Source organism: Paramormyrops kingsleyae, chromosome 9, assembly GCF_048594095.1.
Source record: "Paramormyrops kingsleyae isolate MSU_618 chromosome 9, PKINGS_0.4, whole genome shotgun sequence".
Lineage (NCBI taxonomy): Eukaryota > Metazoa > Chordata > Actinopteri > Osteoglossiformes > Mormyridae > Paramormyrops > Paramormyrops kingsleyae.
In genome coordinates, this window is record NC_132805.1 from 28,425,923 (window position 1) to 28,496,967 (window position 71,045).

General features: G+C 43.7%; 3 protein-coding genes and 2 long non-coding RNA genes across 17 annotated transcripts; 3 read left to right on the forward strand and 2 right to left on the reverse strand.

Moving 5' to 3' along the window:
* Positions 1–2,602: 2,602 nt before the first annotated feature.
* Positions 2,603–12,778, reverse strand: LOC111840933 (uncharacterized). The gene is made up of 3 exons (XR_002837546.2): positions 12,598–12,778; positions 6,446–6,530; positions 2,603–3,190 (listed from the first exon to the last, which is right to left on the reverse strand). It is a non-coding gene; the product is annotated as an uncharacterized lncRNA (long non-coding RNA).
* topaz1 (testis and ovary specific TOPAZ 1) lies at positions 11,536–26,097 on the forward strand. Of its 10 annotated transcripts, XM_023806308.2 has the most exons (22): positions 12,534–12,866; positions 13,395–13,505; positions 13,631–13,730; positions 14,867–16,883; positions 17,012–17,079; positions 17,319–17,404; positions 17,848–17,909; positions 18,000–18,094; positions 18,196–18,257; positions 18,341–18,454; positions 18,603–18,666; positions 19,948–20,099; positions 20,479–20,571; positions 20,658–20,773; positions 20,860–20,923; positions 21,534–21,702; positions 22,009–22,109; positions 22,280–22,445; positions 23,098–23,262; positions 24,482–24,685; positions 25,081–25,258; positions 25,342–26,097. In XM_023806308.2, exons 3-22 carry the CDS (start codon positions 13,658–13,660, stop codon positions 25,589–25,591), a joined length of 4,299 nt encoding a protein of 1,432 aa, XP_023662076.2. In that variant the 5' UTR covers positions 12,534–12,866; positions 13,395–13,505; positions 13,631–13,657; the 3' UTR covers positions 25,592–26,097. The 10 variants fall into 10 exon arrangements, 9 of the variants coding, with proteins under 9 accessions (XP_072572815.1, XP_023662073.2, XP_023662074.2 ...); XM_072716714.1 differs by lacking the exon at positions 12,534–12,866 and adding an exon at positions 11,536–11,711 and having other exon boundaries at positions 13,395–13,730; XM_023806305.2 differs by lacking the exon at positions 12,534–12,866 and adding an exon at positions 11,536–11,711 and having other exon boundaries at positions 13,498–13,730.
* A 388-nt stretch (positions 26,098–26,485) lies between these two features.
* tcaim (T cell activation inhibitor, mitochondrial) lies at positions 26,486–34,375 on the forward strand. Of its 3 annotated transcripts, none has more exons than XM_023806169.2 (10): positions 26,486–27,561; positions 27,958–28,090; positions 29,049–29,190; positions 29,374–29,638; positions 29,814–29,936; positions 30,208–30,305; positions 31,305–31,396; positions 32,284–32,516; positions 32,774–32,905; positions 32,973–34,375. In XM_023806169.2, the coding sequence occupies exons 1-10, from the start codon at positions 27,527–27,529 to the stop codon at positions 33,088–33,090; spliced, it is 1,371 nt and encodes a 456-aa protein (XP_023661937.1). In that variant the 5' UTR covers positions 26,486–27,526; the 3' UTR covers positions 33,091–34,375. The 3 variants fall into 3 exon arrangements, with proteins under 3 accessions (XP_023661937.1, XP_023661935.1, XP_023661936.1); XM_023806167.2 differs by having other exon boundaries at positions 26,491–27,561; positions 32,993–34,375; XM_023806168.2 differs by having other exon boundaries at positions 26,491–27,462; positions 32,993–34,375.
* A 4,323-nt stretch (positions 34,376–38,698) lies between these two features.
* LOC111840860 (uncharacterized) lies at positions 38,699–44,341 on the reverse strand. The gene is made up of 3 exons (XR_011993109.1): positions 44,205–44,341; positions 41,820–42,168; positions 38,699–39,846 (listed from the first exon to the last, which is right to left on the reverse strand). It is a non-coding gene; the product is annotated as an uncharacterized lncRNA (long non-coding RNA).
* Positions 44,342–44,658: 317 nt separating this feature from the next.
* LOC111840859 (E3 ubiquitin-protein ligase TRIM71-like) lies at positions 44,659–59,757 on the forward strand. Of its 2 annotated transcripts, XM_072716715.1 has the most exons (5): positions 44,659–45,278; positions 45,707–46,307; positions 52,255–52,422; positions 54,163–54,297; positions 54,444–59,757. In XM_072716715.1, exons 1-5 carry the CDS (start codon positions 45,136–45,138, stop codon positions 55,896–55,898), a joined length of 2,502 nt encoding a protein of 833 aa, XP_072572816.1. In that variant the 5' UTR covers positions 44,659–45,135; the 3' UTR covers positions 55,899–59,757. The 2 variants fall into 2 exon arrangements, with proteins under 2 accessions (XP_072572816.1, XP_072572817.1); XM_072716716.1 differs by having other exon boundaries at positions 45,144–46,307.
* The last annotated feature ends 11,288 nt before the right edge of the window (positions 59,758–71,045 follow it).

Consider the following 71,045-nt stretch of genomic DNA (forward strand, 5'->3'; position numbering starts at 1 on the left):
TAAAATAGACTGGTCATACTGACTTTTAACCATCTATTAAAAGTGCTCTGACCATCACAGAAGTAATATTAAATGTTTCCCACTTTAATTAATCATTTAATGAAACTAATAATGAATGTTATCAGTTTGGCCAAGTTGGAAGGGTCGAAAAAACACATGTGATCATTTTTATACATTGCAGAAAAGAAATCATTTGCATTACTAGGACTCAGTACTGAAATTCCAGTCATGGCTAAATAAAAGCGACATTTTCTGACAAGTGGAGTGATGTGAAAAGTAGCACAAATCTCTAATTATTCTCATGCTTGTTTGAAGAGCCTGGTGTCTCTCGGTGGCTGGGAAAAGATGTTCTAGATTTTTTTTTGCTTGTGATAAATGGAATAGAAATTTGTACAAAACAGGTACTTTTATAGGACAAATTTGAATTTTATATTTTATGCACGACAAAAGAGGGATGCAAACAGCCCTAGGCTTCCTCCCTATAGCAACATTACCCCAAAAGTCATTATCAACATCCTACATAACACCGTGCAGCGTCACATCATCCTACACAACGCTGTATAGTATCACATCATCCTACATAACACTGTGCAGCGTCACATCATCCTGCATAACACCGCAGTGTCACATCATCCTGCATAACACCGCAGTGTCACATCATCCTGCATAACACCGCAGTGTCACATCAATCTACACAACGCTGTATAGTATCACATCATCCTACATAACACTGTGCAGCGTCACATCATCCTACATAATGCTGTACAGCGTCACATCATCCTACATAACACTGTGCAGCGTCACATCATCCTGCATAACACCGCAGTGTCACATCATCCTGCATAACACCGCAGTGTCACATCAACCTACACAACGCTGTATAGTATCACATCATCCTACATAACACTGTGCAGCGTCACATCATCCTACATAATGCTGTACAGCGTCACATCATCCTACATAATACCGCAGCATCACATCATCCTACATAACACCGCCGTGTCACATCATCCTACATAACGCTGTACAGTGTCATATCATACTACATAATACCGCAGCATCACATCATCCTACATAAAACTGTACAGTGTCATATCATACTACATAATACCACAGCATCACATCATCCTACATAACACCGCCGTGTCACATCATCCTACATAACGCTGTACAGTGTCATATCATCCTACATAACGCTGTACAGTGTCATATCATACTACATAATACCGCAGCATCACATCATCCTACATAAAACTGTACAGTGTCATATCATACTACATAATACTGCAGCATCACATCATCCTACATAACACCGCCGTGTCACATCATCCTACATAACGCTGTACAGTGTCATATCATACTACATAACACTGTACAGTGTCATATCATACTACATAACGCCAGACAGTGTCACATCATACTACATAACGCTGTACAGTGTCATATCATACTACATAATACCGCAGCATCACATCATCCTACATAAAACTGTACAGTGTCATATCATACTACATAATACCGCAGCATCACATCATCCTACATAACACCGCCGTGTCACATCATCCTACATAACGCTGTACAGTGTCATATCATACTACATAACACTGTACAGTGTCATATCATACTACATAACGCCAGACAGTGTCACATCATACTACATAACGCCAGACAGTGTCACATCATCTTACATAATGCCGGACAGTGTTATATCATCTTACATAATGCCGTACAGTGCCATATCACCCCTGCATAACACTCTACAGTGTCACATCATCCTACCTAAAACCATACCGTGTCACATACTCAATGATGTTACACAGGATACCAGTAGTGGTTCCCTTTCTCCCCACAGCAAACACTGAAGCTCTCGTTGATTTGCTGCATTCCCGTTTCCTGTGATGGGCTTCATATGCTCACTGCAGAGGTTAGAGGAACCGGGGCTGGGCTGCGTTGATTAAGAGGTGACATTGCCCCCCCCCCACCCGGAAAGGAAGTTCAGCTGTCACCATCACGTGATGGATGTTCAGGTTATGTGATCAATGCGATCAATGGCACAGAACCTCTACCCCCGGTTCCCCCCCACATGGAGGGGACCAGGCCCTGCTCTGTTCTGGACTCCTCTTATTGTTATTCAAAGTGTGTGGTTTCAGCCTGGCACTGCCTGCCAGGATGCCCGTGTTGGCCGGGCATCAGTGCTGACCACCTTCCCTCAATACCTGACAAATACCTGCAGCTTCCCATCACAAACATGCAAGATGTTTGGTAAATGTTCCAGTTTGTTAGCCAACACGCGATGGCAGTAACTGTAGTTTTGCAGTCAATAATAGTAATAATAATAATAATCTCTATAAAAATAAGTCATTCTGCCGAGGAGTATCACAGCTATTCATGTAATTCCAGTAGTTTTTCTGCATAAGCAGGGCATATAAGTGCAGTCAGCACTAAGGCACTTACTCACCTTAATAAATGCTAGCTGACTGAACAGAGTCAATAAAGGCTTCCTCAGTTACTAGGCCTCAGTCACTTCCTACGGTTCCAATGGAAGGACCGTGGAGAAATACTAATCGGCATGAAAAAAGGGATGCAAAAAGAGAGCTGCTGATCTATTTAACACAGTGGATTTATTGCTTCGCTATGTCAAAATCCCAGCACTAAGGTGTACTTATAATTCAAGGATATGAAATTGAGTAATATCCATGCAAATACATCTTTCAGCACCTCTATTCAACTCTCAACTAACAATTAAACTTAACCAAAAAATGCTTTTCATTTAAAAATGAATTCCTTTTGTGGTTATAGACTTAAATACTAAATGTTAAATGAAATACATAGGGAAAGATATTTCCCTGTAGGAATCCCTATAGGAATGCTAAAGTTAGTTAACATGTATAACATGTAATATTTGTGCATGTGTATATTTAGGTGCCCAGTGATTTATGCACCAGGGGTATGGGTTTGAATCCCATCCCCCCTCCATATGTTTGCATATTCTCCCTGTGTTTTTGGGGGGTTTCTTCCAAGTACTCTGGTTTCCTCCCACAGTACAAGCACATGCAGTTTGTTTAAATGGCATCTCTAAAGTGCCCCTACAGTAGTTCATATGTTCTGTGATGGACTGGAATCCCTAAGCTGCCTGGGACAGGATCCAGGCCCCTCCGTGTGTCGAATGTTGGAAATCTTCGTGGTATTCCTGTAACAAAGCAAAGCTATCAAAATTAATTTTCTAAAGTACATTCAGCTGGTACCAATTACCTTTCCTGTTCTAATAATTAAATGTAGTTCAACTTATATAGCGCCCTTCCAAGCATAGCTGGCCGGTGAGCTTCATAAATAAACACGCCAAGCACCTTGTACAGAAGGACAGCCAGAATAGTGTGGAACAAAAACCTCGTTGGACTAGGAGGGTGAAAAACTCTGGGGATTAGCTGTTCACCCGCCCCTACTGGGTATGATAACTAGCTAACTAGATAAATATAGCCAGGGACAAAGGTGATCTGGGGCATTTAGTCACGCATAATGTTAAGGTGAATGAAGCCTGTTTAAGTCACACGCACACACACACACACACACACGCACACAAAATGGCCAGCAGAGAGAATGATTTCACCATTATCTGTTGTCACCAGTAGGTAAATTGTAGTATTACTGCATTGTGAGCTTCCCTGACTATTTATGAACTCATTAGAGATGCAGACAACACAGAGAAGCCTACAGACTCACACGTTTGCAAACAGCAGTTGGCGTGTTCAGTAACTTCCACACATTAGCATGGCACGGCGCGCGGGCGACCGAACTCGAGTTGCTCTCAGCATCCATTTTAATTGTTCACACCTCCTTTTGGAATCCAAGCTGTTTGTAGTCAGCCTGACAGTTTTCCAGAACTGAGAGCCTACCATCCTCCCCAGCATCATCAGAGAAGCATGCAAGGCCGCAGCCTGCTTGCAGAGGAACAGATTAAAGAAGATGGAGAAATGCAGGGCACTGATTTGTCACTAGACTTCTGCTACGCTTAATCAGCAGTCGTCCTCCTGCCACACTCTTTAAAGGCTGTTATTTGCAAGAGTACTTTTTATTCTATTCTTAATTCCTTTATTTTAAAATAAACGCTACACCTCCATCAAGGACTGAAAAACAATGCGGGTCTACGAACAGAACAGGGGTAATTGCTGTGCATTCAATAAATGTAAGCGTTTCCTAAAAAAGAAAAGCTGGAATGAACTGGTTTGAAGAACACAACTTGTACCTTGAGGCTGCAGATCAAAACCTCAGAAAGAGCACTGGTCCCCCCCCCCAAAGAAGAAAGTGTCTCAAATATATAAATATATATAAATGGGGATATAAGTGAATACGACCAAAATAAATAAGATACCTGCACAACATATGTAGATATGCACAAACAGGACAAAGATACTCTACAATGTTCTCAGTAGATTTATATCTAATTAAGTGGATTTTTGTGACCTATGAAGAAAAAATATTGTGCAGAAATGATAGAGAAATTCCTTTTAAGGGGGAAGTTAAACTGATTTATATGAAGAGTTTTAGCCTCGCAGAAAACAACATAAGTGAAACAGATTGTCTGAACGATCCAGCCGTAATATTCGGGCTGTTAGATAGCCTTTATGTAATTAAAAAAAAAGAAGAAATATGGGAGGCACTACAGAGCTCAAACAACAATCAGAAACCTTTGTGCAAGTCTAAAAATAATTCAGTGGTAATACTGTGGTATTTTATCAGATAGATGGACCCCCAGTTGAGCAGGCTGTGGGGTTTTTTTCAGTTTCCCATGTTGACTTTAACAATTCCTCAAGCTTTTGAGTGTAGTTAAGCAAGAGCTCAAACACACAGCCATCGATTGCGAGCGAGTGCTTGTCATCCATGAAAAGCATTACAAACAGAGCTGCCTTTGCCCAGACCAGGAAATACAGCTGACCGAACAGGGGTAATTCCTGTAGGAAACAAGCGGTTCCTTTCATGCACTAAGCAAAGTTCAAAACTGTTGACATTTTGCAAGATAGACACAACTGCCTTCGAAAGAGAGGAAAGATGGAGTTCTTCATCAGCACAAATTGTGGCTTGCTGGCAGAAGGCAGGGGCAGTTTTACAGTGAGGCTAAATTACACTGTGGTACCATAACCTTTTGCCATTGGTTGTACCTCAAGTAATATTACAGATACGTATTTATACCTATGTTTTTATGGCTCTCTGTCTTCCTTTTAAATGTTTTTTTTTCTTGATAATATGCAACTGCATAAAATGTTTTTCTATTTTTTCAATTTTATACGCATTGTCACTGAGTCCGTCGTCTGCCACTCTCTTATCTACTCAAGGGCGGAGCTACACGTGGGCAGGGGGTGGGCACATCTGCCTACCCAACAGATTGCCCCCCCTCCACCTCAAACACAAAATGACTGGTGCCAACCCAACATACACAGATGCCCATCCCATGGCCTTCTAGTAACGCCCCTGGATCTACCTGGCCTGTTCTTCAAATGGTGCCAGGCTGACCTCATTCACATGGAGTGTTTTTTTAAATTACATTAACAGAGTATCGTGTGCTTTAACAGAAGCCTCTGTGTGGGGGAACATTTTTTTAACTGTATCTTTATCTTTAAAATTCCTCTCCAAAGGGACCCCACTTGCAAACACCTCGGATTTTCCCGTCTTTGTTGTTCCCTGGAGACTTTCAGTGAAAATCACACTAAATTAGGGGTGTGGTTTTTTTTCCCAGAATGAAAGTGACATTCTCTAACTGAAGGACATTGGCATTCATCCAAAGCTCTGCTTAAGCCACTTAATTGAAAAGTTGAAAGAAGTTCTTGGCACGAAATGCTGTATGCAGCTTCTGCCATGATTACGACGGCCAGAAAGGGCAGCGAGATTGATGAAACGGGATTAGAATAAAACTGCAATACAATGGGCTTTGTGACATACTCAACAGCACAGGGATTACTTTGGAACGACCCCAAACAGTACCAGTGCACTGGGAAAAAAGACAAATTGCGATGTGACAGACCCAAATGTACAAATTCATTATTTATCAAAGTTTAAACTGATGAGGATGAATATGTCCTGCCATGTGTCCTTTTTTAAATCGATAATTAACTTAAAACAGATATTCAGACGCTCCTCTATTTACGATCTCTCAACTTACGAACTTTCAGACATACGAACAAAGAGGACTATAAGTCCAAATTGTGTTCCTTGGGCTCCCGTTTCCTGTCCGCAACATCAATTTTTTTTTCCTGCGCGCCAATTCCGCCTAGTAGGACTTCTGCCCGCATGGCGTCCGTACTCCCAGGTCCACGTTCTTTGTACTTGTGTATACCCTTAAAATGATGTTGAATAACGAATGACCGTTCAGAATGTAACTCATTCGTAAGTAGAGGAGCGTCTGTATTTGCACCCTATACCTCACACAAGTCGTTTTAAATGGTTTAATTACCTTTTCATGTTGTTGCTAATTCACCCATCAGTTCCATTTATCTGGACGTCTTTGTGTTTCTTTGTCCATTCCTGACCGGTGCAATCTATGGAGAGAGACGCCAACTTAAAGAGACTGGGGACCACAAAGACGAAGCCAGTGGGTGGGTATCTCTGACCGCCAGTGTCTCCGGAGATGTACGATAAGTCATTATCCAATTCCTGTCTTTAGAAATTGATTCTTAAAGGTAGATAGGCTTTTCAAAACATACAAAACGAGACAGTGTCGCTCTACTCTAGGAAGGAGAAAGTAAAACAGAAAACAGCATGTATTTATATAAAGACTAGCTGCACCATCTTAAGCAGCACAGTGGGATATGACTGTACTACATGTATCTTAACTCCTTTACCTCTCTGCTTAATGCACAGTCATTTCATATGCAGAGTAAATGTCAGGACTGCAGAACAGCCCTGTGGAATTGATGAACTCGCAGGGGAACTAGCCAAGGTGGAGTCTGGGCAGAGGCATCTGACACAGCCCCAGCGATGACTCGGGGGGATATGGACGGCTGGATCCCCACAGATGGTGTTCGGTCTCAGCGCTCACCTCCTCCATCCTGCGGCCGTCACGCGGGTCTTGCTTCTCCATAGCGTGGATGCAAACACACACACCCACTGGCACTCAAGCTAGACAGCCAAGAAAATTGTTCATGGAAACCAGAATGGAAATACCTTGAAGATTAATTAGCCGCATTTTGCTCTGTCTGATTCACATCTTGCTGCCTAAGTGCATGGTCGATCTCCTTCCTCACTCCACTCAGTCATACAGCCCAGACAGACATTTCACTGTCTTCTAGAAATCTTCACTCTTGTGTATATGAAGCCATTTTAAATTTAATTTAATCCTGATTTAAAATTCCACTGACAAAACATTTAAAAGCAGAAAATGAGTTAAACTTCAGCCATTTGTAGGGTTATCAAATGTTTGGAATGACAGCACAGATCAATGCAAGTGTCAGTGATTTCAGCCAGTATCTTTAATTCATAAAATGCTTGTCACAATGATTTATTTTCCTAATATTGTGAGGCACAACTTAAATTATCCATTAATGAAGCGGGATATCCCTAAATTTAGTTTAGTGCCATTTGTTGTGACAATGAAAACCAAATGTTTAGAAGCCTATGACTTGTGGTCTTCGCTTTGAAGTGCAGCTCTCCACGAGCGGCATTCTTCCAGGGAGTGAGCTGGCTGCTCGCAAAACAGGCAGCATCTTCTTCAGAGACGTCCCGGTGGAGTGAGGCAGCTGGTGTTGTGAATCAGGCCGCCGTTCATGCTGGGCTCGGCTGCTTCACAACACCAGGGTCACACCCTTCCCTGCGCTCCTGTGCCACCAGCAGATCTCATAGTAGCAGGTGAGCTAACCTCGCTAATGGGGGCATCATCTTGACTTAATGGGGGGCATCATATAGACTATGGCATTGTCCATATGATGTCTCAAATGATCAGTGCTTATATAGACCATGCAATCATTTCGACTGAGGTACACAAGTAGCCGAACACTACAGAGTCCTCTTGACTAAGATACTCATATAGACCATAGCACCATGACGACTGATGTACTCATATAGACCATGATGTCATCTCAGCTGAAGTATTCACAGAGATCATGATATCATTTCGACTAAGATAGTCATACAGACTATGGTGTCATTTCAACTGAGATACGCATATACTGTACACCATCATCTCCAAACCTGTCTCAATAACCTGTGACCTTTTGCGCTGCTTCATTTTTAATATCTTGTTTATGTCTCAAGATGCCCAAGTATGGTTATAATAATGATGACATTGTACCCCTTACATACTCTTTCTCCAGAATTTAGCTCAGATGATGTCAGCTGCCATTTATCCTGCTTGACTCAGACAGGAGCTACTGGCGACCAACATTCTGGGTCGTTACATTAGCAAATTAAGACATTTGCAGAAAGTCCTAGTATTACATTAAAATAATTTTTTATGGCTTGCTCATGTCTGTGGAAAGTCTTTGGGACATTTTTTCAGGCATAATACACTCACTTGTTTTCATTCTTTCAGCAAGGAAACTTCATTTATGTCCAAAGCTAGAAGGATGTCAAGGAAACGACAGTATCGCTTTAGAATGTCAAAACCGATGCTATCTACCTAAAAAAATAGCTGTTAAATATTGCACTTTAAAATGGTACACGGAAATTGGAAAGTTTTTTCTCCCTCAAGCACTTTCCAATATTTCAATATTTACTTTGTTTGGATTACATACAGCAAAATAATCCAAACAAAATTCAGGAGAAAAGTCAATGTATCATCCATCCATTTTCTGCAACTGCTTGTCCTACTCAGGCTCATGGGGTGTCTGGAGCTTATGGCCATGAGGTAGGGAACAACCCAGGATGGGGTGCCAACCCAGCCCCTCTGTTTTAGACTGGGGGGGGGGGGGGGCAGTGGAGTACCCAGAAGAAACCTCATGATGACATAGATTAGCTTGATCTAAATAACATGTATGGGTTTCTGTAAGGGAAAGACTGAACCAAGTGCATTTAGAATCGTGGCACCCAGTAGGAACTTTCTCACTGAAGGTACCTTTTTCAGGAACCGGGAACTGCTGTTGTGTTCCCACTACAGGAACTAAACCCAATTGTAGTTCCTCTGAGGTACTTCTTGAACATTTTTAGGCCCTGTTCCAGAGTAGGTACTCGACTAAGAACTACTTGGTGGAGTCTATAGCAATGAAGTCATTGGCTGAACAAAAGTACAAGCACTGACTTGGAAGCTACAGTACAAAGAAATGCAGGAAAAAGAAACAGATGTAGAGGAGCAAAAATGTAGCATATGGAATTTTTATTGTGTCCCAATTACATTAAATGCATCAATGCCTTTAATGCCTTTTTTGCTTGAGTCTCCTGCATCGGAAAATTTGATCGATAACTGATATACTTGTCTTACTTAGTTGACGTACTGTCTAATATCACTAGGGAAACTTGCAAATGCTTATTAACAGTATAACGTTACATCATTTTTTAATTCTGTGAAAAACAAAAGACGGTCAGATTTAATAATGGATTATAAAAATATTGTGGGCCGTATCAATAAAATTTGATTTTTTCTATATTTTTGGACCATGCAATTGATCCCCCCAATAACTAACTTGTTTGTCCTACATTACATAACATCTGCATGTGAAGTTTAACCTACAAACTTTTTTTGTCTCCTGTGTATATTTACCATACAAGTCACACACATTTCCTGTTGTGCAGCGGGAAAGCAACACACGAAATTGGCCCAGGAACTAAAAAAAGTTCCCGGTTGAAAGAGTCTAGGAACTCGGAACCAAGAACAAGGTTCCTGAACTTAGGTGGGATGGTGCCTAGTGACTCACTCAAAGCCACTTTTCTGTTGACATTGTTCAGCACCGCAGAAGTCCAAAGGTGAACTATTCTCACCCATCAAAAGCACATGGTACACTGCTTTCAGTGAGACATTCTGTCTACTTGGCACCATCATTGGAGATCCACAGATGGGATGCTATAACAATGGTAAATAATGCATGTCATCAGACTATAAAATTGGCCCTATAAAATTCACTGTACTGGACATAGAGACAATGACATCCTGAATCCATGGCTGTAATTGTTGTAATTATGGTTTGTGAAATGTCCCCAGCCAATAAAGGACTCTGTACTTTTTCAGTTCTGTGAGTCTTTTCGGAACATTACCGTGAATGCTGTTAAGTGACAGATGCCAAAATGCGAATGCATTGTCCATTCTAATGTACTGAATGTTTCACAGCTATAATGAATGTGCTTATTGGTTGATTACAACAGGTGTCATCTTCTGGTCTGCCGGAGGAAGTCATAAAGACTTTATGTAGTCACTCAGTCAACGCCACCCTCCCCCACTGCCCTTTTGAAGAATGTCAAGTCCATCATTCTGAACATATCCATACAGCCAAAAAAATCAGACCATGTCATATTTATAAAAATAACTTTTTTTCTAGGACAAGTTATAAGTGAAGCCATAAATAAATGTAGGCCTCTCTTTTCTTATGGTGATTAAGACACATTACTACATTCACATTCCTGCTTTAACTCACACACGGTGTGCTATAACTCACAAACACTGCAAAGCTATTTGAGAATCGCGTCACACAAACTCGTGTATGATCACAACCTGGTATTAAAAACGCATGGAGAAATATTTCACGAGTTACAGAACTGGAAATGGCTTACGATGTTTTGAGGAAATTGGTTCTTTAGTTAACAGAAAAACGTTTATATTGTTTTTCTTTCCAAAAGAGTTACCAGCAGAAATGCAACATGATGATAGTTTCCATTATATTTAAATAGGACAACAGCTCTCAGTTCCCAGTACGGTATTGGGTATATCATCATGACTGCTGTGCATCCCTGCCTTGTATCTCGTGTTGCCAAGGACAGAAAACTCCACAAACCTGCTCAGGGTAAGAAAATGAAAGACAGATGGACTGAAGTATGTGAGAAGGGGACATGTGAGAAATGTGTATGATATTTATTATATTAACCCCCAGCTCCATGGGTGCCGCTGCATGTGGCTGCCCTTCACTGCCAATGCTTGGACTCATGTGTCTGAGTGTCATGGAGAGCAAGATAGGGTGGACAAAGACAGAATTTCCCCAAGGGGAACAATAAAGTGTCATTATTATTATTATTATTATTATTATTATAGTTGTTGTTATTATTATAAGATTGGGCAGTGGGACACACCTCTCCTAAAGACCAAGAAAAATAACTCAATTAGAAATATCCCATTTCTACTTTAAAATAGACAACATGAAATATAAAATTATAAAATGGCAAAAAAATATATCAAAATTTGTTAGATAACTTGTTACAGGTGCAAAATAATGTCTACTAAGAAAATGGCCACCATCTGTGAACACATAAAATTAATAATTTAAACGCTTTTTGTTGATGCACAGCACATTCAAACGTGAGAACTGTATTATTATTATTATTATTATTATTATTATTATTATTATTATTATTATTCCCGGTACCATTTTGTAATCAAATGTATTACTGCTAAAGGGCTGACCTGTTAACCGTGTTATGAAGAGTGGGGGAAAGGGGCCGGAAGGGATCCGTCACGCGGCTATTGTCGCCCTTCATCACAAGCGTGGGGGTCCCGGGAACTGCGCAAGATGCCACGCGCCGTCTCCCACCCAAACGGCAAGAGGAAGCGCAAGGGATCGAGAAACCTGATCAGCTGCATGCGGGTAACGAGTCGCTAACATGATCATGCTAAGCACCATCATGCAAAATACATCCATGCTAAACACATGGCAACTGAATATTAGTGGCTGAAATAACGATGAAGTATATACCCGTCAATCCAGTGGCATAAGCGTCCTGATGTGACATCTGTAATTCTTTAATAAATGTCAGGCCTACTGTACCTGAGCACATTTCACATTTATGTTTTTACGCACAATAAAACACTGAAGAGTACACGTTCATTATCCACTTGGTTATAGACAAAGAAAGTTGATCTATAGAAATTCAAAAAATAACGGTACCGCCCCTCGCACACCACCACCCAGCTGTTTATTTAATATACGTCTGGTATTAAACGTCTTGCCACAAATTCATCAACATCATTCGCATATCAATAAAGAGGCACGTATTAAACTAATTTTATTTTGCACCAGAGGCTATTGTGGAAATAATACTCAGTAAAAGGACCTAACCACTCCTTTAAATTCAAATGAACTTACATCAAAAACATCCGACCCCTCTGACCACTGCGGCGCTACGCTGACAAAGTTTATACCAAAGATAGGTTTATTGATTTGCAAATAAACGGTTTCTGCAGGAGACACCCCAGCAGTGACCGGGGTGAATGAAATGGCACTCTTCACTACCCCGAAACTGAATCTGAAATGTCATCACCATCAGTCAAATTTTCATTCGCGATTCGGTATAATTGTGTTATTAGAATGGGAGAGTGGTCATTTTTAATGTCAATTTATTTCGTTGCTGGACTGAAAAAAAATAATAAAAATCAATGTCCCCGTTTTTATATCTTTGCTGTTCATTACTATGCACTACTGCTCATTACTCAACATTACTCCTCGGACATGCTGCTCATTTACCCCAACTAACCTGCTGTGACTGTGCTGCCATCTAGCGGTTGCCATTTTTAGCGCCCCGCACACCTCACATGATCAAACGTTTCAAATAATAGCAGTACAACGGTAAAATAGCTATCGTTTGGATACCCTTAACTTACAAGGAGATAAGCTCGTTTTGTTTACGCGTACAACTTGGTGTAGCGTGAATGACGTTAAGCGTTACTGCGTGCAGGATCGCGGTCACATGACGTCACCTTTTGCCCTGACACGTGCAGAAATAAAAGGAAACTTGCTCTGCAGGTAAATGGGAGGAGTGGTTGAGTCTGTCTGGGATACTGGGCAGTTTGTGAGGCTAGAAACAACACGCACCGTGCTGCACGTCCAGGCAGCGTTTAAAACTGAAGCGTGTACTTTACTCAATAGTTATCATTTACAAAGTTCATCTGCGTGATACTCGCAGTTGCTTCGTCAGTGTATAGTTTGTTTACTGTTAGTTAATCAAGATATACTTTTGAAAGAAATGTCCAAACTAATTTGATATTTGGTATTGCAATGTAAGAGCTAGCAGTTTATTCATGTTGCATATCGCATATGCAAAGAAATGCCATATTCCCGTTTTACTATTGTAAGTAATGTGTTGAAAATGAACAATTCCCGTTTTTTAGTTTCTGGTAGTTGCGTTTTTCCCCTAACAGAATAGTTCATGTTGTTAGTGGTTGTTTGTGCCAAATTTTGATTCGCAATTTGGTTTTCAATGAGAAAGCATGAACAAAATGCAGTTATCTGGATCGAGAAGGGTAAGAATTAACCGTACTGTTCTTACTAAAGAGAGTAGCAACGCATCGGTCAAGCGGAGGAGGTCGTCCTTCGGTGGAAACGTTAATAATGCCGAGAACAAGCTAATCCAAGGCGACCCCTGTGCATCTCACAGAAATTCAGGTGGCGATCAGTGCTCATCGCAAGAGAAAATGTCAGACAAGCCCAATTTAAGACGCCTGTGCACGTCCAGGTATGCTCACGTATCTAACACGTGTGTTGTGCAACTTATACCGCTGGATTCCAAGTCTTTGAGTGGATCATCTCCAAAACACATGGACGTAAGTTTGCGGAGCACTGGTGAAGGAGGACCAGGAACAGCTGGAAGAGGAGGTGGATGCATATCAGGTACAGGATGGCTTAAGTGATAGCCGTGGGGCATATAGCACTGTAAGCTAAAGCACCCTTTTTAATGACCGAAACTGTGACTCATCTGTATTGCATTGCATTAAAATAGGGCCAGGAGAGAAACATGCAATTATGAAATCACCATATACAGGTCCCCTCATGTATGATACAAAATAACAATATGACCATGTTATAGAATAGGTGAAAATCCCTGTAACAACTTTAAGTGGCCGCAGTGGTGTCTGTGGGTAATTTTGATTGGGGTGGCCATGGGGGGGCAGTTGTTTTTAAGGGGGAGGCCATGCCTCATCAGGTCTCTTCTATGGTTCCGCTTAGAAAATAAAATAATGCATATTTTGTCTATATTATTTTGATGTGGTGTGGCAACATATTTGCTAGTAGCAGGCCACGGCCACCTCTTAGATCTGGTCCTGAGTGGAGCATATTAAGTTGGGGAACGTCAAGGACAGCAGATAACATTGCAAAAATTCCTCTCAAACACAAACTTAAGAAAGATACTGACTAACAAAGGTTAGGTGGAAAAGTGTGTGTTAAATGAATGCATGGATGAATAGTATCGCTTGGCCTTTTTTAGAAGGTGTGTTTCTGTGAGAACAGGCTATGAACATTGTCAGTGGTGGAGAGGAGAAAACAGGTGATTTAATAAAGGCTGCATTTACTCATTACTGTTAATTTATGCAAGTTAATGCAAGCCAGACGGGCGTGTAACTCATGTTGATTGATGGTTACCAAGGCTGATTATTTGAGATTGTTCTGCATATACAGTATGATTGAGATCTGATTATCCACACAGAGTATTTAGAGGCACGGAGTGGAGTTATAAAAATTGGAGGAAGTTTGTTGCGGCACATGTTTAATGTATTACGTGGATCAAAAAAGTGCTTATTTCCATCATAGAATTAGTTTACTGATATTAAGTACATTCACTGTGTTCTCATCTACATCTGATTATGCGGTTTTTGTGTTTGGGCCAAGGAATAATGTAAACAATTATGTTCTGTTAGTATTCATTTTTACAAAATGAGTAATTAGTATAGTTTTACTGTTAGCAAATTGTTTCAAGTGCTGAATAATTCATAGGCATTAAACCCTAATTTAACATTGTTGTCTTTCAGAAACTGAAGGGAATGAAACCGTTCAGAAGCAATCCACCTTGTGCTTGAGAGATTGTTCTATCAAGAAGCAGGAAAAAAGGCTTATTAAAAGTCCGTCCTGTTTCACGTGCTGTGATGTGAAGTTTGCCCCCTCCAGGTATGACAGTCTGGCCGTAGTCAGGTCATGTGACAGCAGGGCTAAAGAAACCACCAAAAAACAAACCTCAAGAAAGCTGGACAGAAGGACAGGAAGGAATCCTGTTGTTAAACTCTGTAACATTTCAAACATTTTCAGTATCCCTGCTGATTTTTTGCATTCGAGGTGCATGTTGCCAGAGGAACTAAAACGAAAAAGCATCCACTGCTTTAAGAGAGACTGCAGTGAAGGTATGTTACTGGAGTTCTATCCAGCATCGCGTACGAGTGGTAGGGTTAACCAACCCCAGCCGGGGTTACAAGCTGAGACAAAGTCCACTCTTACATCCCAAGCCCAAAGACCTAATGATGTAGCAGATATCCTCACAAGGACTCCTTCAGGAGGGAGGTGTGACAGACATGTTTTCTGTGTTGACACGGACCCTAATGCTCATGGATACCGAATGACAAACCGAATGAGAGCGTCCAACGGATTTAGTCCTCTGATTTCCCTGCCCACTGATGTTCTAGAGTCTCATGGCATGGTTCCAGTCATCCAGTCCACAACTGTATCATCCAGTTGTGAACCAGGAGCCCTGCGTGAGCCTGGTCTACCCTCTGGTGCAGAGATGATCAAGAGAAGTGCACCAGGTACACCACCGAATCGGCAAGATGCACATGAGGAAAGCAGTCTGTTGATAGCAGGTGGTGGTCTTGCTATACGGACTATGCATGATCGGTCTGCGGAATGCAACCGGGATACCAGTTGGGAAGGGGAAGGAGAACTTGACTGGGACATGACTGAGACTTTCTCTTGCCAAAGAACGACCCCATACCGAGGATCACTGTCCTGTGCGCGTACATATATCTCATGGCCTTTTCAGAAGTTGCAAGGATCTGGAAGGGGATTCACAGACACCAGCACTCTACCCCTGATGCACGCAAAAGCCGAAAGCGCTCCTGTGACTGACGTTCCTGCCAAGTTCAGAGCTCCTGACTTTGCTAAAGCTGTGGAATCGGTAACAGCAGAAGGCCCAGCTAGTGGTACAGAAGTCTGCATGGAACCTGAAATGCTTTCTGAAATGAAATTGGGTCTCCGAGAGGACGGTTCTGAATCCGTAAAGTTAGATGAAATGGCAGCCAAACCGGCCCTGCCAGTTATTTCCTTACAAACAGAACCCCAGGGCAGTTCTGGAGGCTGTGGTCACCGGTCTAACACCCTGGATTACAAGGAGCAGAAAAATGGAATCTGTGAGCCCGAGAAGGTTACAGGTGGACATTTCTGGGAGATGAGTGTCACACAGAAGGTGAAGCTCCAGTGTTTCAAGATCCCTCTGAAGATGGACACAGACCAACCTCAGTTCCATCCTTCTAAACAGTCTGGTGGTGTCGTCACACCATGCAGAGCGGCAGCTGGCACCAAAGCACTTTCCTCTAGCCCAACATGTACAGGAAGACCTCCTGGCGTGAAGTCAAGGCCCCTTGCTTCACCAGAGCGAAGCCGGACTTCACCGCTTAAGGTTCCTGCTGGCTGCGATAGTGATGGCAACACCAGCCTGCTCTCTGAAGATGAGGCCGGGGACTGCGTGCACCCATTGGACGGCGTCATCATGTGTGAGATAAAGGACTCTTGCAGCGCTCCGTACCGACAGCCTCCTTCCCTGGGATCCAACTCCAGAGTGGAGGGGGGGACAGAAGATGCAATGGACGTGGTCAAAGCATATGAGCAGGACGCCATCGTCCTGGATGTGATTCAGGATGACCCAGAATTGTTTGGCACAATAACAGAGGAACTCGTGTTTGGACAGCAGAAGAAACCAGAGAGACCACTGCATGCTAAGAAAGGTCACCACGGAAACACTGCAAGAACCTGGAGGAGAATAATCTGGGATAAGAAGGAGAGGTGGGTCTCTTTGCCGTTTCTCATTTCTTAATATTAGTTCATGCCTTCCAGGTTGATTACAGAAGCTTTTTTTTTCCCTGAGACTGCTGTTGTGAATTTTTATCAAAGTTAATCCTTATTGGGTCTAGCTTTACCGAAGGCCCAGATCCAACCCAGAAGTACACAGATAAGGGAGCCTTCATGCTTGATATAAACGGTAAATGGCATTTTATATTTTACATGGAGCTTATATATATTTAGCACTGTTTAGTTAAGAAACTTCAACTGCTCAGATTTTAGCTACTAACAGTGTAGGCTGATTGTTGGTTTCAGAAGTACCACCAGGTGCATTGTGGTAGCAGAATAGTTTAATTCCCCCCATGAACCTCACTGAGATGGATAGATGGCATAATTAGTGAATGTTTACTTTACAAGGTGCCTTTTTAAATATTTCAGGAGAAACTAACAGTGAGACAGTGGTAAGTGATGGCCAACCCTCTAACACCACGGCTGGTGATGAGCGCCACCTGCTGGCAGAAGAGGTTAGATAACGTGTATCGTTAGTCATAATTATTGGCCACTGTGTGGGTCTCTGTGTTTCTGTTTATAGAGTATAAGTTTTGTATGGAAACACTAATGAAGTAGTTATGAAATGTGTTTAACACACCTACAAAAATGTGATGGTCCAGTGTGATTGATGGTTCTTTGCTCATTGACTGCTGTAAATCCTTCTTACAGTAATATTGCTTCTGTTTTGATTACATTACGTGCTTTATGCACCTCATCCATAAAGCTGTCACTTATCTGGAGGTTCCTACATGGGGTATAATTAATCGTACGAGTCAGGTTCTCTAACACTGTTGATACCCCACATCCCCGTTTGGGCGAAGGTAGAGTTTTATATGAACAGAGGTCAGACCATCTTGTAAGGAAGAAACGTGATGTGAATCCCAATGAACGATGAATTCACCACCCCCCCACCCAGAGCAAAGCGGGCCCCACCGATGATGGAGCAGGCGAATGGTTATGGACGGATTTCATGACCAGGTACATACACCAACGTGTCTGACATGCCTGGAGTCATGTCTCCTTGTTCTAAAGCTACCCTCGTGAAGTTCTCTATGTCGCTTTTTATAGTTTCCAGGAAGAGCAGTCGAAGATGCATCCGGAAACCTTTGCTCAGCGAGCCGTGAATTGCACCGCACAGGGGGCCCCCGGCGGCGGCTTCTCAGGCGGGTGGCTTCATCTTGGCCCCATTGATGCACCATTGTGGTAAATATATCAACAAATGTACAAAAAGTTGATTGATTTTTAATCATCATTATGACTACAGTGAACTGTGCCGAGAGAGAGACCTCCACCACTAGGGGGAGCACTCCCAACACAGCAGGTCCAGTAAGTAAGAGCTAGTGGCGTTCCTTCAGACTCGAGGTGTGTGAGGACGCTCGGCTAGCTCCGCTTCTGTCTTACCCCTGCAGGTAAGTGGTCCTCCTGATCGTGACGTTTACTGCAAGTATTACTTCAGCAGCAAGCACATGTGCTTCAGGAAGGTCTGCTGGTTCCTGCATGTGCCTCTAGATGGCGATGAGCAGGTAAGCTTGGCTCGTTACATTTTTTTACTGTTTTAAGGTGTAAAACAGAATATAAAGTGCTGTCTTCTGACTGTTGCAAGGTCTTTTACCGCCATAGATGGTCAGAGCTGTGTTTACACATCGCTTGTTAATGGCCGTGTCTTTGCAGTTCTGCACTGAAGTCATGATTAGGTTCAGCAGAGATGCAAATCAGTCCCTCTTACAGCGTGCAGGTAAGGACTCCCCACGGAGGGTCATGAGGTCTCAGAGTTACTGGGGGCTGTATGCATAAGGTACTTAGTAGGGCTGGGGGGTAACACTACTTGACAGGGCACAAATACTTAGTAATTACTCAGTTACTACTGGAGTAAATTATGAACAAATCATGGACAATGAGAGATCAGTGTTTCACTTGTGTTATTCATTACTTGTTCCTTTAGAGATCAGTATGTAACTAAGACTTAGTTTATGTTTAATTAATACATAATATAGTATTATACTATTACTTATTTGTGCCCCGTCAAGTAAAGTGTTGGTGGGCTGTGAATTTCCTACTAGCCCAAGATACAATATTCATTATGCCAGAATTAGGATTCGATACATCACAATATTACCATTGTATGATGGTTAACACCCCAATATTGAAATAATGGAACTAATAGATTTAAAAACAAATTTAATTAACAGGCATTAACGCCCTTTGACTACTGAGGATGAGTAAGTGTCCTGAATGCAGCTGTTGCACACTTCAACTCCCAGTTACATAAACTATGTATTACTTTGTCTATACATAAACTGCACATTTGTTTAAAACAGCAAATGTTGGGGGGAAAACATAGAAAGAAACATTTCATGTGTACCTGAGCACTTCCTAAGTTTGACACTTGACAGCATAGTAGTGCACTTAGCACAGGATACAGAAACAGCACGTTTTTAATCAGCAAATGATGAAAAAATGTAAAGTAAAACATTTGACTTAAAAGGCGCTGCAATGAATGTATAAATCAACACAAAGGTTCGAAATATTGATGAAAAATCATGACAAACTGAATCACATTATATTGATAAATTGCAGTACAGATGCTCCCCCACTTACTTACTTCCTACTACTAGCTCGCAAAGCGAATTGGTCGATAAGCGAGAAGCCGCCCCTTGTCGATATTTCAAGTATACTGTAGGCTACTAGAATTGGGTTTGTGTCAACCATTTTTAGATAAAGTTTTAATGTCGCCCTTTCACCATTTATAACATTTCTAGTATATTTATAAATGTTCATACAGTAGTGTACTGTATAATGTAATAAACAGTACACTGTTTTCTCCGTATGTGAGATGTAAAAGTCTGTGAGTGAAATTGTAATAAATAAAACACAGAAAAGATCTGTTATCTAGCATAGCAGAGTTACACCAAGCTGACTGGTAAGGGCTGTCGTTAGATATCTGCTCCGACGGCCGTGCTGATGACATGTTGGTTATTCTGGTTGTCCAGCTGCTGCCGCTCTTCCCCTTTTCCAGCTGCTGTGTTTGTTAGTTACTACCAGAAATGTCCACCTGGGATCCATTTTGACCTGCAAGCTTTGAAACTTCTCCTGTCGGCCCTGTTCAAACACGGCATCATCAAAGACGTGCTCTCTGTCCTGCGGGTTCTCACGTCATACAGAATTCTGGTAAGATACTTCTGCCGTAACAGGAAATGCGCTCATATGTGATACGGTTTAAGCTGTAAACCACTTTTATAGCGGCTTATTCAGCCAGGTGATTCCTGTAGACTGTAATACTTTGTTCATATATTCCCATGATGTTTTAGTTAGTCTAGGGGCTTGCATCACGAAGCTGAATAGCAAGATTACTTGCTGGATTTAAGGTAGTCTGGGCTAAATGTAACTGAACAAAGGCAACGTCCATTTAAACTGTGGTACTTTAAATCTGTTACTTAGCTAGCTCAAAAACGCAGCTTCGTGATACAGGCCCCAGCTCTGTGAAGGTATGATCCATGCCTTGGTCTAACCGACCCACCCTCGCCCTGTGATGTGTGTCCCTCTACAGCCACCGTCGGAGTTCATACTGGCGTTGTTTGATCACGTGAGTCAGTGTTGCCTCCGTGTCGCGACCGCAGACCTCATGGATGTCACGTCCATGGCAAGTGCGCCCCCCCCCCGACGTCGGCCCCGCGCCCTCGCGTGCCAAGGCTCCCTGTACCGCCCGTGACCGTGCTGTCGTTGCAGTGTGTGGACGCCGGTCTGCCCTTCACGCCCGCCGACTTCCAGCACATGCAGCGCTGCCTGGAGCTGCTCGGCCTGCCGGCGCCGCAGATGAACGGCTTCCTGGCCTTCAAGCTCCGGTCCGTATTTGTGGGGGGGGGGTGGTGGGTGGGGGGGGGGCTGTGGGAGACCCAGGGTCTCATTCACTTCACGTCTCCACCTATAGGGGCCTGGGGACAGACGCATGGAAAGTCAGTGGGGAGGTGCAGCTGGCCATAGCAGAGGTGGAGGTGATTCAACACACGCCTTGGAGCATATTACTGCTGTCTATCCATCCACCAATCCAGCAATCAAAACATTCATCCATCAATCATCAGTCCATCTTCCATAGTTATTTATCCAGTGTAGGGTCTCCCTGTTCCAGTTAGCTCGCAGTACGCGGCAGGGGAGCACCCTGGATGGGGATCCTAGTCCACTGCAGGTTACACACGGACACTTGCATACAGTCATTCACACACATATTGGGCAGTTCAGAGACACCAGGTCACATGGATGCAGGGAAATCCCAGATTAGGCCTGAGATGAATCCCAGATTAGGCCTGAGATGAATCCCGGATTAGGCCTGAGATGAATCCCGGATTAGGCCTGAGATGAATCCCGGATTAGGCCTGAGATGAATCCCGGATTAGGCCTGAGATGAATCCCGGATTAGGCCTGAGATGTATCCCGGATTAGGCCTGAGATGGATACGATGGATCCTTGAATAATACTGGCAGACCTGACAGATCCCACAGGATGGCGCTGTATGCTGCTAGATTGAGACCTCCTCCAGTCCATTTGGACCAGGCTTCTCTCCCTGACTGCCCAACACACGCCCTCTGTCTGTCTGTCTGTGCCCAGCGCTGCAGGGAGCAGGGGGATTGGACCAGGATGGGCACCGTCTTCTCCAGCCTGTGTGCATCCCAGCACAGCCTGGCAGAGCTGCGACAGCTGAGCGGCCGCGTGGCCCTGGCTCTGCTCAAGGACTCGGCCGCCGCCCCGCTGCCCTTCGCCCAGTTCGCGCAGGCCGGTCAGCCCCGGCTGCCACGCGCTTTGGCGCCTGCCTTTCCCAACACTTCTCACAATATGAATGATTTTGTGCCAAAGTTACCATGAAAAATCCTTGTCTCTTTGTTTTATGCTTATACATTTTATACTGTTGGGAATGTTGCACAGCCAGTATGGAGAAAGTATATTGTTGTAAATTGATTCCTTTATGATTTAAATATTTCACAGTTTTATAAGTGTCTGATGTGGAAGATGACAAGGCACAGTTCCACTGAGATTGCAAGCTTGATTAGTTTGGGCTAATGACCCTGCTGATTTGGTTCCGCAGTCTGCCAGGGCAGCTCTGCCAACGGCCTTATCAACACTCTGATTGGCCGAATCGGGGTTTCCTTGATGTTCCGGTACTACGGTGCGAAGCAGTGGCTGAAGGTGAGCAGAACCCAGTGCTCTGGCCCCACGTAGGGACTCCTTTCCGGATGGTTCTTCAGAGCCACCCCGATGGCGATCCGCTTCTGTTCGCTCTCGGGTGTCTGCGGTTCTGTCCTCAGGGTGGTCCGTGCAGTTCTTGTGCAGGTTTAGTTCTCCGAGTTCTCACACAGGGCAGGCAGCTGCTGGACACCCTGAAGGACTTGAACATTAACTACTCCATGCTGAATAGCCTGTTTGGCAGCGAGAGCGGCGCGTCCCAGGGCCGCACGGTCAGCGTGGCCGTCGAGCTCCTCCTGAACAGCGGCAGCATGGAGAGCGCTCTCCAGCTGCTCAAAGGTAGGATGGCACCCCTGTAACTGAACATCACCCTGGTTGTGATTCAGCTGGTCCGCATTAATTCTGATTTGCTGTTTTTGTGTCTCTGTGCGCTAATCGTGGCTCTGTCAGTCTGTCTTTGAATCCCCAAGAGTAGGGGGTCATATTTCACTCCCCTCGAGACGCAAATCCGCTGCCTGTTTCACTATTTTTGGCTTTAATCACGGGAATTATATGGATCGTGAGTTATATTCCTTTAACTTCAAAGAATACAGTTTCAAGTTTAATGTCTCTAGCTGAAATTCCACGTATACTGCATGAAGGACAGGCCTTGTCTGTCCAAGAGAGTGGGGCTTTTATCCAGGGGCAGTGGAGGGGCTATGCCCCCCCACAGCAAAATCTACTGAGGGGACATATTATTCAGGCCAGGGACCCAAGGTGACATCATGCCAAGGGCCTGATTTTATCACACGGAAAGAGTGCAGCTTTCAGACCAACTCTGGCCTTTCTGTCAGTCACTGGGCCTGACACTGCGACCATAAGTTACTCTTATTAGAGTAACGAAAGCTGTACTCTAGCTAAGGGCAGGAAGTTCGTGCTCCACTTCATTGGAGAATTAGGGCCCCATGAGTATTAAACTCCAGAAAAAAATCCCCAAACTGCGCTGTCACAGATAACGACTGGTTGAGCGGCTCCTCCCCGCGGCCTTGTGATGCCAACACGACGCAGATCCGCCAGGCCGTACTGTGCCAGCTGGCCGACAGCTGCGTACAGAAGGGCGTCCACCGGGTGGCGCTAGAGGTGTTGACCAAGTTACCAGGCCTGCAGGATCAAGCAGGTGAGGGACATGCTAGCCACTAAGATGCCCGCTTGATTTTTATAGACTTGCCACTGCTAGGGTTGGGTATCGTTTGGGGTTTTTTCGATACCGGTGCCAAATCGATACTTTTAAAACGGTACCGGTGCCTGAACCGATACTTTACAAAAGCCACAAAATGATGGTGGATGACTCAAGAATACATTTGTATTGAACAAAAAATTGAATGCTTAAAATTGAACAATATATTAAAAGTTTAAAGTATATATGAATATATATGTAAATACAAAAAACAACAAAACATAAGCCACCTATGTAATGTTAATTTACCATTACGTTAGCCTACTACTAACCTGCGGAAAGGTTGCTGTCCTCATCATAATCGGTGGACTCCTTTTTGCTACGGTTGGTATGACTGGGGCTGGGGTTATCCACACCGATCTTGCCAGCTGTTGTCCGCAAGCTGTCAAGCACGGTGCATCCCTCTGCTTTTAAGTTTATTCCGTGTACCGTCAAATGTTTCATTAGATTTGACGCGTTTCCCCCTTTACACGCAACTGCTGTAAAACATTTGCTGCACGCCGCGGTGTTGGAATCCTTTCTTGTGAAATATAGCCACACTTTCGACTGTTTAGTTTTAGGCATTTTAACAAAAGTTGTTTGATTTAGCAAGCTAAGATAGCGGTAGACCACCTGCTGCCGTCAGAGCAAGTGTAACGTTAGTTGCTGCATTCACGCGCATCTCGGATGGTCTCATTTCCTGATGATGTCACGTGTGTGTTGATGAATCTTATGCTTATTACAACGGTGTCATCATAGCCCCAGAGAACAAATATTTCAGTCGACATTTCAGGCATCTAAGTGGCACCGAAATTCGCGTTTTGTTTCGGTCCGGTACATACCGGTTATATAGGTACCGGTGCCGTATTGGCACCGGTTTTTGGTACCCAACCCTAGCCACTGCATTGTATAGATATTATAATTAAGTTTATTATTAATAAAGCATGTTGCCAATAGTGAGTATTGCTGAGCGTGTTTAATGGTGTGTGATACGCTGGTTTATAGAGCAGTATAGTGGATCTGAAGTCTGCAGCTTAGGCCCTCAAACCCCGCAGAACCTGGAGTTTCTGTTTCATACCCGAAAGCGTATTTTGGCCGCCAGTTACTCTCTATTTATCTCTGGCATCCCTGCGGCTGTCCAGCTCCCGTCCGGTCTGTGATCCCTCTGCCTCCGTTTCAGACCCGGCCGCCGCATCCCAGCATAGCGAGCTTTTCAACCGACACCTCAGCTCCTGTATGGAGAAGCAGAACTTAACGGTGGCATCTGACTCGGTGGAGTTCATGTTCGCCAAGAGCGTTTCCGTGGATATGCGTCTACTGCGGACGCTCATCCACAAGCTGGGGAAGCAGAACGTCTGGCTGAAGGCTCGTTCCCTCTTCAGATGTAGGCACCGGCCTCATCAGACGCCCACGTGGTGCTCATGGGTTCCATAACTAATTCTAGTTCATGTTCATAATTCTAGCTATGTTCAGTCACAACTATTATACAGGTGTGCTAGAGATGGGTTAAGTGGGGATTTGAAACCCACAGCTAATAGAGTTGTAGTATAGTTCCTGTCACAAGGAATTTAACCCACCTTTTGGGTGTCATGTGGCTGGGTTCCATTGAGTTAAAACAGTGGTTGATAGTGTTCAGTAACCCCACCCACTGTGGTTTGTTCCCATGGTAATCTGTATCCATGCCGATTACATGTTTAACATTTGACTTTGTGTAACGTGCTTAACAAAGCTATGGGAATGTAGCAATTTTCCCTGAATGACATGCTGCTGTCCTCCAAGGTGCCTTATCCATGGGGTGTTACCCCCCAGCCCAGGTGAACCCCTACTGTAGGCTCCTGCCGATCCCCTATTCGCTTACCGAGGTTGAGATGGCCATAGCCATCGAGATGTTCATGGTGTCCAACGCAGACGAGATCCATGACCCATCGCAGGTCCCTCTGCAGGTCGTGTTGAGAAGGTGAGTGTCGGCGGCACCCCCTGGTGTTTGGTTGGACTCCCTGTGGCGTTGCTGGCCTGTGCACTTGTCTGTATGTCTCCCAGGAAGGAAGGCGCGGAGCTGGCCAGCGACGGTGACTACAATACGGCGGGGAACCGCCTGCTGTTCGCTGGCCAGATAGCCAACCCCAAGCTGGTGATAAAATACGCCACCGTCAACCCATCTCAGGAGCAAGTCTTCACGCTGGACCCGCTGTCCGTTCGCAAGTGGCTGACCCAGAACATGAAATGGGCGAACAGCATCTGGCGTGAGACCGGCGATGACCCGGCAACTAGTGACTGCCTCTCCGGTTAGCGACATTTTAGAAAAGGCAGGAGAAGTGTACATAATTATTTGTATGTACCTAAAATAAGATTTTTTTAGGAAACATTCAGCAGCTTGATTCAGTCAAAAAGGTTGGACTTACATTTACTGAAAGGTTAGAAATATGTTTACCTTTTAACAACCTGTTTTCTTTTACACAGCAAGATATTTATACTGGATCTTGTTGCTCTTGTTGAAAAGAGATTTCATGTATATAGTTCAACTGTGTTAACTGACTGGGTTTCATGTGTGTGCAGTTACTGCACTTTATTTCAGAAATAAGGACTGAAAGATATCAAGTGTTCAGTGGTTGACTTAGACTTAAAATGTAAATGTTAATTGTAATTAATGTTGTTTTTCTTTACAAGTACTGAGAATTTCAACCTAGATGCGTTGTTAAAGATTGACATTATTGCAGATTAAAACGAAACACTTTGTTTAAATATGTGTAATTGTTTGGGTAACGTTTGAGTATTAAAAACTATTATAAAATTGAAGCAGTTTCAGCATATTCAAATGATCTGTTTGTGTTTTTTTGTGGGTTTTAAATTAATCTTTTATTTTACTTAAGTTTTTTTTTTACTTATTTTACCTAAGTGCATAATCCCTGCACCCATGTTCAATGTCGGTGTATCCGGATCCTGTCCTGTTACCGTGAATCGCGAAGAATATGAAACGTCGGTTTTCACACCAGACATGCGTAGTTAAAAATTATTTTAAAGCACCTCTAGACTTGTAGGGAGCTGCAACATCCGTGCATGTACGGCAGATTAAATCCTTCATCCTTATAGGCGCCATTGTACCATAACAACGGTTATCGCTGCTCGTAAGATCCGTCACGAAAATTTTTAATATCCTATTAAACGTGAAATATATAGCTTGGGAGCAATGGATAAAATGTAGTTTTATGATTAGATATTCGACAAAAAACAGTGTATTACATTTTCCTTAAAAACTCGTCACTCGGGATATGGGCAGGGTTCATTCCCATACAGTTACGCCACTCACACTAATGGATTTAAGTTTATTCTTGTACAGTCACCCCTTTCACATCCAAGGGAGTGAAGTTCATTCCCATGCAGGTGACGAATTGACAACAAGCGGTGCTGCCTCACCATGCGAATTCCGAATGACAGAGCCGTATATGACTGTATATGAGCGCCAACCGGAAGAATAGCGCCGGAGGAAATAACATCCTATTTACAATGATTTTACCCTATGGGTTTCTAAATAAATTACTTCGGGCTAAAATAACACAAGCGATCTAACAGCATTTCACTTTTTATACAAAAAAGACCAAATGGAAGGTAGCGGTGTTTGCAGTTGTGTTGTTTACATTGAGGGAGCAGCTGCGCAGCATGACTGACGAACACGACCAGAGCTCGGCCCGATGCGGGGAGCGATTGTTTTAGCCTGCTTTAACTAAACGTGTGTAAGCAGACGTGGAGCCGTAAGGAGTGCAGTGGTGGGCGTTCATTACAGTCAAAACTCAGTTTTACTGGCGCTGCAAGGCAGACAGTATAGAGTACGGAGGTGTCTGGTTTCTGGAAACGCGTTAATTTCTGTCTGCCTGGAGGAGTCTGCTGTCCCTGCTGTGTTCATCTCCAGTATTTATAGGAATGTGACAGATAGAGCAATGCTCGTGTACTCCAAGGTTACGGTGCAAAGGTTACAGTATTACCAGTGTTTCTATGCCTGTCACGCTTTAATCTGACCTCGTGATTCAAACCGTGGCTGAATACCAGCATTTTTCAGAAGTTCAAAGGTGTAAACAGTCCAGCGAAGTCTATCGCCGCATTCCCATCCAGGAAAAACTGCTGTCGTCCGTGCTGTCCGTGCCCCGTCGGTGGACCACGTTGCTGGTGAGAAACCTGCACTGATTTCCTCAGAGCAGCTCAATCACCTGTAGATGCGGGAGGGGACGGGATGTCTATGATCTCCTTTCTGCGCCGTGCCTTTAGGTGCGTATCTTAGGCCGATCGTTCATCCACAAAATGCATTGATTTTACCTGTAGATTCAGACATCTACGTTTTAAATTAAATGGATAAACAGATAACTTAAATGTATTTATTTGTCACTGCTTCTCATTAAAGCCATATTTAACATGAAGTATGCTTATATTTTCTGATGGTATATAGTGTACATCTCAAATAAAGTTGTATTGATTCATTTGAAGCTGGGGATATGAGCATGCCGCTTTTGCCCTAATCCGTTGACCTGCGTGATGACGGCACCTAAGTCATTCCCCCACATCAGATCCCCAAAAGCTCAGACTGGGTCTCAAATAAGCAGCTTTTCCCTCTAAGGCTCTGTCTCCAGGTAACACCATTCCTTGCATTCCCTCTCTCCCACCCAGGCTGTGTGGCATTCCCGCTATGACTCCGATGTTCCAGCAGAGGGCGTTCTCCGGGGCGGATGCCATCAATGCACTGCGGCCTTTTTACTTCGCCGTGCACCCAGATTTTTTTGGTCAGCACCCCAGGGAACGGGTAAGGGTGCTCCGTACTGAAATGCCATCCGGGAGCCAGGAGGACCTCAAACAGGGCAGGTTTTTGAGGGTCTCTAAGGACATGAGTCTGAGACCTTTGCAGTTCTGGCCGGATTAGTTCCCTCTGGCCTATGTAGTTAATAAATTCAGCCTGAGCTCCCATCGCTGTGCAGAGGTCCATCAGCACAACGTCTCAATGTCTGAGAGCTTCCTTCAGCTTAAAGATAAGAGAAAATGTTCTTTTCAGTGCACCCAAAAGCAAAGATGTACTTGTCATCTGTGAGCTGTTTTTGAAGGCCAAAGATCATGTCAAGAATTAATGAGTCAATTTCAACAGCAGCCTTAGCATTAAGAAGCCTCTCAGCAACATCTCCAGTATATAATGCCATCGGCTTCAGAATATTGCCAAGATCCACAACACAAATTCTTATAATAGCTGTTAAGTGCCTCCACAGTCTGTCTCCCTGCATCTTTCTAACACGGCTGTAATTTCCCTCCTCTGTTTGTAACCACCCCCAATCCAATCTAATTATGAGATGTCATCTTAAAGTAATTTTTGCTATGAAGAAGTATCTGTTTTAACTATACTGTATCTTTACAGCACTTTCTCAACACCAGCATGTGGCGCTGTTTTTTTTTACTCAAACTGTTTATTGTTTTACTGTGGTTTAACTGTGGTTTCTCTTATGCCATGTTCTGATCTTGTTTTAGTACTTTTGTATTGTAAAGCACTTTATATGATGCATAGCTAGAAGTACTTCAAACAAAAAGATACTGTCTTACAATAAACAGTGAAATGATGGTGCAACATTCATAATAATTTACGTTTAATTAATAATCATTCAGTAATAATTAAAGTAATTTCAATTAAAAGAAATGTTAGTTTCATTAATTATGTATCCCATGCAGGGTCATATTGAACCCACCCTCACTCTTATTTAAATTCTATTTCTTTATAGGAAGTGAACGAAAACTCGCTCAAACGGCTCAATGGCTATTTGGAAAATCTGGAGAAACCCGGTTCCCGCTCGCAGAAACCTGCCAAGCTGACGTTCTACGTTAGAGACACATCAGACAATAAGAACGATTCACGTGCGGCAGGTAACTCTGGCCCTGTCTTGTGTGTCTTGGCCAATACTGTACACTTTAATACCAAAGACACCTGCCGCAGCCTGGGTTAACTGACTTGCCTTGTTCCCTGATGGGCTGCTTTAGTTACTTAAAGGGGGTTTTCAAAATGAACATCCCTGTGTTACTCGTGCCTGAGTCTGTTTTCACCGTCAGACAGCCCCAGCTTTCGCTCCGTGAGCTTCACCCTGCACACCAAGGATGTCCTGAGCACCGTTGTGGACGTGCTGAGGTTCTGCAGCTTGTCCGTGGAGCACCTTGAGGAGCTAAAATCCTGCTCGGAGCAGGCCAAGTCCTACCCCAAGGCTGGAGAGCAATTCTACAGGCCCATTAAGTGGGATAAGAGCTACTATATCTTCACGGGCTTCCGGGACCCAGAGCAGGAGCTGGAACAGGCCAAGAGGGTGGAGACCAAGCTGAGGTGCTCTGCCAGGGGACGCGGAAAACGCCACATAATAGTTTCTGGGTTTTTTTTTCCTAGCAGATTAGATTACTCTGGCTTTCCCGGACATCTGTAAATCTACATGCTTTCATGCTTGGAGAGACATTTGAGGTGGCACTCCTTGATCTTTTTTCTGATGCACGTCTCCCTCCAGCACGTGGCTGAGGAACAACGAGGCGGCGGCTGCGAGGAAACAGGAGGACAGCGAGCCGCGGCGGGAGGAGCTGCAAAGGCTGCGGGAGGCGCTGTGCCGGAAGCTGGGCCTCACCGACATCAGGTGACCCTCACACTCAGAGTCACGGGTCTAAATCTAAGATTTCTTGAGCACAGTTTGCAATTGTTCACATGAAAGAATAATTTGAAACGGTTTAAAACAACAAAACTGAAACGTTTAGGGTGAAAGCTGCACACTTTATAAGGATCACAAGGAAAAGTTAGGGACCCCCTGTACAAGATGGATATTTCTAATACCTCTCCTTCACAAGACTCCTTTGTTGGGTTCGGGTTTGAAGTGTGGTCAACACCTGCAATACTCCACTTTCCTGCAGGTGGCAGCGAAGTTGGGGAGTCGCTCACAGATGCTGCCAGTTGCAGAGTTTAAGTCGCCTGTCACAGCAAAGTCCTGACTCGCTGCATAACCTACAAGGTAACAGTAGAGGGCGCCAATTCCCCAAACAAATGATAATTGCTGTAAAAATGATATACAGTCAAACCTCGGTTTGCGAGTAACTTGGTTTCTGAGTGTTTTGCAAGACGAGCAAAATTTTAAAATAAATTTTAACTTGATAAGCAAGCGAGGTCTTGCAATACGAGTATTACGTATATGCTTTGTCTGCCGAGCGTCACGTGATCACAACTGAGCCAATGGTTCTTCTCTCTCTCGCTGCGGGTTTGTGGGTAATCTTTTCCCATGCTTGGTTTCAGTCGGTGTGCCTCACTCGTATAGTCAAGATTTAGTAGAAAAGCACCACCCGAATAAGGGTGTAGCAATGTGAGTGATGAATCTGTTTAACGACAATGCAATGTCCACATTTCCGCAAAATCGAAAAGGAGGCAAAAGCGGCTGTCATTGGATGGGTTCCTTGTTAAAGTCGCACAAAAAGAAAAAGATTCCAGTGAGCCAACAGATAGCAGTGATTCCGTTAGTTACAGTGAAAGTCGTCCTACAAAATATCCCTCCTCTTCTCCTCTCTCTCATCTCTCTCACACCATCCACGATTCTTTTCAAATGTAAAGTGCAGGTTAATCTGTTTTATGTATTTTTACTTCATATTTTGTATTAATAATTTTTATATGAATAATTTTAGGTTGTGGAACGAATCATCTGAGTTTCCATTATTTCTAATGGGAAAATTCGCTTTGATATACAAGTGCTTTGGATTACGAGTACGTTGATGGAACGAATTATGCTTGCAATCCGAGGTTTTACTGTACATTTGTGATGCCCTTAAAACAGGAAAACTATATCCAGATTTTATGTACATGTTTTAAAGTATCACATTTTCAGTGCTACTTTTTAGTATAGTATGATTATGAAATTATTTGTGGTCAGGAAATAGATTTAGAATGAAATCGTGTAGTTAATGTCAGGCATATATAAAAACCAGCAGTGTGTGTAATATTCCCTCAAATTGCTGTCTTATAGGACACACACTTGTATTTGCTGACCAATCAGGGATGAACGCTTCTGGACATGTGATGCTGGGAACCATGGATGTCCATCACCAATGGTCAAAAGTGAGACACATTTATTCTTGTGAAAAATCAGTCACATTTTGCTTTACTTTCATATACATGAGGTTAACGTGGCATTTATCACATGAAAACATCTCAGTTCTGTGGCGGGGCCTCTGGGTTCTCTCTTCATGTAAGCCCACAGTAAGTCTTGGGACAATTGCTTAATTCTGTAACAATGTTGCAAATTCATTCGTTTCATAACAAACGTCCATTGACAAGCATTGATAACGTATCTTCCGCACAGACATTTTCTTTTTATTAAGTGTCACAATTTTGTGACTGACTCATTAAGCTGCCGTTTTGCTATTAATTGCAGTTGTCAGTGGCTCCCAAAGGGATACTTAACACAAATGTTTGGTGCTTTATGTTACTGCAAAGGTGCTACTAATTAAAAACTACCCAAATGAGACTGCTTTCAATAAACTTTTTAACTCTGAGCTCTTTTATAATTATAATTTGGGTTTCAATTTATTATTACTTGAAATGAAGATATTACCTAAAGGTACTGATTGTTTCTATTTTGATATATGTATTTTTTTAAACAAAAGAATAAAGTCATGATTTATTGGTTATAAACAAATCAATTTGCAATATATTTACTGAATTAAGCAAGCATCCCAAGACTTTCTGTGTGCTGTTTATGCAGCTTTTCCACATCCAAAGCAATACAAGAGACTATGTTTCTTTCACGCATTTACAGATATTTATTTATTCATAAAAATGAGGTACAGGTGTGAGAGCGGGTCAGCCAGCTTCCTGGAGCATTTGTTGTTGAGGGCCGAGCTCAAGGGTCCAAAGGTGATGATATCAATCTTCTGACCTCGAGATTCAAACCCACAAGCAGAGATCCCTGAGCCGCTGAACTGCCCCATTCCCCCCCCCCCCAGCTCTTTCAGCGGTTGCCCAGCTACGAGGCTGTCCTGCAGCAGGCCGACTGGCTGAAGGACAGGATCAGCCTGCTGATGGGCGGCATCCAGGTGGTCCACATCGAGAGGCTCGGACCCGTGCTGCCCCTGCAAGACCACTACAGCACCCTCAGCACCTTCCACAAGCGGCTACTGCCTCAGCGACCAGCCCTGCACCCCCGCAGCCTACAGGGCCTCACCATGACACTTGAGAAGTGAGCGCCCCCTAGAGGCCCAGCCCTCTAATTTCATCCAGCAATCTGGTATAATGCTCAGGTACACTTGACTTTTGGGTTGCATGACCTTAGGTAAACCGGGGAACCGGAAGGTAGGGGACACCCAGTGCTGGTGAATTAGACCCCAGTTCCCCCCGACTATGTGAGTTTGGCCTGGTGGAGTCACAGCAGGCCACAGATCAGTATCAGGAGGTTGTGGGATCGCAGCTCCCCCTTAAACCTACCTCCCTCTGCAGTGACTGCTCCAGTCCCCGGCTGCACGAGCTGGGCCATTTCATCATCCCCACGGTATGTGACACTGATGAGCTGCCGGTCTTCCTCCTCAGCCGAGCCCAGGAAGCCCGGAGACTCGTCCAGGACAGAGAGCAGTGAGTGTGCCCCCACATACCGGCCTGTCAGCGCCATGGTCCCCGGAACCACTGCGCTTAGCGCCAGGTCTCTGTCGCCCCCTGCAGGCTGGAGGCGGAGGAGCGGGACATGGTCCAGCGATGCCTGGGCTCACTGTCGCTGCGCAGTCTCCGCAAGGAGCCGAGCGTTAGCAGCAGACGCATGATCCCCTGCTGCCTGCGGCTGATGGAGCAGCGGCTGCCCCAGCTGCAGGGTCTGCGTGTCTGCATATCTCACTTCTACTCCGTCATGCAGGACGGGGACCTCTGCATCCCTTGGGATTGGAGGGGCTGAGGGGGGCCCCCAGAGACTGGAGGGGCCAGTCGTTTAAGGATGCTCTTAGAAGAGGTTCATAGGAAGCTAAACCAGCAGTGTTTCCATGGTGACACTGTCCTGTCGCCTCTCTGTATTCAGGATGGACGTACAGCCTTGGCTGGATGCAGGAACAGACATTTGTCAGCAGTGCCCAACACATCAGTCTGTTCCTTCATCACATCCTGGTTAACATTTGAAGAGAGACCTGTCAGTGCGTACAGACTGTGCACAGCGCCCCCTATGGCTCACAATGCTGCTGTTTTCCTGTATCAGGGGCCTCATCAGCCCCTCCCCCAATCACATGAAGCGCACCCTTATACCTGCGTAGTCAGGAGTATGTAAGTATTACATCTGTGCTCACAGACCATAGTGAACCAGCTGACCTCAGTACTGATGCAGTCCTGCTGCCAGATCATGGGTCTTTGCCCTGCTAAACCCACATAAGCTTCATACCAGGCTCAGTATTTTGGACGTACAGGTCGCGTCCCATCACCGGTTAGCTGCATGAGTGACCCTGATGCACCTTAAGCGTGTGTGTGTGTGTGTGTGTGTGTGTGTGTGTGTGTGCATGGGGCCCTACCTGGGGTGTACACTGCCTTATGCCCGGTGCATGCTGGGATGGGCTCCAGGACCAGATCAGGTGTCAGTGGGCGTGTCCCCTTGTGCCCCGCCCCCACCATCAGCGCGGAAGGAGGAGCGGCATTAGTTACTGCTGATTGTCCATTCGATGCAGTCGGTCCAGAAAGGCTCACAGATCCCTCTCATTCTGAAAGGATGCATTTGATTTCTGCTTTATGTGAACGAGTTGCAGCCAGTGATCAGGGCTGGGCTCAGATACGGGATTAAGGCGGATGGAGTGATGACTGACTCCGTGTTGCTCACTGAGCCAGAGTGATTGGCGCCCTCTTGTGGTCAGCCCGGCTTTTTATGTCATCCTCACCATAAGTGTGAGGCGAAAGATGGCGTGAATTTGTTTGTGAGTTTCACGTTTTCGTGTTTTCCATTTAAAAGTGGCAAATGCTTTTTTGTTTACAGAAAATGATCTAATTGGTGAAATTATATACGTAACATGCCACTTTATTTGTCAGCAATGTCCAACACTGTCAGTGTTAAAATAAAATTTTAAGAAAATAAAACTTGACTTTGCATTGGTACATGTTGTGGAGGTAAATATAAGTGTCAGTATAAGGAACTTAACATGTCTCTTAATGCAGACGTCAGGTCTCAAAGCAGAGTTATTTTACAAAAGTAGCATGTAATGTAATGGCTGCTATTTACACCAATGAACCAAAACACAGACTACTCCCACGTGAAGTGAAAAATGTTGACTATCTTGCAAAAATGGTGCATGTCAAAGTCTGGGATATATTAGATGGAAACTAAGAGTCGGTATTTGTAGTTGACATGTTTGCTCTATACATAACAGGGCTCCATGCTCTGTGTGTCGTAACACGTTACTTCCGAGATCATCAAAATTCTGCCATTTGTGTCACAGAAGCCCTTTTATTGGTTTGTACCACGCAGGATAACTTTATCACTTCCGCATCCACGTGTCTTGGCCACCCAACATCCTGTTGGAGTTTCATGGTTTTTCTCTCCTTGAACCACTCTCAGCTGCTGACCATGACCATGACATGACCATGACCATGACCATGACCGCCCCACAAGCCTTGCTGCTTGAGATGCTCTGTCCCAGTCATCTGGCCTTAATGATTTGTCCCTTATCAGAGTCACTCAGATAGTTATCCCTGACCATTTCTTCCTTCGTTCAACATTTTGACTACAGGTACTGAACATTAGCTTACCATCTAATATCCCAGACCTTAACATGCACCTAATTCACTAGATAATCAACATGATTCACTTTACGTGGGGAGTGGTCATAATGTTTTGGCTCATCAGTTACACACACACATGCACTTCCTCGGACACTCTGTTCCTTTTTCCTTCTGATGGTTGGCAGAGAGCCCCCAGAATCTCGGAGGATATCCAAGAAGCCAGCCTCAGCCTCCTGACTCGCCTCAGCCTCCTGACTCGCCCCAGCCTCCTGACTCGCCTCAGCCTCCTGACTTGCCCCAGCCACAATGCCTACTTGCGTTATTATTGGAAATATCTACCATTCTTATTTATTAAATCCAAACCTGTTAGAATCTTATAGACCTGGATCATGTCCCCCCTCAGTCTCCTTTGCTTGAGGCTGAACAGATTTAGCTCAAATAACCTTTCCTCGTATGACATTCCTCTAAGACCAGGAATCATTCTTGTGGCCCTACGCTGCCCCTTTTCTAAGGCCGCTATGTCCTTTTTAAGATATGGTGACCAAACCTGTACACAATATTCTAGGTGAGGTCTCACCAAGGAATTGTATAATCTTAGCATTACCTCCCTTGACTTAAACTCCACACACCTGGAGATATACCCCAACATCCTATTGGCCTTTTTTTTTGCTTCCCCGCACTGGCGAGAATGAGACATGGAAGCATCAACATACACACCAAGGTCTTTCTCATAATCAGTTACCTTTATTTCAGTAGGTCCCATAAAATACCTGGACTTTATATTTCTGCTCCCTACATGGAGTACCTTACATTTGTCTATGTTAAATTTCATCTGCCAGGTGTCAGCCCAGTCACTAATTAAATTTAGATCCCGCTGTAGCTGCTGAGCCGCTAGTTCAGTATCTGCTACACCACCCACCTTGGTGTCATCTGCAAATTTCACCAGTTTACTGTATATATTGCTGTTGTCACACCCCGCTCCGTACGATCCTAGTGTGTGCCACGCCCCCTCATTATCCACCTGTGCTTCCCCGATTGTGCCCAGCTGTTTCCTGTTTCTTTTGCCTTGTCCTGTGTATATGAGTTTGCGTCTCCCTCAGGTTCCCAGACTTGTCATTGTATTGTCGTGTGTTATCCGTGGAGGTCTTTACCTGTCTGTCTTTTGACAATTAAACCCAGTTTACCTGAAGTCCTGGCTTGCTCTCCTGCTTCCCTGTTCGCCTCCTTCGCCAAACGTGACAGGTGTCTATATCATTTATGTAAATTAGCCTAGTACATCATCAGTTTTCTATTTCAGGATGACCAATCGCCACAGAGAAATTTCAGTTCTCCCACTTACATGGAGGCTCAGCTACGGAAGAGGATTAGGGCCACCATGAAAATATTATTTGAATTCTGACTTTAATGTCAGAATTCTGACTTTTTTCTCAGAATTCTGAGTTTAGAAAAAATGTCAGAATTCAATGACAATTTAAATTCTAATTTAAATAAACATTTAAATAGCATATGTATAACTAATCGTTTACAATGCAATTTGAATTATGATTAAATTATGCATTTAAATGGTTATTTTAAATTATAATTTGAATGACATATTCATTTATTGAATATTGTCACAAAACACCCTCCATACATTTCGCCAAGCCAAGTTAATGTAAAGCTCAGTCTCTGTGAGCCATAGAAAGGCATCGAAAAAGTGATGTGACTGATCTTTTAACAAAGAACAGATACCATGTCATTGTTAAATGGCAAAGATTGTTTCTCCTAAAGTAGCCCTAAATTACCTACATTTTGTTAAGGTTTTCATGTTAGAGGTCTGTATATTTGTAATATTTATAAAACAAAAGTACGTAATTAATAGTAACTGGTGTGTCCATGTAGGCTGTTTGAGTGCTGACAAGTCTAACTGAAGACACCTTTGAACTGTAAGATTTATTTATTCACCTCGAATTAAATTCTAATAGCGGCGCCTTTACAGCACCCTGCCGGCATAAGTGGTTTTACTCCACAATAAAGATAAATATTTTGATTAATTAATTATAACATTCTGTAGGAGTATTAACATGATTTAAGGAAGCCAACGTTAAGTTGCGGATACAGGAGTCGCCGTGTGTCCCCTGTTATATGAGAGCAGCTGTAAAATGACTGGTCAGAGTCCACAGTCCAGTGGAGACTGTGAGGGAGCGCTGATCATCTCTGATTAACTTCATGTCCGGTGGAGACTGTGAGGGAACGCTCATCCTCTCTGATCAACTTCATGTCCGGTGGAGACTGTGAGGGAACGCTCATCCTCTCTGATTAACTTCGTGTCTGGTGGAGACTGTGAGGGAACGCTCATTCTCTCTGATTGATGACTTTCTAAAATATAAACACTTTAAAGTGAAGGCATATGGAAAGCTTTCGCAACACATTGCATTACACTTGCTCTCTCAAATGTGACATTATTATTATTATTATTATTATTCTCTCAATTGACGTCTTACTCTGATGCTTAGTTCTGAGGGATGGCTTGTTCTAGTAAGGTTCTGGGTGCTGTGATGAACCTTCCACTTCCTGATGATGGATCTAACAGTGCTTAACCGGACATTCAAACTCTTCTATTTTTTTGTAGCCATTTCCTGCTTTGTGCATTTCAATCAATTTGTTTCGCAGTAGAATGCTCCTTTGTCTTCATTTTTGCAGTGATTGTCCAACAAAGACAATGGCCCTTCGAAAGATGCAGAGAGAAACATCAGGACTAATCTCCAGTTCCTAATTACCTTTAATTATAGTCTAATAACTGTCACCTTTGTGTTGTTTGTGATTAATCTGTCATTTGTGTAAACCTGGAGCTTCCAAAGCACAGGACACTGAATACTTGTGCAAACAGCATGTACCATATTTTCATCTTTTTAACGTTAGTAGACAACTGACGTATTTTGGCGTTTAAAACAATGCCGAAGCAAAATAATTCTCACCATAGATCTTAAGAAAATTGTGTGCGTGTATGTATGTATGTATGTATGTGTGTGTGTGTGTATATATATATATATATATATATATATATATATATATATATATATATATATATATATAAAAAAAATTATACTGTTGACAATCATCATGACTTTCAAGAGGGTTGAATACTTTTGAAAGCCAGCATATGCTGTGTTTTAAGTAATGGAAAGAACAATCCGGCATAAGAATTTTATTGTATTACCTGAATGTACGGCAATAGAAATGTAAACATGCATATTTGTGACATCCTTGGTAGGGGCCCATCTTCCAGTGCCCATCTTCCAGTGCCCTTCCTACTCTTACAGTCTCTGTTCTAAGATGCTGTGGCTGTACATCCACATACACGGCTCACAGTTTGGAAGAAACTAAAGAGAGTGATGTAAAATCTTTTGTATATAAAACATGTGACTGGCAGGAGGCAACAAGAACTCAAGCAGCTACAAAGTCTTTTTGATTTCCAAAGTATTTTACAATATAATGCAATTTTTATAGAAAACAATAAATGATTTGAAATGAGTCAGTAATGTGCCACTGATTTCAGAATTACAATAAACTTTATTACAGGAACCTGATAAATGCTGTTATGCACAAATGTCAAATTGATGAGAGACATTCAAAGCATTGGAAATTAATTGAAATATACAGAGTAACAGAGTATTTTATTGTAACTTAATATTCGACCCCCCCCCAAAAAAAAAACTCTCCCCAGAGAGTCACTGGCTGCTGACAGATAGGTAGCCAATCCAGTGGTGGCCTCAGGGTGGGATGCAGTGCCCTATAAGGTGCCCTTACAATGGTCTAAGCGGCCCATATGGGTACCCTTCTGATGGAAGATGGTGCTGTTATGAAGTGCCCTTCTAGAGGACAGAATGTGATGCAGTGTCCTATAAGGTGCCGTTACAATGGTCTAAAGCAGATTAAATGATGTACCTTCTAGGTGTTCCTTTGTGTAAGATAATGTGATATCTAAGTTGCATCTGTAGTCGAGAAGCATCTGTTGAATAATCGTAATCAGGGATGAAAACTACTTCGCCATACATAGCAAGCTATTGTACTAGTCGGGGGGGGGGGGGGGGGGGGGCAGCCTTTTTAGTTTTGTGCCCCTGCCCTTCCAACAGCCTGAACCCACCATTGAGCCAAACTTACAATATCCCACGCATTACTAGTAATGTAATTTCTAAGTTCTGCAAAGAACTCACTGCCACACTTCACTGCAAACATTTCCTCAACCTCGTTTCTAGCGGTTGTAAACCTCTGCAGTTTCGTAGAACTGTTTTTAATCCATTTTACCTTTGCCAAATCATCCACATAAGCATCACACTGATTCATGTTCAGAATTATGATGCTCGCTCTGTCTTTCGACTCCTGGCTTCCATCCTGCAGGAACCCTAGCAGAGCTTTTCTCAGTTCTCCAATGTATATACCATACACCAGTGCATTAGCATTGATGTACAACTCATCAGTTCCAAAATGTGCCACCATCTCTTTCATGATAGCATCTTGAGTGGCTTTTATCAGAGGGCAGATTAAATCGGGAGTAGTCTGGCCTGGTATATTCAGATACCTTTTCACAAGTTTAACATGAAATTTAATGACATTGTTGTTGATCACATGCTCACCCCTTTTAGACCTTATACCAGTGTCTACAAGAAGCTCCTGGAACTTGTAGTTTTGATTTATAAGATGAATCTTCTGCAGTGTCTCGTTTCGGATTGCCTCCATTTTTTTTTGATCTTTCGCTGATGGTGGTTGCTGTGACTGTTTCCCTGATTGTTTCCCTTTGTCTTGTTTGCCAGCTTGTATGAAACCAAGAAGGTCGCTCAATACAACAGCTGTAAAAGCAAATCATTGTTTAGGTGAGTTACCAGTAAGAGAATCTGACACCTAACGGTTCCCAGTTGCAGTAGAAGACAGTGTCGGGAGAGTCCTGTGGATCATAAGCAGATACCTAAAACAGCGGATATCTGTCACATTAGCACCCAAAAATGACTGTTTTCCCAAGATTTTAGCATGGTTCCTAATTATATCACCAATTTTATACATGTTCGATATCAATTTTATTCCTGTTGGATACTTATCATATGTGCCAATTTTGACCTAGTCTTTAATCATATATCATTTGCAATGTGTCTGTATTTTTCATTGTCATTCTGAAACCCTAATTTTTCATGGATATCTTTCATATGTTAAAGGGAATATCCTCGGGCAAATGTAATAACTCATAAGTATTGAATAAAAAAGATCATGCCCATGAAAACTTCAAGTGTCTATAATTTAAAATGATAAAAGGTAACATATGAATTGTTTGAACTACTGTATGCAGGTATATACACTCACCTAAAGGATTATTAGGAACACCTGTTCAATTTCTCATTAATGCAATTATCTAATCAACCAATCACATGGCAGTTGCTTCAATGCATTTAGGGGTGTGGTCATGGTCAAGACAATCTCCTGAACTCCAAACTGAATGTCAGAATGGGAAAGAAAGGAGATTTAAGCAATTTTGAGCGTGGCATGGTTGTTGGTGCCAGACGGGCCAGTCTGAGTATTTCACAATCTGCTCAGTTACTGGGATTTTCACGCACAACCATTTCTAGGGTTTACAAAGAATGGTGTGCAAAGGGAAAAACATCCAGTATGCGGCAGTCCTGTGGGCGAAAATGCCTTGTTGATGCTAGAGGTCAGAGGAGAATGGGCCGACTGATTCAAGCTGATAGAAGAGCAACTTTGACTGAAATAACCACTCGTTACAACCGAGGTATGCAGCAAAGCATTTGTGAAGCCACAACACGCACAACCTTGAGGCGGATGGGTTACAACAGCAGAAGACCCCACCGGGTACCACTCATCTCCACTACAAATAAGAAAAAGAGGCTACAATTTGCACGAGCTCACCAAAATTGGACAGTTGAAGACTGGAAAAATGTTGCCTGGTCTGATGAGTCTCGATTTCTGTTGAGACATTCAAATGGTAGAGTCAGAATTTGGCGTAAACAGAATGAGAACATGGATCCATCATGCCTTGTTACCACTGTGCAGGCTGGTGGTGGTGGTGTAATGGTGTGGGGGATGTTTTCTTGGCACACTTTAGGCCCCTTAGTGCCAATTGGGCATCGTTTAAATGCCACGGCCTACCTGAGCATTGTTTCTGACCATATCCATCCCTTTATGACCACCATGTACCCATCCTCTGATGGCTACTTCCAGCAGGATAATGCACCATGTCACAAAGCTCGAATCATTTCAAATTGGTTTCTTGAACATGACAATGAGTTCACTGTACTACAATGGCCCCCACCAGATCTCAACCCAATAGAGCATCTTTGGGATGTGGTGGAACGGGAGCTTCGTGCCCTGGATGTGCATCCCACAAATCTCCATCAACTGCAAGATGCTATCCTATCAATATGGGCCAACATTTCTAAAGAATGCTTTCAGCACCTTGTTGAATCAATGCCAAGTAGAATTAAGGCAGTTCTGAAGGCGAAAGGGGGTCAAACACCGTATTAGTATGTTGTTCCTAATAATCCTTTAGGTGAGTGTATGTTGACTAACACCAAACTAAATAATTTCTTTATTATTATTATTATTATTATTATTATTATTATTATTATTCCAAGTTTGCCACACAAGAAACACAAGGAACATTTAAATAGGCAAATTGCATCTTATACACTGCATGATCGTGTCACATGTCTCTGCCATTTTATGGTGGCAGCCCTTGATGACAAAACCTGGTGCATACTGTATGCCCAGAATGAGATGATCCACTTCTCATTTCCCCGTTGTCCCTCCCACTTACCTTCTACATAAACAGCTTCCCTTTCCTCTCCAGAACAGGCCCCAGATGAGCTTGCTGTGGATCTTCCTGAATGTGTCTTCTCTTCTAATCCCAGCCTGACTTTCATCATTCTCTCTTTCTCCTTGGCCAGTACAGAATCTCCACCAGCCACAGCTAAGACAAACTCCACAGCCTCTTTTACAGAGCCAATGACTGGAAGAACGTCTATGAACCCAACCCACACCAGTTCCCGATTATCTGTGGACATTTTGTCAGGACTGGACATGCCACAGGTGGACATGGGGGTAGGCATGTGTTTAATACCTGTAGCCATGACACAAGTTCAGACTAGCTTGGATTAATGGGTGATCTGTAAGGAAGACAGACATGAGATTTCAAGTGTATGTGATAATGGACAGTGATGGACATCGACATTTTTAAATCAGATCTGGCAACCATTGGTCCAGATTTAATGGGTCACAAGAACATGATCCCATTAATAAGGTAAGTTAATGAAATGAAAGAGCCTGAACATAGCCCAAAGATACTTGATCAGAGTGGACACTTTTCCAGTTCCTTTCAACTGTTCATCACTGTTCAACAGTCTTTAAATTCGATTCAATCCAATTCAGTTAATTTTTATTTGTATAGCGCATTTTCACAACATTACATTGTCTCATAGCGCTTTAAAATGATCCCTGCCCAATAGCTGAATGTCTTCTAGACAAACCAATCTCAAATGTCTGTATTCTAGTCAATAAGGAATCTACATCAATTATGCTTTTACAACTTGTTTGCTTCCACAATTACAATGAGTTCCTTCTATCTTCATATCCCCTGCTTTAGAATTGCTTATAATATCCCTTAAAAATTTTAAGGTCCCCATGCATGGAATAAGATACCTATTTACATCAAAAATGCAGATTTGTGTCAAACGACATACAGGGAAATAGTACATTTAACATTTATTAATATTATCAAGCACCACCATATTTTTTCTGGAATTTTGCACAAACCTCTAAATGGCAACAGTTACTTATCGTGACATGTCACCCCCTAATGGACAAATCTTCATGTTACCTTTGTCTCTTTACATTTTCTGCTCTGCTATGTGTAGTTTCCTAGTGTTTGTCATATAGCCCCGGCTCTGCGTCGAATTTCCTGTCATAGTTATCAGTTCCACCTGTGTCTTGTTTTTCCAGTGGTTGACTATGTATAAAACCTGTTTCCCAGTGTCTTTGTCATGTATGTGTCTCCTGAGTGGTGGTTATCATTTCCCAGCTAGAGTTTAGCTCTAAGTTGAGTTCCTGAGTTGTTTGCATAAGTAATTTTGGGTCTGTTTTTTACCCAGTTCTTGGATCTCTTAGAGTTTGTTCTCTTTCATTAAAAGAACATCCTGCACTCACCTTGCGTCTCCAACTCACTGTTGATGACATAATGTATTTTCTGTCTTGCTTAAGTATTCTACTGAGCTCACTTCTCATTTTATCCATATTACTGGTTCCTGAAATGGAACATGGTCTATATATAAACCATGGTCTAAAATTAGTGCTAGATCAGCATGAATGCCTGTTATTATGAAATATTTACTGAAATTAATATTATATATTATTTCCATACTCAACGCAGACGTATGTTCCTTAAGTATAAAATCCAAGTTAATGGGCAGTATTTAAACCCAGTTTCAGGATCGACTCCGCCCAGGATACCAATAACCGCGGATGTTCAAGTCCGGTATGCAAAATGACGTGGCATTAGTATATATCCTACCGTATTACTTTTTATGCCTAAAACAATATAAATGCTATAAACACTTATTGGTTAGGAAATATAGACAAGACAAAATCTGCACATGTTCAGTACAGACGCATATAGTATACATGTCAGCAACAGCGTAACATTTTCTTTCAGCACTTACAAATAAATGTATACCTACATCAAAACATATAATATTCAAAATACAAGTCTCTGGAATTTCTATTCCTAATTCTTTCGATAGTCTAGATCTGTTGAAGCTAGGAATACGCACCGTACTGTTTGAAATAACTCAATCCATTCTATAATTGCACCATTACACATTATTTTAAAGGCCCTTATCTTGCAGTCCGGTCATGTCTATTAACCACACTTGTAATTATCTAATCCTTATAATGAATCCTTCAAATTGTTAATAATGAACCATTCCCGTTATGTTAGAGCAGCTGAAACCACTGTGCTGTTTATTGAACGGGAAAATGCCCATTCAATGGCCTTTGTGATTCCAAACTTTTGGTTGGTAGTGTATGTATGAATGTTTGTATGTATGTATATGTTTATAAGTAGGCTATGTACGTATCTTGTGTGCGTGGCTACTACATATTAAAAACAATCACGTCACTTAACACAAACAGAAATACAGGTACTTACTGTAAATTAATGCTGTTGATTACAGTCACAGTAATTAAATCTTTCAGCGAAGTGCGATGTTTGGCTGCCGAGACAGAATAATTATGTGAGGACTTTAGAGAAGATGGTGGTGCTTTTGCTTCATGAAAGGAGCAGTTGTTGAGAAACCTTCTTTTTTTCTGAAATCATGTGATCATTTTATGTGTCAGTTAAGGCAAACGTACAGCACTTGCAGTCTCCGGATTACGTCTTTATATGTTACTTTACAGGACTTAACATGGTGTATTTCCATGGTGTATCGTTTTGTGAATTTTGGAAAAGCAGTTTTTAAACAGCTCATAGTTGGCTGGTAAATATTTTCACTTATATAAAATGTCCATAACTTGCTCATGACAGAAAGCATCTCATTATACCTTCGCCCAGAGATACGTCACAAATACACTATTTGTGACGTGGTTGTTGCTTTAAAGCCGGAAGTCAGTCTGGCATCCCCGGTCAGTGCTGCTTAGGGGTTTGGAGATATTCTGGTCAGTCCCCTCAGCAGACCCGGCGTAGTACGCAAACTGATCGCACATTTCCGCAGCAATTCATGGTGACAGACACATTTCTTACTTTTCCGTAAGGTATGACAAACTGGAATATTACATGTCATTCGGATATCCCTGAGAATTCAATGGAAAACATAATGCGATTTGCTTAAAGAAAGGACTGCCCTGTGATTAGGTAAAAGCATGCCTCAAGCACTGCCGCGACATGAGGACTGAATGCAAGAGATTTATAGAAGAGACGGATATGTCCGGATGCGGCAGGACGCAACTAAAGGGACACAGATACACGGAGGCGCTGCTGCTTTTGTGATCTGATCACACTGATGGGTCATTTAACTGCCTCTCAGAACTCAGCCTGTTTCTCGGGGTCTTTACCGTGAAAGATGGTGCGATGGTGAACTAGCATGGAAAGGAAAAACCCTATTTACTATTTTTTAAAAAGACAAGTGCATATCCGAAGAGAGGACTGGCAAAGAGTGCATAGTCACGCTTTAGTTTGGGAGGATCGGAGCTGGACACTGGACAAAAGACAAACAACAGCATTAAAGTATGTCACGGTTGATATTTTTTCCGATTAAAACATTGCGTTTTTGTAGGTATGTGGAATGCTAAATTAATCTGAACATGAAGCACAATCGGTAATAATTCAAATTTAAACTGTTTTCGTAACACTACATACTCTGAAATTGTTTATTTGTTTGCTTTAAGCTTATTTAATATGGATAACTAAGTGATTGATGTGATGGGTGGCAGTATGATGTTAGTACACTACATTTTATTATGCTTAACCGCAAGTGAACAAGGTAAATCAAGCTCTCTAAAGAATGCAGATGTATTTGTTAGTGCAGAACATCTCCTAAGTTCATGCTGCTTTTGACAAGTTCCTCAGCAAATGGCTTCGTATTCGGACAGTGTTTTGCAAACATGTTCACTCTGCAAAGAGCTCTGTGGGTCCTCTGCTGTGGTCTCCTGCAGCTCGTCTACCTCATCCTCCTCTTCCCAGACATCTGGCTCCTCTACCTCCTCTGTCAGAAGGCTGCATGTTCTGCCCTGCTTTCACTCCTACTGCAGCCAGTGCCTGGAAGGACAGTGCGACAGCAGCGATCCTCTTAAGCTCTCCTGCCCAGCGTGTGACCAGAAGGCCCCAGTCTCCGATTCGGATGTGGATGCCCTACCATCACCGAGTTTCCTCTTCAGAAACCTGCTGGAGGCGATAGTCTCCTCTGAGGAGCCGAGGAGCATGAGCCGCAGGAACGATGGCCAACCTCAGGGTGGCGAGCTTAGGGCTCATGGCCTAGATGAGCCCCAGTGCCTTTCCTGCGACGAGGGCAACCCTGCAGCCTCGCGCTGCCTGGACTGCCAGGAGTACCTCTGCAGCAACTGTGTCCGGGCCCATCAGCGGGTCCGCTTGACCAAAGACCACTTCATGGAGAGGCTGGTGGAGAGCTTATGCCTGGCCCACCAGAATAATAATTCCAGCACCCCAGTCAATGTGTCGCACTCCTTTCACCCAAAATACCCACCACCACCTGCTTTCCAGGACAGGATGAGCTTCTGCCAGGACCATGACAATGAGGTGAGTACAGTTCAGGTTCCTGCATCATGATGAGGTGAGTACAGTTCAGGTTCCTGCATCATGATGAGGTGAGTACAGTTCAGGTTCCTGCATCATGATGAGGTGAGTACAGTTCAGGTTCCTGCATCATGATGAGTTGAGTAGAGTTGGGGTTATACCTACTGCAATTTTTTAGCAATGACCTTACAGGTCTGTATGTGTTAAACAAGCAAGGAATTTAACGTGGATGTAACTAACGTGTTTTAAAAGAGAATGACAGTTTCAGTCCTGCCTGTAGTTGTATTGACAGGTCTTTGTTCACTACACAAACCAGCTAATTCAGGTTTCATTCATAGGCACAGTTTCCTGTTATAAAAATGTATCAGAACAATGAAGCAGTCTTTCTCAAGGTCTTTTGCACTTGTGATGAGCAATGGTTTTTCTTTCGTTGCCTATAACAACTTTGTATTATTTTGTCCGTAACATCGTTATAAATACTGATTGATTTTCATTGCTCTTGTTCGGACACACTTAGTATACCGCTGTAAGTGACACTTTGAAGTATCGTGCATATCATGCCAGCTGCGTTCAGAGATGAGTGGCTGGGTGTCATAGTGACGCCCGGCCCGTGTTGAACCGCGACGCCAGGGTGTGGCCTGTTCCCCATCAACGTGACCCCTCATAGGTCACTGCTGGTGGCTCTGGTTGGGAATGCGTCCAGCAGGATGGTTTGAGACGGCCATTGAACATGGTTCCTGTGATCAATCGGTGTACTGAACATGATAAAACGGCTCGGATACAGAGCATCACTGTGTATATCAACAGTGAGTGTGTGGGACTCCTTTACCAGCACAGCTTGTGTCTGAGCCTTTATCAATGTTCCTGAAGCCAGGGGTCTCATGCAGCATGGTGGGAGGGGGGGGGGTTCTTAGCACACACCATATTCCTTCTACACGGTAACAACAGGAAGTCTCCATGCAGATGGCAGGATCTATGGAATACCGGCACATCAGCTTCAGATGGTGGCACGGGGGGGGGGGGGGGCACACGAGTGGGATCCCCATGTGCTGCCCGTACCCTCCTCCCATTAGATTCGGCCCCCTGCCAGGTGCCAAATATCAGCTTGACCAAAGGGGCTCGTTTAAAGCAGCCCTCTTAAACCTGGAATGCGTGCTTAGGAGATCTGCTTCAGAAGCTCAGTAACTTAACATTCCCATTACGGCAGGAGGGAAGGAAATCCTTGGGGTGAAAGGTCAGGCAATAGCGGGGGCAGCACGCAGATCTGGGGGCCTAAATCAGTCACTTCACGCCCCGGCCTTTAATAACCTGCATGGACCTAATGGAGCCAAACTGCAGCCATCCTGTCTCTGCGGAAATCTGGGATTTAGTCCCAAGTGGAGTGGGGTGGGTGGGGTGGATGGGGGGGGGGGGTTCGTCGTCGGTGGATTTACATGATGCAAGCCCTCCTTTGAGCTGGAAAGCTATTATGGCTTAACGAGATACCAGTTAGCTGCGCTACTGATGATTCGATATGGCAAAGTATCCGCCAGGTTTTAACGGCTGGTCTCCTCTGTAATGGCCGGGGGAGGAGAGTGTGCAAAGCTACTGAAAGACAAGAATTAAAGCAGAAAAATACCACAAACATGGATATATTTTGTCTTTCATCTGAACCCCAAGTCTGTAATAAAAGTTTGAATGAATGAACTTAAAGTATATAAAATAGATAGAAATCTAGCATTGCTGTGGTGTGTGTGTGTGTGTGTGTGTGTGTGTGTGTGTGTGTGTGTGTGTGTGTGTGTGTGTTGTGGTAAAACCTGTTACTTTTTAGCTTGTGGGGACATTTTTCAATAGCCTGAAAACTAGCATTGCCACAGGTCAGTGTACCACTCAGTGTTGTGTGTGTGTGTGTGTGTGTGTGTGTGTGTGTGTGTATATGGTTGAACCTGTTGCTTTTTAATTTGCTCGGACATTTTTCAAGTTCCTGCAAAATGTGAATTCAATCAAAAAACTAAAAGTGCCAAATGTCCTGTATTTTGTTTGGTTGCTTATGGTTACGGATAGGGCTGGGTCGGGGTTAAGGTTGTCATTGTTGGGATTATGCCCACAGAAATGGATGAATGGAGAGTCCCCACAATGATATAGATGCCTAATCTGTGTGTGTGTGTGTGCATGCGTGCTTGTCAGCTGTCTAACTCTGAAGATGGAGGTTCCGGCTTTCACAGACTGAATGCGCAGCATCTGCTCCAGCTTTGAGTCTGGGCTGACCAGCACTGTCCCATCACCTCTGCACAGTGGGTGATTTTTTTATGGCACTATCAGAGGAGCACCTAGAGAAGTATTTTATTGTGCGGTTTTTAGCTCCTCGTTTACTCCAGGCCCCGATACTCACCTTAAATAAGCAGGTACCCATGGTGCCCCCTCCCAGGCAGAATCCTCAAGGAAGTGCGGGGGGGGGGGTGGCTTTCAGTCAGGCTTGGATACGTTGAGGGGTATAGCTATGGTGTTGAAAGTGATGCAGGATGTGGACGGGCCTTTCTGACTTGCAGACCCATTACATCTATGAACACTATTCTTGGGACGACTGGTGTTTAAATTTAGACTTTCCGGCTTTCAGCAGCAGGTTTTAGATTGGATCATACCATCCCAGATGAGACAATGTTACAGCTTTCCTCTGCGGATAAATACCCGATTCTTGCAGGAAATGATTCCCCCCTTGGAGTATGTTGACGTTCCTTTCATTACCCACTTAGTCACTGGAGTTTCTCTCGCTTGGCTTTCCCTCAAACTTTATCTCAAACCCGAGTCACAGGGTGACACAGCTGTCTGGTACATCAGCAAGGGTTCAGAACTTCAAAGGCTGCTGGAACAAAGGCGAAATAGTCTCCTTTGTAAAGACCATACGTTGTTATAAAGTACAAAATGACAACCAATGTGATTCTTGGCATTTGGTGAACTGGCCGTCAAACCTTCTTTGTCTAACAATAGATATTCTTTTCATGAAGGGTTATCTCCCAGACATCAGAGAGCGTAATCAGTCCATCAGATAAGCTGGAGGCAATTAGCCGAAATGTATGTCATGCAGTTTTAGATTCTGACAGTACATCTTATAAGCATTGTGAAGTGAGGTTCCACTGAAATGACGCACTTCACATCTATTCTTAGACTTGGGGTGTTTGTCAATACCAAGAACATGAAGATCATACTTATGGTCTTGGCAAGAATCATGGGATTGGTCTCGTTGCAACTGATGTATCCTTGATATTTGGGGCGTAGCAAGAACGACATCCAGAAATTTTTACTGTCCACTGTATTTCTGTTCTTGACTGTTGGAACTGGTCTTCGGCAATGGAACACAAGCATGGTGAAGTATACATATTGAGAAACACCCTTGACTTCACCCTAGGAGGATTTGGGCAATTTTTTCCCACATTTTTTCCCACTCGTCCTATTTCACATTCACCTTGGGTACATCAGAGCCGAACAGCACTCCTGCGTACTTGAGGGGGTAGCGTGAGCGACTGTAGCAGATGAGGGGGCACCGTCAGCACAGGGACAGATACGAAACACCAAGGCAACATGCAGCATCTTAAATCATGTAACATGACTTCCCTCTGGTGTACTATCAAAGCAGCTCTTTTTTTTTGGGATAGGGTACAGAGCAGCGCTGAACAGGGTTCCCATGTTGAGGTTTGGGAACAGTTAGTGGGGGGACTCTGTCACCATTCTGGATCCACTGGGCCTATGTATGGCTCAGAATGTTCTGGAAACCCATCACACATGGCGCTCTATGGGCCCCAGCTGACTGCTCCTAACGGGGTTCCCGCTAGCGGACACGTTCTCAGCGGACGTTCTCGGACTCCAGAGCAGCCCGAGTGTACATGTGGTTTCCAGACCACCGCTGTTCCCTCCCTGTCAGACGAGTAGAAAGCATTCTTGGCCGCTGATTTGTGGATCTCCTGCCTCATTAATGTCACGCTTAGGTAGACCAATTATGGACCTGCAGATAGATTTGTGTCCTTGGGAGCTGTAACCCTGAGGTCGCCCTCAAGCAGACTGTCATTTGGCTGGCATTGGCAACATTTCAGCTTAAGTTAAATACATTTCTACTAATCTATTTGATAGTTACATGAAGAAGAATAATAGATTCTTAGCTGACGGTCCATGTTTTACTCAAAGCCAAAGATGTCAAGACTGCGAATGATTGCTTCCATGTTTTAAAAGACAAGTTAATTGCGCGTGTAGGTCTGCCGCGTGCAGTGTACCTTACTGTCACACTGCTTTAACCGCTAATTAATAATCAGGCCATCGGGGGGCGCCAGTGTTCCTGCTCCACTTCTCCCTGTCTATAGAATCCTCAGGTAAGGCCTGAACAAAGACCCTGACTAGAAAGTGTTTTCGGAAAGAGCTCCATTCCTCCCTATCATGCTCTCATTACCCCTGATAATGCAGGGGAGTGGGTTACTGAAATCCTATAGGGAGCAAGGGTTCACCATATGACTAGTAAAACAATACATTTTACAACATGGCTTCTATTTAAGAAACCCAATCCTTAGACACCTGTTAAGACACTTTAACTTGAGTTTGTCTGGTGAAGGGGGGGGAGGCGGAGGGCTTTCTGCTGATCAATGGCGATCCAGAGCTGAGCCGGAGAGAGAGAGAGAGAACGGCACCGTGAATGATTCATGTCGGGAGCAAAAAGATATTTGGCGTCCTGCAACTGAAAACTTAACCTTGCAGCCTTGCAGTGATGGGAATAAACTCAGCCTGAAAGCTGCTGTCAGTTTACTTAGTGAGACTTTTGGGACCCTGAGAGAGAATTATGTAGCCGGTCATTCCATCTGTCACATGCGCATCCGTGTCTCCATGGCATGCGGTTGGAGACCGAACCAACCCGCACTGGACCTGCGGTAGCTTTCAGTGTTCCAGAAGAAACCCTACCCCGGCTAGTTCCCCACGGAGACTGCGCATTGGCAGTCAGAATTTCCTTTACTGCTGGAATCTTTCCATACACCTTTTGTGCATTAGCTTTGATATCTACTCAAAATGCAAAACATCGATAGATTATTGTATATTACTTTTGAATTGATATGTAATTGTTATTTTATATAGGTGTGCAACATGAAGTATGCTTTATCTCTTAGATTAAGCCAGCTTGGTTTCTAAATCAGAGCATTGATTCTCGTAATCTGCCAAAAGCATGGTGAGGGGATTTATCATTGAGGCAATAGTACTGTTAGCTCTCTGTCAGTGAGAAACAGACATCTGCTTTAACTCAGGCATCACCCTGTGATGTTTTGTCTGTTAACTGCTTACCCCACAATGCAATTCACATTCCTCACTTTTGTTCCTGGCAGAGACCATTGAAATATCTGGGGGGCTGCACACTGGAGGGTGTTTCAGCCCACGTCTTTGTCATTAGATTGAATGAGAAACGTTTGGGTGGGAAAAAAGCCATTTATTTCACTCGGCTTGTTTTCCTTGCATACGTGATCAAGAGCATCGGTCACATGTTTGCGTGAGAAGATGCCGTCTGGAAAAGCTTTGTCGTGCTTTGTGTGTAATGGGTTTGATGTTCGGTTTGGGGACTGACAAACTGCGTCGTCATTCGTACCCCGTAAATATACAACATCTCTGCATCGGCTGGCAGAAAAATCTGAAAACCGCTGACCGCTAAAAACTTTTTTTCCTTCCATGTTTTAGAAGACGCAGATTGCTGTGAATGTGTAGGATGGTCGTTAGGGTGGGATTTGATCAAAGTCTTGTTGACCAGTTTATTTCTTCTGTTTGAAATGATTCTTTTATCTGAAGAAACATTAAATTGTACCCCTAATAAACACTTTAAACCTAACCTATATGCTAATGCTAAGCCTAACCTATATGCTAATGCTAAGCCTAACCTATATGCTAATGCTACTGTAAGGCTAATCCCAACGCTAACACCAAACCTGACCCTTTGCTAACCCCACAGGTGCTGTGCCTTTTCTGTACCACATGCTCCCTGCCCATCTGCCAAGCGTGCGGTGCAGGTCGCCATGGAGACCACCACCTCATCTACCTCCACGACGCCATGAGGGACTGGCGAGCCGTGACAGTGCAGCTCCTGGCAGACGCCCAGCAGGGCAGGCGGGCTGTACAGGTGAGGCTCCTGCACTCAAATCCTGAACCCACGTCTGTCACAGAGCATTACACTTACTGCTATTGCTTGTTTTTCAGCTACTCGCAAAACCATGTCATAATAACCACATTTGTAACTGGCCTCTCTAAATTTCCAGTGCTGTATGATTGTGTCTGTTGCGGCATCCATTTTTTTAAAGCAATTTTTTAAGCGTTGAGCATGTCCAGTATATATGGATTTGATTGTGTGTGAGGAGAACTGAGTAACCAGGACCCCCCCCTGCCACCCCCCAGCCTTGATAAACCAGAATGATGCACCCCAAAGTTATACGGCGCTAAGGCGATTCCTAATGGCTCTGGTTGACAAGCCCCTGCCCCACCCAGGCCCACCCCAGCCCCTGCCCCCAGCCCAGCCCCCACCCAGGCCCACCCCAGCCCCTCCCCCACCTCTTTTTTCCAGCTCAAATATGACCCGGCATGAACTTGCTTGAACATGGATAACAGGCACCCAACTGCTAAGTGATGGCAGTGGATTCGGGGGTGAATTGGGGTGTGAGGCCATGTGTGGGTGGGTGTGTGTATGGGAGGGGCGTGTGAGTGTGGGGGAGGGGACCCTGTCCTCACACCTGAAATGGATATATTGAAAATTATCGCTGCTATTTCATTGTAGGTATTACAAATATTAAACAATTAAAATCAGCTACTTTAACAAACAGGGACTGTCAGAGGCTCAGTGGGAGCCTGTGATTGGAAGATTGCCACTCCAGGGGTGCGGCATGTTAGCTGACCCAGTGCTGTGGCCCCCAAGCTATGGAGAGCTATATGGAGAAGGCAAAGAGAAGAATTCCAGTGTACCTGTACTTGTGCAAATGGCAAATAAAAGAATTTATCATTTATCAAATTAAATGTTTATGCTGAAGTTGGCATCTTTGTTCATTCGAAAGAGGCCACTGGTTTTGTGTTCGGTAGTTGTACTGGCTGAAATAAGTAATCACAACTGAGCTAGGAAGAACCTGGTGAGAATAAACCAACTCATGGCAGATGTTTGTAGGTGATTCTCATCAAAGTTGTCCTGGTAGCCAGATTAAGGCTCTCCAGTGGAGCTGTTGTCCGAACTGCATATATCCATGAGAGAGCGCAGATAACAGTGTAACATTGCAGGTATTTGCGGGATACTGAAGGTGTGTTTAGGATACTGTAGACAGCTGTGGGATGCTGCGGTTGTCTGTGGCAGAAACTGGTGGTGTCTGCAGCAGGATACTGCGGGTGTCTGTGGCAGGTGTCTGCAGCAGGATACTGCGGGTGTCTGTGGCAGGTGTCTGCAGGATGCTGTTGGTGTCTGCAGTGGGTATTTGCAGGGTGATACTGCGGGTGTCTGTGGCAGGTGTCTGCAGGATGCTGGTGGTGTCTGCAGTGGGTATTTGCAGGGTGATACTGCGGGTGTCTATGGTGGGTGTCTGGGGGATACTGCGGGTGTCTGCATCATGTGTCTAGGATATTGCAGGTGTCTGCAGTGGGTGTCTGTAGAGTAATACTGCGGGTGTCTGCAGTGGGTGTCTGTAGAGTAATACTGCGGGTGTCTGCAGCTTGTATCTGTAGAGTAATACTGCGGGTGTCTGCAGCGGGTGTCTGTAGAGTAATACTGCGGGTGTCTGCAGCTTGTATCTGTAGAGTAATACTGCGGGTGTCTGCAGCGGGTGTCTGTGGGGAAATAGTGCGGGTGTCTGCATGCCCATGTGCCTGTCCGTCTGTGTGTCTGCAGCTGAGCATCGAGAAGGCCCAGGCCATCGCGGAGCAGCTGGACATAAAGGCCAAAGTGGTCCAGGCCGAAGTGAAAACCATCACCCTGCAGCACAAGAAGGCGTTGGAGGAGAGAGAGTGTGAGCTGCTGTGGAAGGTGGGTGTCCACTGGGCTGAGCCACAGGGGGCTCCACACTGTCAAAGCGTTGGAATGATGGATGGGTCGTTGGAGGCCACAGTCACATTCTGTCCTGCAGCAGTTAAAATGCTCCTCCAGTTTGTACTGATGCATCTTTTTTGCAGGTGGAGAAGATCCGGCAAGTCAAGGTGAACACACTGTACCTGCAGGTGGAGAAGCTGCATCAGAAGCTGAGCAGGCTGGACAGTAGCATCTCAGCAGTGCAGCAGGCTGTGGAGCAGGACCGCGGCCTGGAAGCCCTGCTGGCCCGCCAGTGCATGCTGGCACAGATCGAGGAGCTGAATGCCCTGTGCGGCAGTGGCCTGCAGCCCCAGGAGGATCAGAGCATCATGTTCACGCCGCCTGACCAGAAGCTGCTCGTCTCCATCCGGTCCATGGGCTTTGTCAGCGGGGGGGCCTTTGGCCCCGTCTCCAAAGCCATAGGAGACGGTCTGAAGAGGGCCCTCAAGGGCAAGGTGACATCTGTCAATGTGGTGGCCTACGACCACGACAGCGAGCCTAGAAGGTCCGGCGGGGACGACATCGCCGCCCTGCTGGTGGGCCCAGACGGGAAGATCTTCACTGCAGAGGTGACCGACCACGAGAATGGCACCTACACGGTGAGCTACGTACCCAGGCTGGAAGGGGACCACCTCCTCTCCGTGCTCGTCTACCACCAGCACATCTCCAGCAGTCCCTTTCAAGTCAAGGTCAGATCTGGCCGCAGCTACAGGAGCATGGGGATTCCTGTCGGCTCCTTTGGGGGGGAGGGCGATGGCGACGGCCAGCTGTGCCGACCTTGGGGCATCTGCGTGGATAAGGAGGGCTACGTTGTGGTGGCTGATCGCAGCAACAACCGCATCCAGATCTTCAAGCCCAGCGGTGCTTTCCATCACAAGTTTGGCACGTTGGGCTCATGGCCGGGTCAGTTCGACAGGCCAGCTGGGGTGGCCTGCGACAGCCAGAGGAGGGTAATCGTGGCAGATAAAGATAACCACCGTATTCAGATATTCACCTTCGACGGGCAGTTCCTCCTGAAGTTCGGAGAGAGGGGAGTCAAGAACGGCCAGTTCAGCTACCCGTGGGACGTCGCTGTTAATTCGGAAGGCAAGATCTTAGTCTCTGATACCCGCAACCACCGCATCCAGCTCTTTGGGCCCGATGGGGCGTTCTTGAACAAGTACGGCTTTGAGGCTGTCCTCTGGAAGCACTTTGATTCACCCAGAGGTGTTGCCTTCAACCACGAGGGTCACCTAGTGGTCACAGACTTTAACAACCATCGGCTGCTGGTCATCCAGCCGGATTGCCAGTCGGCACGTTTTCTGGGCTCAGAGGGGTTGGGTGATGGGCAGTTCTTTCGGCCACAGGGGGTCGCCGTGGACCAGGATAACCGAATTATCGTGGCCGATTCACGAAACCATCGCATCCAGGTGTTTGAGGCTAATGGTAGCTTCTTATGCAAGTTTGGGAGTCATGGAGATGGCTTCGGGCAAATGGACCGGCCATCTGGAATAGCCGTTACGCCCGATGGAATTATTGTTGTGGTTGACTTTGGGAATAACCGAATCCTCATGTTTTAAACCACATTTTCAGTCAAAATATGAAAAAAAACAGGGGAACGGAAAGGCTAGGTTCAGAGAAAATTGAGTTTTAAAGTCCTCATTAAGGACAGCAAACGGAAAAACAAGTAGAATAAACATAGCAAAACCAAAAATGCTCCACCTGTGGAGCCTTCACCCACGCCTCATCCTGATCTCCTCTGAAGCTCCTCCCAGATCTCAACCTGTAAGACCCCAATACCACAGGTGATTGGTCAGCTGGAATGACATGTGATCATCTGCATCTCCTGACAGTCACCCCAGCTGAAACAAATCTCAATATTCTTGAGCCAGAAATCAACCGAATCTTTAAAAGATTAGTAGTAATGAAAGTAATTTTTTATGGTATACATCAATGGAAGGATGTTTTGATTAGGGGAGTTTCCTACGATTTGAGAAATTATTATATATTCATAAATGTTTGTTAGGGGTAAATGAAGATTCAGAATTTAACTCCGTATTTCTGAAAAAGAACGTCTTGGGGTACTTTCCACATGCAGGACTGATTTGCCATCAAAGTGTTTCCTAAACATAATTTTGCAAAATTTCTCAGGGAGAACCTTCAGGACTTTTGATTTCTGTACGATGCCTACCTCACCCCGCCCACTTATGAATGTATTTCCGTTGTCATGAAGGCGTGTCAAGATGGCTTATAGGGAAGGACAAGAATTCTACCTCAGTGTTTTCCCATATCAAAATAAAAGTTTGGTTGATATTTGCACAGCTCACAATGGTAGACTGAACTGTTACTGTAAATTGTAGTTTAAAGCAGCTAAATCCTTGCTGAAAGGATTCAAGGATTCAAAAAGTTTACTTCATATATAGTATTCATATACTACAACAATAGGTTATATAAGGAAAGAACACAGATATTGAATGGTCTTTGTCCTTAAACTGGCTTTATGGCTCTGCAAACCAGGACGAAAATGGGAAACTTGTACTGAATGTACAAAATGAAGGCTGTTTGTCTTAAAATGTTATTTAATAATTGATTTTTTATCTTCTACTTGGAGTGGATTGTTATACTTTGCCATTTAAATATAATGATGTCTGTATCACTGTGGTTGGCTTACTAATGTGTGGTTAAACTGCGGCTCAGTGAATTTGGGAAATGTCATGTAGAAGCACTCAGGTCAATGGTCAAGCATTTTAAAACTTTAAAACCAATCTGCTATAACTGCAAAGGTTATATTTATTGATATTTAATATAATACAGAGCTAAATTCTGAGAGAAAAAAAGGTCTTGCTCAAAAACCAAAGTTGAAAAGTATATGTTGGGAGCAGTCATTTAGAAGGCTAATCTCCTATCCCCCAGCCCCCCCCCCCCTAATTTTTATGGTAGGAAAAGCTTTGTTCTAGGGCCAGGTTTCAAATGGGAAGGTCAATGGGCCTGTAATGGCCATAAACTGTGCTTTCATTCCGTTTTGAAGTACCTCGATTTCACAGGAAGAAAACTGTCTTTTGTTTGCTTTGCTTTTTTAGGATTTATAACTTAAATACATATTTATTATTAATTAGCATTAATATCAGTTTCGTATTTTGTAAAGAGATGTGTATGACACCTTTAAGGGACCCCACAATGAGCGCGCACACTTACGCGTGCACACACACACACACAAACACACACACACACCCCCTCTGTGCTCAGGGCCAGTTAATCCAGTTAATACTTTATTGTATACTTCATGCACCAAAGGTTTGAGAGCAACAAACTCAGCCATTTACAAATGTCTGGATTTTCTCGGGGGGAGGGCTTATCTACCCTCTATTGGAACAAGACTGTGAGCTTTAATGTCATGTAATTTATCAGTTGCTGGGTTGTGCAGTCACTCCCCAGGGCTGGGGGCCTGATTCCCATCCCCATTCTGCATGTTGAGTTTGTAGGTTCTCCCTGTCAGACAAGTTTCGTAACATTTAAAAACATTCTGTCAGATGGACTGGCATCTCTGTACTGTATGTGAGGGTCTATGGCATTTGCCCCCTGACTGATATATATATAATCCCAGCAGTTAAAAAATGAATGAAGGGATCATTTTGTCCAGTGTCATGGGCAAGTTTGTCTTTGTTTAACAATGTATGGTTTCTTAGATTGGATTATTTTGAGAATTAATCTTAATACCAATCATCCATGGCATATTTTATGTGATATGGGCCAGTAACTAGGCTATATAGTATTCCGGCCACAGGAATACTGTCAGCTACAGTGACATCACAGGAACATCTTTCCCAAAAACACCCAATGCGCAGATGCCAACTCCAGTGGAATTGGTTCCTGCTCTACACTCAATGATGTGGCAAGAGTAATTCTGTCGGAGAATCTACTGTTGCCTATTTCAAAACCGACAATTTATATAAAAGCATGATATAGGAAGTCATGGCAGCCAGTTTGCAAAACTAGAAGTCTCTTGTGTCTTAATCTGTAGTGTAGTTTGTGCCTTTTGGTAACCATAGCAACAGCAAGCATAGTTGTATGCAATAAACCAAAATGTAATGTGAGAAGACTCAGGTGCCAAAGAGAAGCAAAAAAACGTCTGAATGATGGGACTCAGATGTGGCGGAGTATCATGGTCTGTTTTTTTTTTTTTGTTCAGGTCTTCATCTTAATCCTCACATAGCCAGTCATATGCGTCTTTCTGAACTGAAAGACTCTCATCTTCATTACCTAATTTTTGTACAATAAATCATTTTATCTTCACGGAATAACTGTGGAAATGGGAGGCCAGCATTTGGCCAGTTGACAGCAACTGCGCTCAGGTTTAGCGACTGGAAAGAGCTTTCATTTAACATTAACAGTAATTTAATAATTTTATGTTTACATATTTAGCAGGAGATTGTGAGTTTTATATTTTTAAATATATACTTCTGAAAACAGTGTTATTACACCCCAACAGTAAATATAACACATGTACATTTGTCTAAATTAATTTAAATATTAAAGTCTGAAGACCTAATCTCTGTCAGCTACATTTGACAATACTTTGATATTTAATGGCCATTTAAAAGGCCAGTACCTTCCCAAGCAATTAAAACAAATTATTACTGCACCTTTTTGCAAATATATGGTGTTCGGCCTCAGTGAGGAATCAGAGAAAGTGTGTGTCATCTTCCCTGACCTCGGGTGCGCAAAGTTCCTCACTGTTTTTTGTGTATATTACAATCAGTCAAACACGACTCCTGACCGATGAATAAATGCCTTAATTTCTTGTCTTTCAAATATTCAAGATTATGTTTGATATTACTTTTGTGTAAAATTTAAGTCAAAGGAAAAAAATTAAACAAGGATTACAGAATTGTGGTATATCTGTCTGAAGAAGGAAAAGAAACACGTTAACAAACTCTACACCGTGAAATTTGGGACGTTAACTGAAAATTAAAATGTTTGCATTGTGATGAAGTTATTTTTGTGCGTATATTGCAGTTAAACTGACTGATCATTTTTTTTGTATACATTTTCTGTTTCAGCCATTCATTCAGATTAAGTAAAGTGAAAATGGCCAAATATGATCATTAAAAAATGAAATTAAAATTTTTTTTTACTGGGTCTTTGGATTTTGTTGGATTTTGCAGCTACCAAATGGTCAAAGATTGCTCTTAGAAATCACACAGATAAAAAAAAGTGTATTTTAAAGTATATTCTGTTGTTTATAATAATGCCAGATGCTTTTAAACTAAATTCTTGTTGCTAAACCCATTATTAAACACATCTTTTGGCCATACTGGTCTATGTCCTTTACCACAAAACCACCAGCTGAGAGCATAAACTTTCCATGAGGTTCTCAAAGCTTCCCTGAGATGTTCTGCATTACGTCGGCAGCTGGGGGCCACATCTGTCTAAACTGGCTCTGAGGAGATGGTTAAACATTTTAGTTTCTTGCAGTTTTCTTGCTGTTGTGTGACTGTTTCTAGTCTTTCTTTACATTTCAATTAAAATTAATGTCATTGATGCATTATGCAGTTTCAATGTCTATTCTGTGATTACTTAAATGTCACGGCAATCTTGTAATTTTATGAAACACAAATCTACATTCAGGGTACAAAATGTGTACCTGTGACTGCCACCAAAGTTTGACAAGTACAATCCTCATTTTATAATTATGAATCACAATTTACCAGTTTACAATGTTCAAGTTGCAATTATGAATCACAGTTTATGCATTTGAAACTTCAGTACTACGTTGATGAATCACAACTTCACCAGACTCGCTCATCCATGTCCTTATGGACCTTGCTTTGTGCACTGGTGCGCAGTCATGTTTGAACAGGAAGGGGCCATCCCCAAACTGTCCCCACAAAGCTGGGAACATAAGATTGTCCAAAATGGCTGTGAATGCTGCAGCATTAAGAGTTCCTTTTACTGGAACTAAAGGAACAAGCCCAACCCCTGAAAAACAACCCTACACCATAATCCCCCCTCCTACAAACTTTACACATGGCAAAATGCAGTTTGATTTTATACACCTGTGGCTATGGAAGTGATTGGAACACCTGAATTCAATGATTTGGAGGGGTGTCCCAATACATTTGGCAATATAGTGTACATTTTACTTCATCTTCCTCCACTTTCAGCTCAGCGCCCTCTCTTCTCTGGAGTTCTCCATTTGGCTTATGCTCATCAGAACTTAATGACAGTGAGATGTTTCATTAAGACCCATTGTCCACTGGCAATGTAACTTTTCCCACATAACTAGTATGTAGTGCTCAAGTTGTAAATTCGTAATCGCATCCTGAATATCAATTTATAAATTAGGATCTGTAAATGTAATATGAGGATTGCGCTCCTGAAACTTAAGCGGTAGGCAGAGGCACACATTTGCAACTCTGAATATGGATTTGCGTTTCATAAAATTACGACATCATTGTGACATTAACGTGCGATTACTTTAGACATAAATCTATCTCCATATAGTGAATGCACTTTTCAACCATGGCACCCATATCTTTATGGGTTATTTCTGAGCGTTACACTGGGCTAGAAACAGAAAGTACGACTTCACAGCGATAAGCATTATTCTGTTGTATGAAAGAATATTACGCATGAAAAAAGACCATTATATCATATGACCCTTGTGAGTCATGAATTAATAACAGCCCACAAATCCCCTAAAAGAGGTCTATGTGGCTGTCATCCTTTTTCCATTCTGAGAGTCCGGCCCCCTGCAGGAGCACCATAAAGCCACAAATGGCCTTTGAGGGTGACTGCAACAATAGGTACCATTCGCCATCTCTACAGAGTGTCAAGAGGGTGTAGAAAGGTCGGTCAAGGGCTCCTACTCATTCAGGAATCCAGCTTTAGACCACTATCCATTATAGAGGACAGACAAAGACTGAACTGTGTCAATTACCATCCACAAGTGCAGCAACTTCCCCATTAATGGTCACACCTCAATATTATTTTAAAATTAATTATGGTGGAACAAATTTAATGCATTTAAAGCCTTTAATGTCTAGTTATACTTGTGAAACAAGTGAATGATCACCCATTTAGAGTATTACGTTGATGGGAATCCTTGCATATTGCCACAAATCAGAATTTTTGGGTTTTTTTTTAATTCTTATTCTTGGAATGTGGTTCCCTCAGTCAGTACTGATGGTGAGATGAATATGACGAGTGCTCCAGTCTGGCTTTGTTGTGTGTGTGGTCCTGCCCGGTCCTCCCCAGAACCTCTTTCCTTTCTCATGCTAAATTCCCCCTGCCCACGCTAACCCCCCTTCCCCCCGTCAGCAGGACAAGCGGCCCGGCCCATTGTCCGGCCTGGTCCTGACCTCGCTGCATTCTCCAGGTGGCTCACCAGAAAACCCGCAGGAACAGCTCAACCAAGCCGTCGAGGAAACAAGAAATCGTCGTCTGGGTGCCCGTACTGATTTCAGGAGACTTGATAGCTTTTCAGGTAATACACGGAAAATCTGAGGATCATAAATCAGTCAGTGATTTTTCAAAAGATTTTGATGTGTGATGCACACACCTGAATTGCTGTAGCAGTTTTAGCATGCCGTGCAAAGCTTCTGATTTCACATTTCTAGCACCCTGATCCTGTGCGCAGTGCTGGGAGGACTGATCTACATGTAATTAAACAGAGGTGGAAAGTTCAGGTTGAAGTGCAAATCCATCCATCCACCCATCCATCTTCTACCTGTTATGAAACGTGGGGGCACGGACCTGGGAGTCAGGTGCAGGAGTCAGGAAGTCGGGTAAACATGAGATTTAATAGCGGACAAACACACTCAGAACACAACAAATGTTAATGACCGGACGGGGAAACATATTCGAATGCGGACTTAAATATACAGGACTAATTAACAACAAGTAGACACAGCTGAGAACACCGGGATTCCAACACGAGGTAAATTAGGGGGTGTGACACACGGGAGGATCGGACGAGCAGGGCATGACACTACCACTTTTCCAGGTCGGAAAATAAAAACCATCCCTTTCCTTTTATGGTTTTTAAATTTAAACTATACAAAAAAATGGCAAAAAGGTAGTTTAACTATTTCAGTCACTATGCAAAAACTCTTGTAGCAGAACTACCAGCAAGCTACTACAACATGTAGTTAAATTACTTGTTACAGTGGTTGAAAGTTCAGGTTGAAGAAGTACAAATCCAGACCAAGATTTTGTTTCAACCATCCAGTTGAGTATAAAGAGTCACATTCACAGAGTTCACAACTGGTGATGATCAATGGGACTGTTGCCTTTTCCCGAGCAGAACTGTAGCATTTATGGTGCTCCATTTATTGCATGCAGATCTTTAGACCGATTTCCAAAATTCATCCATCCAACCATTTTTTGAAACCTGATGAACTGCTGGCTACTTAGACAAGCTTTTCCATCACAGATGATCACACTCGCATCCAGACAGAAAGAAGCACACTCACGTGCTGAAGGAGAGGAGCACGCTCACATCCCAATGAAGACTGAAAAAATGTTAAAATAGTATGTTTTCATCAGATTGTGTATGATGTATATGGTGTTGCTGTTTTTCCATTGCTAAGGGATGGATGCTGTATCCCATACTCTTTGAATGATCTTGCATAGTTGCTTTGTCAAGAGGTACCTCCTTGCTTTAGTATTTCTGCAGGCAGTCCCTCTGGTCCAAAAGCCTTGTTGTTTTACCAATGTCCAGTTGCTGAAAGGACTGCTGGAAATTGAGGGTTCATCAATCTGGATAACTGACAATAGACTTGGGAGACCCTCAGGTATTGATGGATTGGAGGGCCTCTTTTAACTGAAATGTTTTGTCCATCACTCCATTATTTGTTGCCTGCCCTTTAGTAGTAGTTGTCCATCAGCCGACTTCACAGGTGTGCTTTTTTGGGCCATAAAGTAATTTTCTTGCTGAAAAAGTGGCCTGTGTATTAGCAGTGTCTGCATATGTGTGAATTTCAGTGCCGTTTTAAAGTCACCACTCATTCCCGATAAGTCTGAGTTATCTTTGTGTCTCTGCTCTAGTACTTTTCCATAAAGAGAAAATCTCCTGGGGGTAAGAGTTGGAGAGAGGAGCTGCATGGGTTGTATGCTTGTATGCACCCTGTAGACCAGGGTTCTTCAACTCTGGACCTCGATTCCAAATCCAGGCCGTCTTTTTAGTTCTCCCAGGTAGTTGTTTAATAGTTACTGATTCTGATTGGTCAGATGCTTCACACCTGACTGACAGGTAAAGGAAGGCTGGAAAACCAGCAGTGCTCGGACCTCGAGGACAGTGAGTTGAATAACCTTGCTGTAGACTACCTCAGAGATCCATTCCAGGACCTCCCCAGGGCCCCTCCAGTGGCTGTCGAGCTTGGGTGACCACCCCTTCTTCCAGATGGGGCAGTACACCCGAACAGGGTCCCCGGGCTGGAAGGCCTGTCCTCAGCAGCGAACATCATATGCCCTCTTCTGCCTGGCCGTGGTTGCACCTTGATGGTCCCTGGCCAGCTCATGCACAACGCGAACGCGCTCCCACAGTGGCGTAGGTAGTCCATTCCCGGTGTCGCCGGCAGCTCTGACTCAGGGTGGGAGCCGAACACCTGCTCCTCCGGGGTCCGCAGCTAACGGCCAAACATGAGGGCGGCAGGGGTACAGCTGGTGCTCTCCACCAGCCTGTCACTGGAGGCGTGGTGAAGGGGCGTGGTGAAGGGGCGAGGTGAAGGGGCGTGGTGAAGGGGCGTGGTGAAGGGGCGTGGTGAAGGGGCGAGGTGAAGGGGCGTGGTGAAGGGGCGTGGTGCGGGTTTTCACAATCCCTTGCCGCCGGCAAACCTTGCGGAACACCTGTGCCTCAAAGTTCCTCCCCTGGTCACTGTGCAGCTCCTTGGGGGCCGGGAACCTGCAAAAGAACTCCGAGGAGTTTAGTAGCGGTGTTGGTGGTGCTCTGGTCGGGAACTGCATACGCCTCGGGCCACTTCGTAAAGTAGTCCACGGCCACGAGTACGTAGCGGTTCCTGGACTATGTTCGGGGGAAGGGGCCCAGGATGCCCACCCCCAGGCACTCCATGGGGGCACCCACCAGGTATGGCTGCAGGGGAGCCCGGGATTGCCGGCTAGGACCCTTCCTAGCTTTGCACGCAACGCAGCAGTGTATGAATAACCCAGTATCCTGCCGGCATTCGGGCCAATAAAATCGCTGCCGCAGCTTCCCTAACATCTTACCTTACCTACCAGAAGGTAAAAGGGGCAGTTCACCACAAAACTGAAAAAAGATATTTTAGAGGGGCTTTAGCGCTATCCATCCATCTAGGTTGTTCTGCTGGGAGTTTAATATCATGATTATGATGACCAAAATTATCTGTGTTAGCTTTTTCGGGGTATTGTTGTAACATTTTGATATGTTTAAGTATTACTCATGATCAATATATTCAACCTCCTCCACCACTGCCTTCATGTCAAGCTTCATCCACTCCACTGTCTTTTCCACCTAAAATGTCCCCCAGAATGTCCTTGATCTCAGCCTCCATCTTTATTGCCTTTTCCATCTCACTTATGTCCTCCAATGCTGCGTCAACCTCAGCCTGTAACTCCTCCAACTTTGTCTTATCCTTGTTTCTGTTCTCCTGGTCTCCTTCCCCACTGCTGACCTGTACCAGATAGCAAACCTGTGCAAATATGGTATTGAAGGCCTGGACAATGCAGGGATGAGGGAAGGAGTAGTGATTTTAATTGTCAATGGTAGTAGATGTCAGTTTAACCAAAGAGGCATGGAGGAACAAAACTGGGAGCCAGCCAATGTGTGTGGGGTCACAGCAAGGGCTACAAATGGAGATGGGGTTGGGCATCAGGGTCTGGGTACATTTAAGGGAGGTGAGAGAAAACATTCAATAAAGTTCAGTGGCATCCGTAATTTGCATATAGTATGTGTGTGGTCACGTAATATTACATTGTAGGGACCAAATGCCCTCACAATGTGATAAAAGCCTGTTCTTTTGACTTTGTGGATTCATGATGTTATTTAACACTTACCTTAAGACATACTCCGCTGCATTACTGTCTTGGAGAACATTATCTAAAAATCATAAACTAGTCGTTGATCACATCTGACAACAGTGCCTTCAGGTGCCTTTGAATGGAACAGCAACTAACAATTCAATCAGCAGAAGGCTTGTGTCGAAATGAAAGTTATAAGACTGGATTAAATACTTAATTTGCCACATATAATACAGAGACAAAAGACCAGCAGATGATGTGAAAATGATAACATTGTCTAACATGTCATGAATCTTCAGCATAACCTAATATTTTTGAAAATTATTAATTTGCACGCATGCAAATTATTACATTGGGACTGTTTCGGTACTCCTGTGATGGTACTCCTCTATCAGAGACTTTCAGTAGACTAACGTCTGCTCCCTCACTCTGTATGTGCAGTTCCTTTTCTGTCCACGAGATGTCAGTATGTGATAACGCTGCAGTAATACAGGCAGAATCTGTCTTTTGATTGCCTAGCTCGGACTGATTTGCTGGGGGATTCGGAATCCATCCCTCACTGCATAGGTCAGGGTTATTCAAATCACGGTCGTCGAGGTCTGAGCACTGCTGGTTTTCCAGCCTTCCTTTACCTGTCAGTCAGGTGTGAAGCCTCTGACCAATCAGAATCAGTAATTATTAAACTAACTACCTGGGAGAACTGAAAACAAGGCCTGGATTTGGAATCAAGGCCCAGATTTGGAGAACCCTGGCATAGGTCACAAGCAGGGGTACATCCTGGATGGGATGCCAGTCCATCACTGGCAACATTTCCATACACAACTGGCAACCAAAAGACACCAATTTGTCTGACTGCATACCTTTGGACTAAGGGAAACCCACACAACAGCAAATGCACATGTAAACACCAGCAGTACAAAGAGCAGGGGTGGGATTCAAACCCACAACCCTAGAGGCACCAGTGCTACCCACCACTCCACTGTGCCCAGTAGGATCACAATTCCTTTCATTTCAGCTCTTAATGCTCCATAGTGGTACTGCGACCTCCCTGATGAGTCTGTCACAGAAAAATCCGTATCAATCTCCTGCAGTACAGGTGGCAATTTGAGCAATGTCACCAATAAGCTGCAGTCTCCTGCTGAGGCACACGGAGTGCTATCTCACGGCCATGTCCCAGGACTGGGAAATTGCTTCCGTTTCTCACTTCTAACATCTGTGACCTGGGAATTATGAAGAGAATAAAGCTTATGGCTGGTGTAAAGGTTCCAGCGCTGGACAACAACAGCTGAAGGGAGCAGGGATGGTTTTTGTTTATGATGGTGAATCTGCTGATGGTGTGTTATTATCTGTAAGAAGTTTAAAATCAATTCACAACACAAGCCACATAGAGATGGCGAAAATCTGCTAGAAATTATCCAAGTGATTAAAAAAATAATAATCATATGGATGTTGCATGTGATACTAACTTCCTCAAAAAGGATTGTGGTCATTCGAGCGATTCTTTTAATCATGTTAAAAGTTAGCTATCAGTACAGATGATATCAGATCTTGATATCAAGTAATCCATAAATATATATATATTAAGAGGAACATGGTGCCGTTTGAGAAGTGATGTAGGATTTATGCAGATACTGTGTGCAATACCACCCCCTACTGGCAGAACATTTGAACTCTCTCTTAACATTAGGGGAATATGCCCCCACACTCCACTCCACTCCAATGTTCCAAACACTTTTTCCTCCATTTTGTATTTGATGGCAAATCATTTTAATTATATAAGCAATGTACAAAAAAATTGCCCTCATTATCCATTTTTATTTTCAAGCACCCTATTGCTGCAGAAAAAATCCTTTTACTGTGAAGGTGTGAAACCACCCAGACACTGAGCAAACCTGCGCTGTACGGTGCTATGCAGCCGTCTCGGCAGTCTGTACACCAGGGGTGGACAATCACTGCACAAAGAACCTGAAAAAAGGTGCCGATGCGCTATGCGGGAAATGCTGGACGGCTTAAGGTTCTGGAACAGCTTCGCTCTCGTGGCTGTTACACAGACTAATAAAAGGAGAGCCAATTTTCATAGATTTAATAAACCACCTTCTGTCTGGTGGAAAAATTAGGTGTTTCCTTGGGGAAATTAAAAATCCAGCGCTTTCAGAACGGTGCAGGTTCCCAAAGCAGGGCAGTAGGAAGTAGAAAGATACAGACACTCAGACGCAGAACACAATGTAGTGAAGATGGTAAGAGAACATACAAGCCATCTGTATTCAAAATGATCAAAGGATAAGTATCTATTCGGAGGTGACACATTGTACTGACATGCTGACCAGGGCGTAGCCCAGCCTTCTCTCGTGGGGGATAGGCTCCACCCACCTTAACCCTGAGCAGGGGAAGAGGCTGAAGATGATTGGATGAATCAAACTTATTACCTACAAATCGACTGAAACTAAAACTCAGTCAGTTTAACAGGAAATGGATGTCACTGACGCTGTGTACAGCATACTCATGATTAGGGAAAAGGCGAAGGGAAAGTTACTTTGGCTGAATAGCATAAAGAATCGCGTTTATTCGCTGAATTTTCACTTGAAACTCCCTACAAGAGTGTTGCAATCACATAATTGTGTGTTTTGGGGTCCATGAAATTTTTTGTATGCTTGTTTACCATTATTCAGAGCAGAATACAAAACAAAAAGCACCACAGGAGCAGATAATGGAATTGCTAATTAGGACCAAAGACAAAACAGTACCCTTGTCTCTGAGCAAAAAAAAGAATAATTTTTAAACAGTTCAGAAAGGTATTTTAAATCAAAAGTACAGTGTAGCTTAGCGGCCAGTCAAATGAAAGCCTTACTTCTACTTTTAGTCAAATTAATCTCTATTAGTGGTATGTGTGACATGCTAAGGGTCAGTATTTGGTTAGATGGGGTGTTGAAGCAATAGCTACATGATTTACCAGATGAGCTTTTGCAGTTGCCCTCTGCCAGCCGCCACTTACGCCCTATGAATAACCCCCTCTGATAAATGCGGGTCTACAGCCCGCTGAACTTGTCTAGCTTCCTCTCATCTACACTGGCTTTTCTACTTTCTTATTTTTAGCTCTTCAGGCCCTGAAATGGTGCAGCATTTCCCTGGCTTGTGTCAATCTGACTGAGAAAAAAATAATCCTGTTTGGGGTTGGGGAGAGCTGGAGAGAGAAGTTTTGCTTGGACAAACCAACAATCTGCCTACAGACTGACTGCCTCTAATATGAGGCCTCAATTGTAAAGGCAGCCTCTGCCTCCTCCCAGCTGTCCTTTTGCATGCTGAGAGTGCTTTTCTAAGTCTTTTTTTAACTGATGAAATACACAGCTGTTAGTAGATAGAAGCTCAGACCGTCACTGTGGATATCCTCAGCCGCTAAGATATAAAAGGCAATCAGGCTGCTTGAGACACTAATTTTAAAGACTTCCTGGTCTTGTTCAGCACAGCATTACCCAGATGCTCCTCATGGCAGCTTTTTATGGATCCATGGTTACACAACAGGAAGCACCTGACCAACAATGGACACCTGGCAACTGGCTCAATTATCCTGAAAAGGGAACATTGAAAACTTTATTAACTTTACTAGATGTGTATTCCGCCTAAATCTCTTGATTTTAATAGGATAAAAAAAAACATTTATGACTCTCAATTTAAGCTTAAACATTGATTCTTAGTTTTAACATATCTTTTATATGATTTTCTCTGGTTAATCTTACAGGCATTGTTAAATTTCTAGATTACATAACAATATGTTAAATATTTTTTCTATATTATCCATAATATTTTGGGGATTGCAGGAAGCATTTAATGCTGGGGGCTGGAAGAGCAGCCCCCACCACTGCTGACTGCTCTGACCAGTGATGCCAGTGATATTTGGGTGCATATAAAGATTGTGTTGTTGTGTTGTTTTAAAATATAAATGAATACTGTCAATAAATAGGGAGGAGTGACTTTTTCTTAACATAATTTCATGGTAAAAGCCTTACCTATTGTCAGTGCTTCATTATTTATGGTTAGTTAAACATAAAATGAGTTCATAACAATTTGATACATCTGACAACAAGGATGAAAGCCCACATAAGCCGATTGCAGAGAAATCCATGTCTCAGGCAGGCTAACATAAGCGATACCTGGCGTGTGATTGGGTTGGTCATTGAACATAAGCGATACCTGGCGTGTGATTGGGTTGGTCATTAAACATAAGCGATACATGGCGTGTGATTGGGTTGGTCATTGAACATAAGCGATACCTGGCGTGTGATTGGGTTGGTCATTAAACATAAGCAATACATGGCGTGTGATTGGGTTGGTCATTAAACATAAGCGATACCTGGCATGTGATTGGGTTGGTCATTAAACATAAGCGATACCTGGCGTGTGATTGGGTTGGTCATTGAACATAAGCGATACCTGGCGTGTGATTGGGTTGGTCATTAAACATAAGCGATACCTGGCATGTGATTGGGTTGGTCATTAAACATAAGCGATATCTGGCGTGTGATTGGGTTGGTCATTAAACATAAGCGATACCTGGCGTGTGATTGGGTTGGTCATTGAACATAAGCGATACCTGGCGTGTGATTGGGTTGGTCATTAAACATAAGCGATACCTGGCGTGTGATTGGGTTGGTCATTAAGACTTTTTCTTCAATCAAAATAATGGAGATTTGGTTCTAACATTTCTCAGTCATGACTTCATTCGTGTGTGATTTCAAAAGTATAGTGGGCTGTTTATAAATGTTCTTAATATTCGTACTCAACATCCATTCATTCATCATGCCATTTCACGCAAACCATATTCTCTACATTTACAGTAAACTAAGCCAGATAACTTTTCAAAATTAAGGTAGCCTAGGTTAAATATAAGTGAATGAAGGTATAGTCCATTTAAACTGGGGTGCCTTAAATCTGACAAGTTAACCATGAAATGCATAGATGTGGAAGGTACAAACAGAGCAGGTGGCTCCCAGTACACCCAGCTGCAGCCTGGGGAATGGGGTGAGGCTTCACACTGGATGGAGGTACATCTGTATTCATTGGCTCGGCTATCTTTCAAGGCGGGACTAAATGATACCAATGTAGCGAGAGCTACATTATATGGACAAAAGTATTAGGACTCCTGGCCATTACATGTACAAGGCATCCCATTCTAAATCCATAGGCATCAATATGGAATTTGTCCCCCATTTGCAGCTATAACAGCTGCCACTTTTTGAGTGGAAAGCTTTACACAAGATTTTGGAGTGTGTCTGTGGGAAATTTTGCCCATTCATCCAGAAGAGCATTTACGAGGTCAGGCACTGATGTTGGACATGAAGGCCTGGCTCGCGATGTCCATTCTAGTTCATCCCAAGGGTTTTTGATGGGGTTGAGGCCAGGGCTCTGTGCAGGCCAACCAAGTTCTTCTACACCAAACTCACCCAACCACGTCCTTATGGACCTTGCTTTGTGCACTGGGGCACAGTCATGCTGGAACAGAAAAGGACCTTCCCCAAATTGTTCCCACAAAGCTCGAAACATGGAATTGTCCAAAATGTCTTGGTATGCTGAAGCATTAAGCATTCACTGGAACTTAGGGAACTAACCCAACCCCTGAAAAACTACCCCATACCATGATCCCTCCTCCACCAAATTTTACAGTTGGCACAATGCAGTCAAACCTAGACTTGTCCATCAGACTGCCAGACAGAAAAGCATGACTTGCTACTTCA

Excerpts from the sequence above, each read along its gene's own strand:
- topaz1 (XM_023806300.2), top strand. The coding sequence starts at position 13,331 with ATGAACAAAATGCAGTTATCTGGATCGAGAAGGGTAAGAATTAACCGT. Across the intron at positions 17,910-17,999 it reads TGGACGGATTTCATGACCAG|TTTCCAGGAAGAGCAGTCGA; the intron begins GTACATACACCA and ends CGCTTTTTATAG. Across the intron at positions 23,263-24,481 it reads AGGCCTGCAGGATCAAGCAG|ACCCGGCCGCCGCATCCCAG; the intron begins GTGAGGGACATG and ends CCTCCGTTTCAG.
- tcaim (XM_023806167.2), top strand. The coding sequence starts at position 27,527 with ATGTCTATGATCTCCTTTCTGCGCCGTGCCTTTAG. Across the intron at positions 29,639-29,813 it reads AGGGTGGAGACCAAGCTGAG|CACGTGGCTGAGGAACAACG; the intron begins GTGCTCTGCCAG and ends GTCTCCCTCCAG. Across the intron at positions 31,397-32,283 it reads TCCATCACCAATGGTCAAAA|CTCTTTCAGCGGTTGCCCAG; the intron begins GTGAGACACATT and ends CCCCCCCCCCAG.
- LOC111840859 (XM_072716715.1), top strand. The coding sequence starts at position 45,136 with ATGGAAAGGAAAAACCCTATTTACTATTTTTTAAAAAGACAAGTGCAT. Across the intron at positions 46,308-52,254 it reads GCCAGGACCATGACAATGAG|GTGCTGTGCCTTTTCTGTAC; the intron begins GTGAGTACAGTT and ends CTAACCCCACAG. Across the intron at positions 54,298-54,443 it reads AGTGTGAGCTGCTGTGGAAG|GTGGAGAAGATCCGGCAAGT; the intron begins GTGGGTGTCCAC and ends TCTTTTTTGCAG.